General features: G+C 34.9%; 2 pseudogenes; both read left to right on the plus strand.

Moving 5' to 3' along the window:
• Window positions 1-4,942: 4,942 nt before the first annotated feature.
• Window positions 4,943-6,222, plus strand: LOC129509240 (E3 ubiquitin-protein ligase makorin-1-like; annotated as a pseudogene).
• Window positions 6,223-31,985: 25,763 nt separating this feature from the next.
• On the plus strand, window positions 31,986-32,891 carry LOC129509290 (glyceraldehyde-3-phosphate dehydrogenase-like; annotated as a pseudogene).
• Window positions 32,892-72,089: the final 39,198 nt, after the last annotated feature.

A 72,089-nucleotide genomic window follows, 5' to 3' on the forward strand; every position in this document is an offset into this window, starting at 1 on the left:
CCAACTCCTTTCTTGTTTTTTAAAACAAAACATTGACTAGGCTTCAGATTTCATAAAATAAGAAAAAGAAATAATGCAATTCTTTAAACTTCTTAATGTATAGATACATTTTGAAGATAAAAGATTCATTGGATAATTAAAACAATACCATCTAGATTTCATTCGCTATTCCCCCAAATATAACACAATAATTTATATATTCCTAAAGGCATTTATATTTTATTTTTCCCTTCTTCTATGATTATCTGCCGCTCATTCACATCTATCCTAAGTCATGCATTCTAAGTTGGATGGAGAGATCTTATTACTCAGAAAACCTAATTCAGGTTTATTAAATTTTGAACATTTTTATAAGTTATTAGTTTTTTATTATTTTCATTTAAAACTTGTCAAATTTTCTAAAATTTACATTTTACCATATAAAAATAAAGAACAGAAAGTAAAAACTTCTTAAAAATAAAAATGTAGTCAATTTTCCCTCATTCTGAATCTGCATAAATTAAATATCCATTTAATTTTTATTAGTATTCTACCTCACTTCCTCTGTTTTTGCATATTAAAACCTCTTGTATATTTTACAGTGTCTTATTAAATGACATTTTATAATGACATTTTATAATGTATCAGATGGGTGTGTGTGGACACATATTTATTTGCTCCTTTCTACGCTCACTACAGCTTTTATGTGATACTATATGTAGGCAAAAATGTACATAGCTACTATCCCAGTTATTCGATTAAACCGTCTGAAACATCACCAGACAATAAACAGCTTTTTAAAAATCCATGTATTTTAAAGAGCCTTAAAAATATTTTCTGGGAAATCAAGATCTACTTTCATGTAAATTATTAATGTCATTAATATAGGTCAGATATATAACTTTTTAAACTTAAAATGTGTACATAGTTGAAGTATCATGACTAAATGAAGTTAAATCATAAACACTTGTGAAAAATATGCAGGTCAGCCCAAAAATGACTCTGTATGGGAATCTCATACCTTCAGTAACAGTCTATTTTTGGCATTAAAAACCAATTCGGTCACAATGCAAGTGGGATGACTGAAGGCTTCAGTAATGGGCTATAAAATCTTTCCCATCTAGGTCACTGATTGATTTGAGACTGTCACCAAGGTAGGTAGAAAAACAGTAACTGCTGCCATATAACAACTGTCAAATCATGTGAAATAAAAATATGGTCTCAATTCCAGTAGACATATTTCCCATTTACCTATCCAACACATGCCCTCACATGTGCAGGGATGGACACACACATGTATTTGCAATGCACACATGGGCACACAGCCTTCTTGTGTTGCTTTAGAGCGGAGTAAAATTATAAAATTATTTTAGGGTGATTCTGTTCCCTGAAATCATAAGACAGAATAGAAAAACTTTTTTTTCTAATTTTGTTCAAGCAGTATCGTCAATTTCTGTTTTAGAATTATCGTCTTTGGTGCTTCACCAAAGGAAATCTTACTGATTTTTATCCTTTGGTAGGGTACAGTTAAAGTGAAGTAAATCCCCTTGTTCCTTTACTATGGGGCTCTCCAATGCTATTAAATATTTGGAAGAAGCTACATTTTGTCTGAATGATTCTACCAAATAAAAACAAAAAAAGAATTTAGTTTGATCAGCAAAGAATGTAGAAATTTACTTAAGTAGTAAAGAATGTGGCTGTCTGACTTTAGTATTATGTTACACCTCATGGTTCAGGCATCTTGTTTGCCTTAAATGGTTTCACAAGCAGGAGGGTTGACCCAGAGCAGATTTCGCAGTGGCTGCACAGAGCGCAACTAAACAGCAGATTTAATGAGGTTGGAATTTCACACAATGCCTTATTCAAAGAATCCAGGCGTGGGGAGAGCAGTTGTGGGGAATTGCAGTTGCCTATAACTTTGCATCAAAAAGTAAAACCTTTCTCCACAAACAGTTTATAAAAGATCAAAAATAAATGCCAATTGCATTTAGCTTTAAGGTTCAAACTTCAGGCGGGTGTGGGGGGGGCGGGGAGGGGGTTGGGGAGAGACGGAGGCTTCTGTCTTTTCTCTTTTAGAATTAAAGAATTTGGTTCATGAACCAAAATACAGATCTCTATTTACTCCTCTAAGGTCAGGAAGGATCAAAATGTTTCCTGATCTATGTTGACATGCTGAAAGGGTTCCTTTTGTTTTCCCACTTCGTGCTTTTGCTTCCCTACCACCTTTATTTCTGCTTGTGTGTCTCCCTGCTCAATTTAGAATTCCTTGAAGACATGCGTTCCTGTAAACACTTAAGAAATGTAGAATGAATGTTGAATGAAAATAAATATAACTCCTTCATATACTTTATGTTACACTGAGACAAAATCTAAGACATTTTCACTCTATCATTCCCTTAAGGAGCATCGATGAAAGATTTTAATACAAGCTCTTCTACAAAACTAATCACCAATCTTAATTTTGCAAATTTAATATTCAGTTCTATGAAATTTACCCTCCCTTTTCCCCATTGAAAAATAGTCCCAAGCTGGTCATTTTTATAACTCAGTATTTTAGACCTGGAAATAAAACTACAGTAACACAAGTTGACCACCTTGGCCTCTAGGTTATTGGTGTTAGGAATGAGAACATCCTCCTCTTAGATTAGAAGTGTGTGGCTCTAAGCATTTGTATGTAAGTATTGTCTGACCTTGAATCACACTCTCTCAAAAAAATCATATGAACCAGAGGGGGTTGAGGTAAGGGTAAAAAGTAGAATGATCATAAAATTTATTATCTAGATTTGGGCAGTTTTGTTTGCTAAAAAAATAAAGAATAAATAAAGAGAGAGAAGGAAAAGAAGAAGGAGAAGGGGAGGGGGAGGGAAGAGGAGGAAGAGAAAGAGAAAGGCAAACTGGGCAAGAGGCCTGAAACAACAGGTAAAACAAACTTTCTCCAGGAAACCAAACCAGAGCATCCTGGGTAGAAGAAATGATCCAGTGAACAACGCTATGCCCATTCCAGTCGATTTCTAGTTTGGTTTTCCAATGTTTGCCTTTTTAATGTTTATATAAAGCCTTTATTCAGGCTTGACTGGAAGTATTGAATGGCTATTTCATTTTTTTCAGAAAGATTTTTTCCCCCTAGTTGGTGTCATTGAATGGTGGTCCTCAAATTGGGATTAGACAATTTCAATGGAGTCAATTTATAGCTCCTTACCTTCTTACAGTGATGTTTTCCTAGCATGGCATAGATTGTTTTCCCTTAAATTCTTTTCCTTAATATAATAACTATGTACAAAAAAAAGACAAAAGCTTCCACTTATTCATCCCATGAGACATTATGAATTATTATTGTTGTCATGGATGCCTTCATTAAGGCACTTTAATCCCACTATGGAAGCTTTTATTTTTCCCTCTTTTATACCAACTTCTGTTAAGAAAGGACTAGGAACTGAATTGTCATACATTCCTCTACTTGTAGAATGTTCTTAAATCACACACACACACATTTATATATATATATATATATATATATATATATATATATATATATATATGTATATATATATATACACACAGTAGATTATAGGTAGCGGGATTGATGACAACTTTCATTTAATGGCCTCATCTCTGACAAATCCTTACCATTTTTAAAGACTGCATTATTCTTGAGAATATATATGCTTAGAGTAAAGCAGTGAGCTTCAGCAGGAAACAATACTCTTTAAAATTGCTTTCATTCACATATTTAATGTAAACATTTTTAAAAACTTATTTCAATCCCTATCCCTAAAATTATTAGGAGGAAAGAAAAGAATCTATAAGTATTTGACATAATACAGATTACTTAGTCTAATATTTTTAAATGTAACTAGAATACAATTTTAGATACCACATTTGTCAAATTATAATGGATAATAGTTGTAAGTAATGAAATATTTATCTTGGATGTGATATGTTTTATTCAATGATAGAGTTAAATCTTATCAAACACTATCTTGAAATATTTATTAATTATGATAATTGTTCATTTTACTTATTTTAGTTAATACATATTCAAAATTTTTCTACTTGCCATTAATAAACTTCCAATACCAATTTTAGACTGTTTTTCAGTGACATATCATTTCCTCCATCAAATATACAGAAAATTCTTGATCATGAAATCTAATTAAATAATGTACCTCTTATCATTTAATTTTTCTCAGAAAGCTGAATATCAGAGTTGAACACAAGCATGAACATACTTTATAGAATGATATATTTATTATATCCTTTGTTTCTCATCTATAATTTTTGTTTTTTGTTATGTGAAATTATTACAAGTAATGAGAGATAGCATAAAATTCATCTAACTTGAATTAATTATATAAATTCACAACATTTTCATTTTATTTATTTATTTATTTATTTATTTATTTATTTATTTTTATTTATTTATGATAGTCACAGAGAGAGAGAGAGAGAGGCAGAGACACAGGCAGAGGGAGAAGCAGGCTCCATGCACCGGGAGCCCGACGTGGGATTCGATCCAGGGTCTCCAGGATCGTGCCCTGGGCCAAAGGCAGGCGCTAAACCGCTGCGCCACCCAGGGATCCCCATTTTCATTTTATTTAACAATTTTTACTCATTTATTTTTATAGGATAAGTTTTGGAACTTATTTACTTCTCTCTTTTCTATATGTTCCTTAAATGCATACTAACAGGTGCATTTCAGTTAAAAAGACAAAAATTTTCCTCATACAAAATGTCTTGTTTGGCTGATGTATATGCCAGGGAGGATAAGCATCGCCTCTACAGTTAACGATTTCAAAGACAAGTCCCGGCAGCTCTTTCAGCCCAGGAACCCAGTCCCTTTATTTTGGTAAAACCACCTTTTTTGAACTGAAGACCTCTTAAGAATTCTTTCTTGGCCATCAGCTCTGAGTCCACCACTTCAACCCATACCAAAAGCAAGAAGAAAAACTAGGAGCTAAGGTATTTCATGCACGGGGTTTGTAAAGAAGGAGATAACTGTCGCTACTCGCATGACCTCTTTGACACTCCTTATGGTGTAGTGTGCAAGTATTTTCAGCGAGGATACTGTATTTACGGAGACCACTGCAGATATGAACATAGCAAGCCATTGCAACGGGAAGAAGTGACTGCTGCAGATCTAACTGCAAAATCATCTCTTGCTGCTTCCTCAAGTCTCTCATTGGGAGTTGGACCAGTTGTTGAAATGAATACGGGTGAAGCAGAGTCCAGAAATTCAAACTTTGCTACTGTCGGCGCAGGTTCAGAAGACTGGGTGAATGCCATTGAGTTTGTTCCCGGGCAGCCCTACTGTGGCCGTACTGCCCCTTCCTGCACTGAAGCACCCCCACAGGGCTCTGTGACCAAGGAAGAATCAGAGAAAGAACAGACAGCAGTGGAAACCAAGAAGCAGCTTTGCCCCTATGCTGCAGTGGGAGAGTGCCGGTATGGGGAGAACTGTCTAGATCTCCACCGAGACCCGTGTGACATGTGTGGGCTGCAGGTCCTCCATCCAATGGATGCCGCCCAGAGATCACAACATATAAAATCTTGCATTGAGGCCCATGAGATGGACATGGAGCTCTCATTTGCTGTCCAGCGCAGTAAGGACATGGTGTGTGGGATCTGCATGGAGGTGGTCTATGAGAAAGCCAACCCCAGTGAGCGTCCTTTTGGGATTCTCTCCAACTACAACCACACTTACTGTCTCAAGTGTATTCGCAAGTGGAGGAGTGCTAAGCAATTTGAGGGCAAGATCATAAAGTCCTGCTCCGAATGCCGGATCACATCTAACTTTGTCATTCCAAGTGAGTACTGGGTGGAGGAGAAAGAAGAGAAGCAGAAACTCATTCAGAAATATAAGGAGGCAATGAGCAACAAGGCGTGCAGGTATTTTGATGAAGGATGTGGGAGCTGCCCATTTGGAGGGAACTGTTTTTACAAGCATGTGTACCCTGATGGCCATAGCGAGGAGCCACAGAGACAGAAAGTGGGAACATCAAGCAGATACCGGGCCCAACGAAGGAACCACTTCTGGGAGCTCATTGAGGAAAGAGAGAACAGCAACCCCTTTGACAACGAAGTAGAGGAAGTTGTCACCTTTGAGCTGGGCAAGATGTTGCTTATGCTTTTGGCTGCAGGTGGGACGACGACCTGACAGACTCTGAAGACGAGTGGGACTTGTTTCATGATGAGCTAGAAGATTTTTATGACTTGGATCTTATAGCAGCTTTGCATGGCGTGTGAACTGGTCTGCTGAGCCTCAGACAGTAGCTGTCCCCCGTGCTGGTGTGGCAGTGCCCGTGTCTCTCCTAAGCAGGCCTATCAACTCCAGGTGCTGTCGTGATTATTTTTACCCATGGCCTGTCTTCTCAATCCCTCACCTTCCCCCAAGGAGTGTGTTGTTTTTCTCTGTTTAAAAAAAAAAGTTACAAAAATAAACCTTAAAGCTAGGAAAAAAAAAAAAAAGACAAGTCCCTAAAGTGAGCTAAATTAGGAAACCCGGGCAGCCTGGGTGGCTCAGCGGTTTAGTGCCACCTTCAGTCCAGGGCATGATCCTGGAGACCAGGGATCAAGTCCCACGTCAGGCTCCCCGCCTGGAGCCTACTTCTCCCTCTGCCGGTGTCTCTGCCTTTCTCTGTGTGTGTCTCTCATGAATAAATAAATCAAATATTTTTAAAATAAATAAATAAATAGGAAACTCCTATCTTAGACAAAACAAAAAGTTTAAAACACATGAAAAATAAGATCTTATCAGAAAAATTTCCTTGCTTAAAGTGTCACAGTATTTCAGTGTTCCCAATCAACCAAGTCTAAGAATCTTATGTGAATCAAAGTGTCTATTAGAAAAAAAATGCTACTAGTTTTAATAATGATGACTTGATAAATCTTGGAAAGTAGGGGTTTAAAATGGGTGGTAAGACCACCTAAAAAGGAAGTTGGCATTGCCAACTTGGCCGTTGTAAATTTGAGCATTCAAAATGGTTTAGAATTTTACTCCTATGTATGCAACCCAGAGAGATATTTGCATATGAACTGTGAGAGATCTGTGTGAGAATATCATAATGGCAAAATAATGGAAACTAATCCAAATACCCACCATGGAAGACAGGATGAAAAAAACATGCATTATTCATACATTGCACGTACTATAGTAGTCAAAATAAATGAACTATTACAATGTTCCATGACATGAATGAATCGAAGCAATGAACAAATTCTCGGTAAAACTTGTTTGAACTCCTTTACAGAAATGGAGAAAGCAAATGACGTAAAGGACTGGATCACCAAAAGATGAAACAGCATAAAAAACAATCTGTACAAGTAATTGGTCTCAAATTTCTGATTTTCAATATAAGTGAAAGAATTGCTAATTGAATTACCTGTTGGAATAGGTATGCAAGTCATATTTGACTTGAACTACTCCAGTAGTTTTGACTTGAACTACACCATGGGATTTTTTTTTAATGTAGATGGCATTAAAGAACTGAGTATATCTTTGCAAAATAATAAAGTACTTTAAATTGGAATACTCTCAGTTTTCCAAAGTTGAGTCTGCTAAGATCATTGCAGCTGATTATGATCACGATGGAAAATATGATTATATTAATAATTATGTTTACCAGCTTTATGTATAATATTTTAGACTGTGGTCAGTTTCACAGAGTTCATTTAACCCAGATTAGAACATTTTATTTTAATGCATTTGCAAACATTTTTGTTCACACACCGTGCAGCTCATAGTACAGACTAGTAGTTTGAAATGTTTCTTTATGAGATAAATTTAAATGTACATATAAACCAACACACCCATCCCCGAATACAAATATTGGAATCTTTTCATTCAAATATGTTCATTAAACCCTTGAGCTATCTGTTATTAAGAGCAAAAATAATTTAATCTATTTAAGAACTATCGGAACTCTGACTACTGGGTGTGAAACGACATTTATTTTTCAACAGATGAAAATGAGTAATAAAATTCAGAATGAATTTCAGTTAATAAACATTTATTTGCTTATGGATGGAGAGCAATATGCATTGCAGAAAAGCAAGCACATAATTTAATTCCTCCCTCACTCTTTTGCCCAAAATTTATTTTTTTTTAACCAAGGTTTAAAATAAAATGCTACAGTACTATGAATATACCATAGGTGTCATCATCTCTTTGGTTCTGGGCAGAACGAGCCCCAGGCAAGATTGTGAAAGAAAAGATTGGCATTGACATCACCAGACCTACTTTAGGCAGTTTTTTCCTCCTCTTCAGGTTACTTTTCTTTGCATCCTTAAGGAACTCCATATCTTCATGAAATTCCCTGACCCCTGCCAATTAAATCTGCTCTCAGCAAAGGGCTGTCTCTCTTGTTCATCCCTCACTGTCAATTTAAGGAAAGGTATTACTTTACCAGAGTTCTTGACATTTTAAACCATCCTTCTAATTGTGGAATCAGTGGTTTTGTTCCCGGGAAAGGCAGATCAACTCCTTAAGTGGACTTGTCTTCTAATGTAAAAGTCAAATCTGCCCTGGCTTTGTTGGGGTGGCAGAGGGGAGGAAACTTATCAAAAAGTCATTTCTATAAGCAAGCATGGCTGATTGAAAGATTAATGTCCAATTAGTGATTCCAGGGGAGTTACCAATGAAACATACTGACCACTCAGTCGATGATGGCAGTTACTGTATAGAGGGCTTGTTGTTGTTTGCAAATCTATTTCTTAGCTTTATGACCAGTGAAACACATTGTTCAAACTGATCCCTGTCAACGTTAATTGTTTCACACTAGAGTAGCTCATCGGCTGCTATCACTTCCCAGGTGTTAATATTGATTCAAGCTCACTCCATTGTCTCCTGGAAACTTTTCTTCTTCCCACATCAGATAGGATTATTTGTCCTCTTCCACTTTGTTGTAGAGCAAAATTTTAACATTCAATGGATTTCTGTGCCCACCATGTGATCACAATTACAACCGAGAGCCTCTTTGGATTGTTGGCATTGACAACACCAATTCTTTAACTTACATCCTTTCTTAATTTTGTTACATTATAAATTTCATAAAGGCAACATTTAGCTAAGCTCCCAAGGGTATTTAGGGAGTATCCATTATATAAGTTGTCAAGGATTTTAGCAACAGATTTTCCTAAAAAATAGAAGAAAGGAAATTATATACTTTTTGATTAAGACACAGTTTTAATTTAAAAAATGTGTCTGAAGAGGAAATTCCTCTGGTTCCCACCATAACTCATTCTAAACATAAGTAGAGATGGAGTCTGGGGGTTGCAAAGGATTATAGGAATCACATGCAATATTCAAAAACCGATCCACCAGGAGGGATGTTAAATAAATTTAGGAGGGATATATAGAAAAAAATATATAAAATATTTTTTTCTGATTTCATATTTATATTATTGATAAGGGAAAAATGTGTGCAAGCTAACTAATATGAGTATTCTTATATGGAGGTAAATGTGAATTGCCATCATGTGTAAGTACCTGTTCCCCCAAACCCTCTCTCCCTTTCACTTTCTCTTTTTCTGTCTCTCTCTCTTCTTTCATCAGGTATTGCAAACTAAAGTACTACTTTTGGGGAATTTTTTCCAAGAGGAGGAGAAGATTTGCATTTCTTCTTACTTTGTTTAATTCTTTTAGTAGATACATGCAAACATAACTAGTGACTCACAGCATGAAGTTTAAATACTATAACCATTTACTTCTCTTTCTTGATTTATATTATGAGGTTGGCTTTGAACTTGTGATCTAAAAGCAAAAAACTTTATAGTGTATTATCAATATACTAAAGCATTCAAGTCTCTGTAAATAATATTTATGAAATTGTATTAGAGTATGTGAAAATCTGTTGCATTTAAATTATTTATTTTAATATACTTTCAGAAATTAATTAAGTATTGAATGTTCTAGCACATAACCTCTAGTACATAACCTATTTACTCAATATAAAATTATTAAAAGAGGAACATAATTAAATATCCGTTCATTAAGGAGATTATAGAGGGCACTAACAACGTAAGAGATTGTAGTAAATAGGGTTATGTTAAACAAACAAACAAACAATAAGACTAGTGCAATTATCATTATAAGCAGAGCTGGGCATGCAACAAATTTCTTTAACATGTCTACTAAAATTTACTTAAAGGTTGCTATGTTGATGGATAATTATGCCCCCCCCCCCATTCACTGCTGACCTTCTCCCCCGGGCCTGACTCCATGATGAAGATTCATGATGTGTTTGAACTTGTCAGTTTCGACTGTAAGAAAATTTTGTTTTTCCCAAATCTATCCTAAATGACTTTGGTAAATTATAAAGCTATAACAAAACTGGGGCATGGTTCAGTGCTTTTTAAATTTCAGTGAGTTTGGACTTCTATATTTGTGCAACTTGTATTTCACTGCATCAGGGAATCAACATTCTTCTTGAGAGTTGCCGCCATGTACAATGGCAGATTGCCAAGTTAAGAAGGTGGCATGCTGTCTTCTCATTTAAAGTCCATGCATACAGTAGGCTTGAAGAAATCCTACTTTTCTCTAGGAAATTGTGTGTCTGAAGAACTGACCTTTTAATTATGTATGTGGATACCAACTATGTTCCTTGCTGTCACAATCTTCTTCCTATACATTTCTAGAATCTCTCTTTTAAGAGGTTTTGGAAACATTTGTGGAATACTAAGCATGTGGTAGAGTTGATCTCTTCATAGAGAAGATGGAGGATGAAGCACATATGGGTACTTGAATAATAGATTCAGAGCACCAACAGTTCAAGCAATATTTAATAATTTAAGTAATACATAAATGCAGATCTTTGAACAAAACAATAATGGTACACCTAGAGAATATCTTACTAAAGGAGATTTTTATGGTAATACAATCTACTCAAATGTATTGAAACTAAATATATATATATATATAATATTTAATCAAATAGTTTTTCTTTCATTGTTCATGTGTACTTGTATATGTAGATATTAATTTTGGAGCCCTTATTGGTATGATTGCATTATGATGGCTATTATTTTAATTTTCAAATTGTGGACATATAAATAAATGCGTTTTTTGAAAGTCAAGTATATTCATTTGCTAGAGTGCCATCACAAGGTACCACGAACTGGGTGGCTTAAATAACAGAAATTTAGTATAGTCACTAGAACTTAGTGACTAGGAGTCCAAAATCAAGGTATTGAGAATGATGGTTTCTTTTAAGGCTGTGGAGATAGGATCTGCTCTACACTCTCTCCTTGGTATATAGATGGCTGTCATTTCATCATATCTCTTCACATCATCTTCCCTTTATGTGTGTCTCTGTGTATAAATTTCCCCTTTTTATAACAACACCTCTATAAAAACCCTACCTTCAAACAAGGTCACATTGAGATACAGGGATTTAGGACTTCAAGTTATGAATTTTGAGAGGATATAATTCAACTCATAACCAATTTATGAGGTATACTTTACATAGAGTAAAATGGACGTTTTTAAAGGTCAAATAAAAAATAATCACCCACAATCAAGATACAGAATTGTTCCATCATCCCAAATATTTCCCTATTGATAGTTAACACTTCCCATAATTTGTGGCAACTGTTGATTTGTGTTCTGTCCTATACTTTAGTCTATGTAAGAGTATCATGAAAATGAAATTATATAGCTATTTGTATCTGACTTCCTTCACTAAGCATAATGTTTGACCAACAATTTATATCATATGAGTTTTGCTTATTTGATAATTTTAGTCATTTAGTGTATTACTATGGCTTTAATTTAAATCTTTCAATGATTAATAAACACTCTTTCATGTCCTTATTTATCAATTGTACTTCTTTTGTGAAGGCTCTTTGCAAATCTTTTGCTCATTTTCTTTAGTGCTGTTTTCTTATTATTGAGTTGTGAGATTTCTTTTTACTTCCTGTCCTAAATCATTCACCACATATAACTTCTGTGGATGTATTTTCAAGTCATTGGCCATTTTCCATTTCTTTTGCAGTGTCCTTCAAAGAGAATATTTTAATTTTGGTGAAATGAAATTTATTAAAATTTGTCTTTTATGGTTTGTGTTTTTGTGTCCTGTCTAAAAAAAATTTGCTAAACATTTTCTTCTACATTTTCTCCTGGAATTTTTATAATTTTAGGGTTCACATGTAATCTTGAATTAATTTTAATTAATCTCATAGAGTGTGGAATAAGGTAATGATGAAAAATAATATTTATTCATTTTTAAATTTATTTTTGATTATGGATATCCAAATGTTTCAGTAACATTTATTGAAAATATATTTTTCCATTAAATTACCTAGGCAACTTTGTTGAAAATCAATCAATTATATATTTGTAGGTCTCTTCTAGAAGCACTATTCTGTTTTATTGCCTTATATGCTTATTATTACACAAACAACACATTGTTTTAATTAGTGTAAGTTAAAAATAGGTCTTAAGATAGTGTGCATTTTCCATCTTTCTTTAATTGATCTATATATTCACACACCATGAAAATCACAATTTTAATGAGCTATCATTCAATTCACAAGCTTGTACAGCTATCACCATTTCCTAATTCTAGAAAATTTTCATCATTCCAAAAAGAAACTCTGTATCCATTAGAAGATACTTCCCATTCTTCTTCCTCCTTTGTCCTCAGTGTGAGAGCTGGATCAATAGGGCCACTACTCTGGCGACTCAGGGGATGAGGCCCTTGACCCCACAGAATGAGAAGGTGTGGCCACTACCCTAGTAGGCCCAGAGGACAGAAGCATCTAGTCACAGAGATTATTCTCAGTCCTTGAAACCTAATGGAATTGCTTTGCTGGATTTCAGACTTGCTTGTGACTCTTATTTTCCTTCTAGTTTTTCAGTTTTGGAATAAGAATGTCTATACATACTATGCTTGTCCCACCATTGTATTTAGGAAGCTGATAACTTGTTTTCTCGATTTCAGATCCACAAATAGAGAGGAGTTCTATGTGATGATGGACCATACAAAAAGTCACACATACCTGATTTCAATGATTCAGAATATGAGACTTGGCACTTTTTGGATTGATTATATTTAGGTAAGATTTTTGGACTTCAATATTTTTAAGTAATTATTTTTTATTATTTTTTAAAGATTTTATTTATTTATTCATGACAGACACACAGAGAGAGGCAGAGACACAGGCAGAGGGAGGAGAAGCAGGCTCCATGCAAGGAGCCCGATGAGGGACTTGGTCTTGGAAATCTGGGATCAGGCCCTGAGCCAAAGACAGACGCTCAACTGCTGAGCCACCCAGGTGTCCCTTGGACTTAAAATTGATACTGACTGGAATAGAGTTAACACTTCTGGGGATATTGGTATGGGGTGAATGTATTTTGCATATGGAATGCACATGAATTTTGGAAGTGGGTGGGATTTATAAGTCTGTGTCCCCCAAAAGGATATGCTGAAGTTCTAACATGCAATACTTGTGAATATAACTTTATTTGGAAATAGGGTCTTTGCAGATGTAGTCAAGTGAAGATGATGTTATACTGAATTAGGATAGGCTCTAATCCAATGACTAATGTCCTTATAAGAGAAGGGTAGTTTGGACACAGACACCAGAAGAGAAGTTCACAAGAATATGGAGAGAAATGTTGGAGTGATGTATATACAAGCCAAAGAACACCAATGATTCCTGGCAACCCTGAGAATCTAGAAGAGGGAAGGAAGGTCCTTCTCTAGAGTTTTTAGAGGGAATATGGACCTGCTTACACTTTGATTTTAGACTTTGTTGTCTTCCAGAATTGAGAGAGAATATATTTCTGTTTCAAGTCATTCAGTTCATGGTAGTTTGTTTCAGGAGAACATGGAAACCAATACAGATAGTTACTTGTATTTTAAAGTTATTAAAAATGAGAGAAAAATTCATGTTTGTCATTTGTAGTACTCTTTATTCATTCTTGTAAAAAATATCCATTTCTATTTGATGTTATATTTCTTATACTTGAATAATTTAAATATTTCTTGTACTGTAAGTCTGTTAGCAATGAATTCCCTCTGCTTTTTTTAATATCTGAAAAAAGTGTTTTACATTTGTACATTTATTTTTTGGAAGATATTATTACAGGGCATAGAATAATGGAGATAGAATTTTTAGTTGACATTTTCCTTTTGCTCTTTTTTTTTTCTTTGAGTATTTAAGAGGTATTGCTCCATTGTCTTCTGGATGGCTTCATTTATGATGAAAATTATGCTGTATTTTTATATTTTTGGTTGCCTTCAAAACTTTACATTTTGTTATCACTTTGTTGCTATGTCTAAGGGAATTTCTTTGGTCTTTTTTTTTCTGTTTCTTGCTTTTTTCTTTTGCATTTATCTTGCACATAGTTCTATGAGCTACTTAGGTCTGGGGTTTGTAGTCATTTATTATACAGGAAAATGTTTGAGCACTGTCTTTTCAAACATTTCTTCTGTTCTAGTTTTTGTTCTCTTTTTTTTTTAGAGACTTTAATTTATGCCTATGTCAACAGTTCTATATCATCACACAGCTCTTGAATATTCTGTTATATTTTTACTGATATTTTTCTTCTCTGTGTTTCATATTGTATAATTTTTATTAGCCTATCTTCAAGTCTGTTCACTGATTTTTTTCAGCTATATATGGTCTGTTGAGGATTCATCAAATTAATTCTTAATCTTTTTGGATTATTATATTATAAACTTTTTTCTTAAATTTTTTAAATTCTTAATCTTGATAACATATTTTTATACCTAGTATTTCCATTTGACATTTTCTATAATTTATATCACTCTCTTATAACTGCAAATTTGTTTATGCATATTTTATTTCTTTTTTATTAAATCCTTTAACATGCTAATCATTGTTATTTTAAGGACCCAGTCTAATAGATACTGTATTTGAGTATCCTATGAGTCTGGAATTCTCAATTGCTTTATTTCATGGTTAGAGTTTATGAGGATTTTTATTTTTGTTTTTGTTTTTTTTTTTGTGTGTGTGTGTATCCCGTAACTTTATTGTTTAAGAAATGTCAAGTGCAGAAAGATAGTAGAAATTAAGGTCAAGTGTAACAGTAGGGATCCCAGCTCCTCTGTCAAGCCATCAATATGGAGAATTGGCAATTTGAGGTAGGTTTGGGATTTGTGGTTGCAATTTACTTTTAAGATTTATTTATTTATTTATTTGAGTGACAGAGTGTAAACAGAGGGAGGGACAGAGGGAGAGAATTCTCGAGTACACTCTCCAATGAATGCAGAGCCCGACATGGAGCTTGATTCCAGGGCCCTGAGATCATGACTTGAGCAGAAATCAAGAGTCAGATTAACTGACGGAACCACCTGTCACCCCTGTGGTAGCAGTCGTATCTTTGATATACTACAGGCTTCAAGTTCCTCCTGTGGTTGGGTTTCTCTTTGTGTTTATATTCTAATCTCAGGATTCAGCAGTTCCTGCACCTTTGTGCCACAGATAGAGTCTTTCTTCATACTCTTACCCTCTTCATCAGTAGCCTTCTGTTGCTTGTTACACAGACTAGGTTCACAATGGGGTAAGTTATTTTGCCCCAGCCTCAGTCTGGACCTTCTTAGCATTACTGTCCTTTCCTACTATGGCATCCATCCAAAATCCACTTTGTATCTCTAGTGTGTTTCTGAGAAGAGATTGTTTTATGACTTTTCCCCAATGATTGAAGACCCTTGTTTTACACTCAAGGAGAATAATTGACACAGGAGTTCATCCTAGCCACCTCCAATTATAACTGGATTTACTTCCTCTCCTCAGGAGTAGCATATCTTTGGGCCCTAGTACAAGGAAGTTTTGTTACCCTTACTCTACTGGTCTGAAGACCTTGCTTTATATTTCAAAGGATCCCCAAGGCAGGGGATGTGTGGTACCTAGACCCCAGTGATAGCCAGTCACTTTCTTCATACCTGTGCCTGTAATGAGGACTCCCTGTAGTCTCTAGCCCTGCCATAGATCTTTCTTATCAACAGAGAAGCCCATTGAAGGGAGATTGAATGCCCATGCAAAATATCTTCAGGGCTCCTAATTATTTTAAACTAGCATATTAGCTCATACTTAGTATTTAAGATTTAGTTATAATTTTAGCTGATTTAATTATTATTATGAAGGCCTCTCCCCCCACTCCCCACCCCAGCTGTCAAAAGTTTTAAAATTAATATATCTCATTCATCTTTGGAATTCAGCTGTTGTGGTGGTCTTGTAACCTCAACCTACTGAAAGTTTTAATAGAAAGTACACTTTTGTAAATTATTTATTTCATTGTAAAGATTTTCTCTTGTGTCTTTCTACAACCTAAGTGAGAGGAGAAGTTCAATGACTTTTTAATTATTTTATATTTACTATAACCTGAAGTACAAACAATAAAAAATCACATCAAATATTAACCAGCCAGTTAAAAAGCCACTTACTTGAACTTGGAAGAGTGTTTTATTTATAAGATAAGGACATTCAAACAAGGAAAAAACTTCAATCATCAAAACTGACAAGAAATAAAAAACTATAGAAATAAGTTACAACCTTCAGAAAATTGTCTTAGCTTATGTCTTAAAAAATTAAAAATTCAGCAATATTATGATTTGTGTATATACTCTTACAATTGCTGTTAATCACATTCTATTCCATTTTCTTATGTGCTGCCAGAGTGATGTTTCTAAATTAAAAATATGATTATGTCATCTACTTGCTTCCAGTTTTCAGTAGCTCCTCATTGCTCGTAGAACAAAGACATATCTCTATATCATGTCTCCTAAGACCCTAACAGGCCTAGGGGCTCTATATATTTCTGATGTAATCTGTTTCCATTCTTCTCATCACATTTCACACTCTGGTCATATTGACTTTATTTTGGTTTTTAGAATGCACCTGTTCCTTTTTTCCTTTGGACTTTCACAGATGTATTTCTCTCTAAATTAATCCATCCTCTTCCAGCCCTCATATAATCCTCACTAACTCTTTTTATACCATTATAAGTTAGCATAGAAGTGACTTTTTCTAAGTAGCTTTCCTCAACCCCTAAATGATCTAAAAGTTGGATGAGATCTTCTACCATAGGGTTCCATAACATTCTTCAATTCATCCATTATGACAGTTTATGTTGTTATTGCTGTTATTGCTTGTTTGTTTATCTGTGTTACAATATCATAAGCAATGGAAAGTCTCTCCAGTGTATTCTAGAATTTTCCAGACAGTAGACAAGTCCTAGAAATATACTATGCTGAAAGTGAATGAGTTCTTCCTATTTGCTCATATACTGCCTTTTTTTAAGCCATAAAATATTGAACAATTTTACCTTTGCTCTGATATTCCAGATGAAATCCTTTTCTTCAAAATCCATTATTAGCTTTTTTTTCTCAAAATTTACTCATTTTTCCCTTACTCTAGGGCTTGGTGAGTAATGTTAGTGGGCAAATGTGTTTAAAGAAAAACTAGGACTTAAAAAAAGGGTGACATCAGAATTGAATCTCTTTAAAACTATTCTCATATCTCAGTGAATGGAGTGATTCATTTCCATCAAATTATGCTATAGAAATAAAAATGAACAAGTTGACTTTATATTTGAACACATTTGAACAAAGGGATGGCTTTGTTTCAAAAGGCTTACTCATCATTTCACATTTGCAGGGTGTATGTGTGCATGTGCTTAACCCACAGCAACTTCCAATGAGGTTGAGTAATTCTATCCAAATTTATTCTTCAACCATGGAGTATACCTGTTGAAAAGAAGTCTAATTTGTGGTTCTGCTCATCATGTTGAAATGAAGTATTGACCTATTCATTTTTTAAAATAAGATCAGATTTCAGTGAAAATCATGTTTATGCATTAGAGGAAATTAACTGGTCTCAAGATTAACCATAAACAATTGAAAAATTTTGTTCCTAAGGTATTTATAGATTTTTGACATGTTTAAATATAATCCAAGTTTCTTAGAGCTGCATATCAAAAACACATAAAAGCTATATTTTAAGATTATATAATTTAGAGAAAAAGGCCCTGATACTACAAAGTGACTCAAGAAAATTTCATTATGCACAACACATGTTTGTTTTTTAGTAAGTTATGATATTCACAAAGGTGGATGTGTGTTTTCTACACTCCCTAAGACTCATCTCACTACTAGTGAAAGGAGATCTCAGATTTATTTCTATTCACACATACAGTCATTTACTAATCACATAATAACAAAAAACTGCTACCACAAGCCTGTTCTTTAATCTTGATACAATCCAATTCTTTACAATTACATGTGCTCTGATAACACCTTGCATAAAAGATTCAGTTGAGTCAGCTATGGCAAGATCTTTACACCCTATTTATATAAATTTTAATAGAGCCTTGAAAATACATTATTCAATCCCCATACCTCAAGTATCTTTAATTTCACAAGAAGACTATTTCTGTTATTCAATATGTTAGTTAATGGAATGGTTTACCAATAAAACCTGTTTCTGCTCTAATCTTAGCTGATATTTCTAGAGTAAGTATTTTCTGTTTGGGAAACTGACTATAATTAGAACTAACTGCACTTTCTGCATCAGTGTAAAAGATAGTATGCTAGCTTGATAACATCTTTTTTTTGAGTTGTGAATTGATTTGCACAAGACTTTGAGATGAATTCTTAAGGAAGTGGGAGAACTTCCCTTTTTCCAATTTTATTTAATGTGTGTGTTTTGTAAAGTACTATTCTATTTTAAATTTTACATTCATTTTTGTAATTACCTTAAACTTTGATGAAGGAAGTACCTACTTAATTGTAGCCATTTTCATTTTCAGGAGATTGAGTGTGATCCTTCAGGGACTGCCTAACTAAGATTTATGGTGCTCTGCTTTGAGAGTGGAGCAATTAAGTCTATTTTTGTTTTATAGTCAAATGAGCAAAGAAAGCTTCATTTTAGGGAATTTGATACTAAGTATATCGATTAAGTATGCCATTAGAAAGAGTCATTGTGTTTATAATATCAAATTTTCTGTATGTGAAAATACATACTATATAATCCTGTTTGAATATGGGCATATTTAGATTTCCTTTAAAATGATTAATTCACTAACCAAGCAAGATTTGCTGAATCCTTCCCATGAAGTGGGTGAACTCAGATCCTGGGCAAGAAAAAATTAATCTTCAGATTTGCTAAGAGAGATTGAAAAAGATTGAGAGAAAGGGAGCAGAGAAAACAGAAAGATGGAGAGACCAAAAGACAGAGAGAAAGAAGAGGTAGGAGTGGGGAGAGGACAAAGAGAGAATCTGTAAAACTGGTGAACAAAATGTGTTCAAGCTAATACAAATAGGAGTTGAGGGAAGAATAGATATTCCAGGTATCATTGGAAGAAAGAATTGACATGGTCAAATTCACCCAGTTGTTCATAGAAGAATCTTAAATGTAGTCTTGATTCCTAGATTGTAAACAGCATCTGGAGTCATTTGATTTAGTTATAAACATTTATCTTCAAAAATAAGTTTGTTCTGTGTAATAGTACTAATAAAAAGTCCTGGATGATTTTTCTCCGTATTTTATGGATGGTTATCTAGATGTAACCAGGTGATTAAGTTCTGGACAATGATGTATATGTGAAAATGCAAGTGTTTGGGGAAAGCAGTTTTCTAAGAATTGATAATTCAGGTGTAAAGTCCCTCTTCTTAATCATTTCCTTTTCTTTCTCTCTTAGGCTTGGGTATCTCATGTAATGACTGTGGCCATTATGGTGACCAGAAGGTACAACCACAAGTTAGAATGGCAAAGAACAGAGATGGAGGTAAACTCTCTGAAGACAACTGATGCCCATGTCAGCTTGGCTGCTCATCTTCAGACTTGCTGAAGACTGCTCATCTTCAGACAAGGAATTAGGTGGTATTGTCATAGTGATATTTTTCAAAAGAAGCAAAAGATAAGTTAATCCTTTTTTCCAATAGTAAAGTCTGGTTTCAAATTCTATTTCTTCAGGATTTCTAAATGGACCAGCAAGTCTTGAACTATATTACCAGCCTCCTACTTTTATTTTTTCCATTTCACTCCAAAGCAACAGCATTTTCAATAAGTGCTTGTGAATGTGTTCATGTCAGAATGCAAACAGTTTATATGGAGTTAATAACATCCCCTTGCCTGCTGATAGCTGAATATTCTTTTGATACAATTAAGTGATGCTTTCATAAGAAGGGTTTCAAAATTTAAAAAAAAGAAGGAAAAAAGTAAAATAAGTTGATTTTAAATCATGTGAAAGAGTAATGTGGGGGGCAGGAAAGAGGTTAGAAAATATTAGTTGCTAGGGATTTGAGAATAATAAATGTAAGAATCACAGAAAATAGTTCAGAAAAAGTGAAGTTTGTGAGGGATGGAGGGCATCAGGGGTCAGGTTCAGATTCATAGCCATGACTTAGACCAGTGTGAAATGGTCAAATTAGTCAAGGACCTTAGCTTCCTGGCTTCTGCCACACTACTCAGAGTAATCAAAAGTACACAGGTATAAAGGGTAAAACGATTTTTTTTTTTGTTTAGGTTATCAGAAGCATTACTTTGTTTTCTTAGGAACCAGCATGAAGAAATACATATTAAAGAGGAATTTGTGTGTGATATCTTGCCATCCAGAGAATTCCTACAGAGAATTCTGTAAACTCCCCCACCTTTTTTCTGAAATTTTACCTATTTTCTCATAAAAATGGTTGATCTTTCAAGCCAGAGAAATATAAATGAGTTTTGTTGTACACTAAACTCACTAAGAATTAATTTGTAAGGCTAATGGCTTTGGGGAAACAAAATGTACCTCTCTTTAAATAATAATAAAAAGATCTTCAAAAATAAAAATAAAATAACAAGTTTCCCTTTGCCCTGACAAAGAATATAAATTCAAAAACATTTTAAAGGGGGGAGGGGCAAGATGGCGGAAGAGCAGGGTCCCCAAATCACCTGTCCCCACCAAATTACCTAGATAACCTTCAAACCATCCTGAAAATCTACGAATTCGGCCTGAGATGTAAAGAGAGACCAGCTGGAACGCTACAGTGAGAAGAGTCCGCGCTTCTATCAAGGTAGGAAGACGGGGAAAAAGAAATAAAGGAACAAAAGGCCTCCGAGGGGGAGGGGCCCGCGAGGAGCCGGGCTGAGGCCGGGGCGAGTGTCCCCAGGACAGGAGAGCCCCGTCGCGTCCCGGAGGAGCAGGAGCTGCACCAACCTTCCCGGGCGGGCGGAAAGGGGCTCGCAGGGAGTTGGAGCAGGACCCAGGAGGGCGGGGATGCCCTCGGGCTCCGGGGACACTAACAGGCACCTGCGCCCCGGGAGAGTGCGCCGAGCACCCTAAGGGCTGCAGCACGCACGGAGGGACCGACTGGAGCAGCTCCGGGGGGCTCGGGCGGCGGCTCCGCGGAGGGAGCTGCAGGGCGGGAGCGCGAATCCACCAGCGCAGGCCCCGGAGCACAGGGCGCCGGGACACAGCCCAGGATCCGGCCTCCCCCGGGACAGGCAGAGGCCGGGAGGGCCCAGGACAGCGAGGACGCTCCTGCCCGGAGCTGAGCAGATCAGCGGCCCCGCCCCGGAGCCTCCAGGCCCTGCGGATGGAGAACCGAGAGCCCGAGCCCCGTAGTTCCTGCGGAGGCTGAATCCAGGCTTCCAGAGTTGCCATAGCAACTGCTGCTGTTCCTCCTGGGGCCTCACGGGGTAAACAACCCCCACTGAGCCCTGCAGCAGGCAGGGGCAGAGCAGCTCCCCCAAGTGCTGACACCTGAAAATCAGCACAGCAGGCCCCTCCCCCAGAAGACCAGCTGGACGGACCAGTGATACTCCCCCGTGTTCCAATACAACTTGTTTTTGGCCACTCTGCACTGAGCAAAATGACTAGAAGGAAAACCTCACTTCAAAAGAAAGAATCAGAAACAGCCCTCTTTCCCACAGAGTTACAAAATCTGGATTACACTTCAATGTCAGAAAGCCAATTCAGAAGCACCATTATACAGCTACTGGTGGCTCTAGAAAAAAGCATTAAGGCCTCACGAGACTTCATGACTGCAGAATTTAGATCCAATCAGGCAGAAATTAAAAATCAATTGAATGAGATGCAATCCAAACTAGAAGTCCTAACGACGAGGGTTAACGAGGTGGAAGAACGAGTGAGTGACATAGAAGACAAGTTAATGGCAAAGAGGGAAACTGAGGAAAAAAGAGACAATCAATTAAAGAACCATGAAGACAGATTAAGGCAAATGAACGACACTCTAAGGAAGAAAAACCTACGTTTAATTGGGGTTCCCGAGGGCGCCGAAAGGGACAGAGGGCCAGAATATGTATTTGAACAAATCCTAGCTGAAAACTTTCCCAATCTGGGAAGGGAAACAGGCATTCAGATCCAGGAAATAGAGAGATCCCCCCCTAAAATCAATAAAAACCGTTCAACACCTCGACATTTAATAGTGAAGCTTGCAAATTCCAAAGATAAAGAGAAGATCCTTAAAGCAGCAAGAGACAAGAAGTCCCTGACTTTCATGGGGAGGAATATTAGGGTAACAGCAGACCTCTCCACAGAGACGTGGCAGGCCAGAAAGGGCTGGCAGGATATATTCAGGGTCCTAAATGAGAAGAACATGCAACCAAGAATACTTTATCCAGCAAGGCTCTCATTCAAAATGGAAGGAGAGATAAAGAGCTTCCAAGACAGGCAGGAACTGAAAGAATATGTGACCTCCAAACCAGCTCTGCAAGAAATTTTAAGGGGGACTCTTAAAACTCCCCTTTAAGAAGAAGTTCAGTGGAACAATCCACAAAAACAAGGACTAAATAGATATCATGATGACACTAAACTCATATCTGTCAATAGTAACTCTGAACGTGAATGGGCTTAATGACCCCATCAAAAGGTGCAGGGTTTCAGACTGGATAAAAAAGCAGGACCCATCTATTTGCTGTCTACAAGAGACTCATTTTAGACAGAAGGACACCTACAACCTGAAAATAAAAGGTTGGAGAACCATTTACCATTCAAATGGTTCTCAAAATATGCCCTAAAAACTACAGAACACTTCTGAAAGAAATTGAGGAAGACACAAAGAGATGGAAAAATATTCCATGCTCATGGATTGGCAGAATTAATATTGTGAAAATGTCAATGTTACCCAGGGCAATTTACACGTTTAATGCAATCCCTATCAAAATACCATGGACTTTCTTCAGAGACTTAGAACAAATTATCTTAAGATTTGTGTGGAATCAGAAAAGACCCCAAACAGCCAGGGGAATTTTAAAAAAAGAAAACCATATCTGGGGGCATCACAATGCCAGATTTCAGGTTGTACTACAAAGCTGTGGTCATCAAGACAGTGTGGTACTGGCACAAAAACAGACACATAGATCAATGGAACAGAACAGAGAACCCAGAAGTGGACCCTGAACTTTATGCTCAACTAATATACGATAAAGGAGGAAAGACGATCCACTAGAAGAAAGACAGTCTCTTCAATAAATGGTGCTGGGAAAATTGGACATCCACATGCAGAAGAATGAAACTAGACCACTCTCTTGCACCATACACAAAGATAAACTCAAAATGGATGAAAGATCTAAATGTGAGACAAGATTCCATCAAAATCCCAGAGGAGAACTCAGGCAACACCCTTTTTGAACTTGGCCACAGTAACCGGAGAAGGACAAACAGTGTATGTTCTCATTCATTTGGGGAATATGAATAATAGTGAAAGGGAATATAAGGGAAGGGAGAAGAAATGTGTGAGAAATATCAGAAAGGGAGACAGAACATAAAGACTTCTAACTCTGGGAAATGAACTAGGGGTGGTGGAGGGGGAGGAGGGTGGGGGGTGGGGGTGAATGGGTGATGGGCACTGAGGGGTACACTTGACGGGATGAGCACTGGGTGTTATTCTGTATGTTGGTAAATTGAACACCAATAAAAATTAATTTATATAAAAAAAAAAAAAAACATTTTAAAAATAGTAGATCTTGGGCAGCCCGGGTGGCTCAGTGGTTTAGCGCCACCTTCAGCCCAGGGTGTGATCCTGGAGACCCTGGATCAAGTCCCAAGTCAGGCTCCCTCTATGGAGACTGCTTCTCCCTCTGCCTGTGTTTCTGCCTCTCTCTCTGTGTCTCTCATGAATAAATAAATAAAATCTTTTAAAAAATAGATCTTAAAGAAAATATTCAAATTAATGTTTGTGTTATTAGAGATGGAATCAAAAGGGTCCTGAGACTTGATATTCTTTATATAAGGGAGCTATAGACATCAAAGAAAAGGAATGGTCCTGAGTTACAGTGTATTAAAAGAGTTACAAGAACTTTGGCAATTACTCCCTTGTCTTGAAAGAAATTCTGGAAAGGCCACACATCTTGTGACTTTTGTATAAAAGTGCTAATATGCCCTTATAAACCACTAAAGACTTTTCACTCTGTCTTGTTAAAGAAAAAAGTGAAGGAAAGAAAAAGAATGAAAAAGAAATATTAAAAGCTTAATAAATATAACTGGATAAATTATATTACAGGTGTGAGAAAAGAGCTGAGAAGCAGTGGGATATAACGAATGGCTAAAATACTCACGATTTATAATAAGATTACCTGGTTCAAATTCTACCTTAGTTATTATCCACACGTGTCTCTAAGACTTGACCTTTTCTTTCCTGAAATGGAGTTGACACGAGTTGTAATGAGGTCTAGATGTGATAATATATAACGTGCCTAGGATGTTGCCTGCCATACATTAATTGTTTAATAAATGTTATTATTTATCATCATTATCTATTATTCATATTTCATTATTAGCTGATGCTAATGGAATGATAAAATACATAAAATATGTGGCTATAAATTATTATACCAACTTGGAATACCTTTTGGATTTTAGCAGGATTCACAAAATTTGAATATTAGGTGAAATGGTTATCAAAAAGATCTCTGAGAGGGGCACCTGGGTGGCTCAGTCGATTAAGCATCTGGATCCTGATTTCAGCTCAGGTGATGATCTCAGGGTTCTGAGATCAGCCCTGAGTGGGGCTCCATACTCAGCAGGGAGTCTGCTTGAGATTTTCTATCTCCTTCCCCCTATTCATGTGTGTGCGTGTGCATGCATGTGGCACATGCTCTCACTCTCTCTCTAAATAGATAAATCTTTAAAAACTTTTAAAAATGATCTTTGACATATCTCCAATAATCTTTCACTGTACAGCCATCGCCATGTAGCATGTCACTTCTTGTGAGATCAAGAACTCACTGTTCAGCCTTAAAAGTAAGGTACAGTTTTATAGGCTTACCATATTTCCAAGGTGTAATTGGAAAAATGCAGGATGAATCTGGATTAGGGGTCCCTAAAGCTCAATGATGGATGAAAAACAGGTATATATGGTCACAATCTCTGACTATGCCTCTGAAAGGATCACAAATTCCAGGGGTCCACAGACATCCTCCTGTGGATGGCCAGGGAAAGACCAGAGCAAAGTTGAGGAAAGAAACTTCTGTTTTTAAAATACTAGAGGCCTCTGCATGCCCTTACCAAATAGAATCCCATGCTAGTCTTTTTTTTTTTTAACTTTTATTCCCATCCCCTCCATTCCACAGTTACATTTCTCCTTAAGTATATAAAAACTAGTGAAAAATAGAGCAAGTTCTTCAACACTATATAATTGGGTACCACTGGTACAGAATAAGCCTGGAAGAGATAAACTATAAACTTAGAGCAGCCCAGATGAGTTTTTCCATTGATTCTTCTGTTAATTCAACATTTGTGCTAATTGCAGAAACTAGTGTGAAGCCTCCTAGGTGCCATAAAACCTATGCTATTTTTCCATACAAAAACTTCATCAGCTCTTAAATGGCTAAACCAAGCAATCCTTATAGGATTCAGAATTGAGAAGGAACCCCAAGAGGCCCACAAAGAATTTATTGGTGTTCCTATGGATGTCCAGTAAGTCTGATAGTTTATCTGGGATATTTGCAAAAAGTTGTCAGAGATCTCTCAGGATCCATAAAACTCAGATTTGCATAGATCACTCCTTTGCAAATTAAAGGGTGAGAGTGGTTCCCTGTGAACTTTTGCAGTATACCGAGCTCCAGCTACATGGGGTTTCACTTGCAGTAGGAATTAATGGATTTTTCTCTGATTATGTATATTGCTCTTTTTGAAGAAGGTTACACTGAAAGATTACACATAACACAAAGGTGTAACTTGGAAAATTCTGTGGCTTTACCGAGGAAGAATAAAAAGAGAACTCAATGACCTTGAAGAAATAAAGTTGAAGAATAAGGTGATTTTTGAAAGAAACAACATCATCAATCTGCATTGAAAAAGAATATTTCAATTCATCCCAGTAATAAATTAATGTGTTTAATTTTTCTTCATATAAAATGCCTATTGTTTCTTAAAGCTATTAAGTTAATCGAACACTTTAATTTTACTTTTAAAGTGAATACTGTTAAAAAAAATAAAGTGAATACTGTTAATGTTTAAAAAGAATTCATCAATTGAATATTAAATATTAAAGCTTCAAAAAGTGTCATTTATAAAATATATGTAAATATTATTCATAAAATAAATATAGATAAATGTGGACTAACAATAGACCTATAGTTCTACTCCAAATTTACAGGGGATTTTTAATCTGAAGCACAACTTAAGTAATAAAGCTCCTAATCAAAATCTTTAAACTCTAAATATCATGAAGCTGCAACATTTTCTATTTAGGCTATAAACCTTCATATTCAAGGATCATGTGTGATCTGTCTATGATGCTATTTATAAGCATGAAACACAGTACTGCTTTTTATCCAGAGGCATTATGGACAATGCTTGATCTTGCATGAAAATCCCATTATATGAAATCCTATTAATGATATATAAAAATCTTACAGTATAATTTTCCATCATATTAGTGATACATCATGTCACATTATAGTTTTCTTGTCATTAATATTGTGTTTATGCCTTTAGCTAGAGCTAAAAAGGGAATTATTAATAACCTGTAACAAGAACTTTTCAATTGTCACATTGTTCTACATGTCTCTTTACATACTAACAGAGCTACCTTCAAAGTAGAGAAAAAAATGCATGCAAGTTTGTATGACACATTATGCATGACTAACTCATCCTAATGTCCAAATAAAAGCTGTAAAATCAAGATGAAAACCAAAACTTAAAAATCTATGACCTCATAGTTAATGAAGAGTACCAATGGGATTAAGCAGTAAAATTAGCATTGCTCTCTAAAAGATTTTTTTATAATCATAAATGTGCTGTTTACAATTTTTCCCCATTCTCCACTTGTTTCTAGGTTCTTTTTTCTTCTGTTGATTCCCTGCTCTATCTCCTATTTCTCAAAGTCCTATTCCAACTTCATAGTTGAAGTTTTAATACTGAACTTTCCCATATAATACTGTACAAGTAGTATTGACTGTGTGTTTTTATTTATCCTCTTTAATCTCATCATTCTAATTAATTTCACTCATCTTAGTGGTTGTGACTTGCCTTACTGAGAATACAATTAAGGGCTTTCTGACTCTAGTTTAAAACATTCTTGGGATCCCTGGGTGGCACAGCGGTTTGGCGCCTGCCTTTGGCCCAGGGCGCGATCCTGGAGACCCGGGATCGAGTCCCACGTCGGGCTCCCAGTGCATGGAGCCTGCTTCTCCCTCTGCCTGTGTCTCTGCCTCTCTCTCTCTCTGTGTGACTATCATAAATAAATAAAAATTACAAAAAAAATTAAAAAAAATAAAAAATAAAATAAAACATTCTAAAGAATTCTGGGAAAGTGTGAGGGGGCATACCATATTCTGATCATAGAAATAGATAAGTCCACATGTTCTGTGGCTAACCCAAATACTTAAGGGTGACACTTGTGATCTTGTCAGGTTCTGGCTAGTAATTTAGCACTCTTTTGTTTATTTCCTAATTAGAATGATATTAAATACTCAATATGGTTAAAAATCATACTAGTGCTCAAGAAATTTTTAAAAATGAAGTATGTGTACCAATTTCCCTCCATGTCACAATTCTTCATTTCTAGGTTATTTCTTTTCATCTTCATTTATTTCAAAACAACAGAGAACTTGATCTAAGACTATGAAAAACATTTACCAAGTTAAAAACTATCCAAATCAAGGAAAATAAATTTATCATTAAGTTTAGTTAGTTGATTTATTGTATGGATTTTTTGATATAGCTATATGGATAAATTAAAAACATGTTCTAAATTTGTTGTAGATAGGGCTTAGAAAGTCTCTTGCCTCATAGAGAAGATTAGGTTACCCTGTGTCAATACCTATGAACATGGTAGATCTTTCTCTAACCTCATCTGTAAAACAAGGGCAGCATAGGTATCTATTACACAGAATTTTTGTAAGAATTGAGTTAATGTATGTTAGTTTTATAGAACCCTGCCTGGTTATATAATATATGCTCAATTAATATTTGCTGTTTTTGAAGGCATTGATAACACTTAACATAAAACATACATAAATTCATGTGTTTTATTTGCATAGTGACCACTTTAAAAAATTTGAGTCAACATGGAGATGAAAACGCCATGTAAGAGAAGAAGTTAGAGAGAAATATAAAAAAGGGCATAGGGTTCTCTGAATGAAGTTAAGAGGGTAAATTAGTGCATCCCCAGTGAGCTGATTGTAATTCAAAACCCCTTTTTAGTTATGCTTCTGGAGAGAAAATGCAAAAGTGAAACTTAATGCACTGTATTGTTTTCTTCCTTTCTACAATTCAATTCAGGCTTTTCTCTCTTGTGGTTTTGACAAAATGATGCTGAGTAATTTTTCAATTTTATTTTATTCTTGACCCTCACAGAAACATTTGCCTAGGATCTTAGTTTTATTTGTCATTCTATATCATATCTTGTTAATGTTAGAAATGAGAAGTAAGCTGTCTATGCCACAGGATCCCATCGTTAATAACCATGAAATGTTATGAGGAGAAACACTGTCACATCAGCCCTTTAAAAGTGAAAGACCTAATAGTAAACAATCCCTCAATAACATGCAAATTCTTGCTTTTTAAAAAATTGTCAATGTTCCATTTGTAACCTTATTCTCCAATAAAAATCTGATTGAAGCTTAAAATTCTTTAGAACTGAATTTTAGCAATAGTTACTATAAGTGCAATATTTATTCTTTTACTTATCAGTGGGGGCTTCAAACAACTAATCAGCTTATCATGTAAGGATCAATTTAAGAACATTAATTATTATAAAAGACATTTCATAGAATAAAGGACCATCAAGACAGTCACGGTAGTTACTAAGCAGAATCCATGTGGGTGGCGTGAAAGGAGCATATAATTCAGAGTGTAGAGAAGCAGGTGGGAGTAAAGTGTATCATGTTACTTTGTAAGCAAAACAGAACATGCCCTTCAGTCACTGTTTCTCTTCTGCTAGAAGCTAATATTGCTGAATTTTTTGACCTCCCTTGTATTTCTAACTATCAACTTTAATGCAGCCACATAAGCAAATAGATAGTCATATACTCCAGCCTTTATAACATCTGGAGGTTCTGGTAAATATTAACCCAATAAGCAGATAAAGAAATGGTATACATATTATTTTATCATTAGCTGCTGGGGTGTGTGTGTGTGTGTGTGTGTGTGTGTGTGTGTGTGTGTGTGTGAAGGGAGAGTACATCATTTGTTATAATGTGTTATTTGCTAATATATTTATAAAAGAGTATTAGAATGAGTCATTATTCTCTGGAAACCAGATTCTCCCCAGAGACTTCCTCTCTTTGGGTAAGTTAGCTGCTTGCACATTAACCATTTCAGGGAGCTGATGAGTCATGTCTATAAATAACACTCACCACTGCATCCTAGTCAAACTTCCTAACATATAGAGAACACTAAGGAAGGAAAAAGAAAAGGTGCTGCGATTTACATATTTTGGAATGTTTCCATTTAAAAAACTCTCTCAACCTAGCTTCAGGACTTCCCTTTAAGGTCCATGAGCCACAGGGTCTCTGAGGATGAGTTCATTGTCTTTCAAGCCACAGCAAACTTGAACAAAGTGTGCTTGAAAACACAAATGTAGACATTTACCTCTGGGACCTTTCTGGCCAGTGCTGATGGAGTCCATGTCTAGCTTCCTGGACACGGAATTGACTGCCATGGGTGGTGACATAGTTTAGTGATACTTGGCATCAATGAAGTCTGTGTGCTATATTCTAAAATGATATAAAAGCCTTAGAATTTTTTTAAAGCTTCTTAGTTCCTTCCCCCTGTAGTTATTTTAGACTTAGACTTAAATATATAGAAAATTTCTCCAGGCCTGGCTATAGATCAGTCTTTCTATGTGAAATTAAAGTACATAGTAAATCCTCTGTTTCACTCGTTTTCTGATCCTCCATTCTACCCATAACCAAATTAAGCTTTTAAGTGTGCTTGGAAAATCATTTTGGGTAGAACATATGTTTTTTTGTCTGTTTTTCTCCAAAATACCTGACCCACTAGTCATCTTTGTGGATGACAGGTAAACAAAATTATCTAATGGTCAGAAGCTACTGAAAGGTATTTCATCACAGAGAAGAAGGCTCTGTTGTATAAAAGTTCTTTTTTGTTCCTCAGACATCACCTCCACCCACAGGAAATAATTGCTGAAGATTTCCGTCTTGATTATGTCATTCTATCTTCCCTCCTGTGTTAACTGGAAAAGAGGAAGGAGCCAGCTGGCTCCATATTATTTGCATCATAATCATCAAATAGTTGGAAAACTTCATCTAAAGTAACAATCAATATCATTATAATAGTATTTGCTATCTGATATGCATGTGTATAATAGATGTATGGATTGGATTTGATTTATGCCAAGGCCATTAAGTTCATTCAGGAAATATAATAGCAACATCATATATAAGAAGCCTGGACTGGGTGAATAGATTGGGAATCTGAATTTCAATAGGAACTGGTTGCCCAATTAGGAGACAGGTGCTGAGATGGAAATACATTCAACTAGATCAATGCCTTCGGAACCGTTTTTGAAAACATTACTGGTTAGTTCTTTTGATAGTTATAAAGTTATGGGTTTTATGTGTGTCTACTAATATGGATGGACATATATGTACAATGTGTATATATCATCATATTTCACAGAACCGTATACAATAGCAGCTTGATTTTTAAAACAGTAATAGCAACAAAGATGAATTGAGCTATCTCTAAAGTTATACATTCATCTTTCATCATTATATCATGTTGGTTAAGAGCACAGGCTTTGGAATTGGGTTCAAGCATTACTTCAGAAAGGAATCCATCAGTTGAGGCTGATTCTAGAGACCAGAAAGCTCACAAACCTGAGGCAAACTAACCAAGTGTAAAATTACATTCAGGGGTAGAGGAAAGTGGTGAACTAAATATTTAACACTTCATCAAAATAGGGTTGCTTCCTGTAAATCATCAATGCTTCATTTGATTTGCCATTCAGTTGATGGGGTACAGTCTGATATTCAAAATTTTTTTTTCGGGAAAAGTCAGATAAGTTGGTTGTATCTGAAATATGTAGAATCAGAAATTAATCATTTATTCAACAATATAATTACACATTTAGCTCTTAGCTCTGAGGTTTTCCTTCCTTAAATTTTACGTATGCAGAATGAAGGCATTAATGTTTAACCCATGGCATTTTCGTGAATACAAATCAGTTAAAAATTGTTTTTGGCATCTAGTAAGTGTTCATTAAAGTTAGCAATTATTATCCTAACTAAAGTATTATTATGTTCAAAATGTATAATTTATTCAAGAAGCACTTTCTGTCTATTACTTTTCAGGTGTCATGAAAATTTCCAGATGAACAGAAGAAACTCTGGAACCAGCTTCTTTTCTTTATTGAAAGAAAGGATATTGAGTTGCTGCATATCAATTGGGACCCCGATTTGTGTTTGTCTTAACTTTCTTATAGAGTAACCTCATTTAGGATCTGCAAACTGAAGTTTCACAGAGATGCGCTGGTAACTGTTTAACAACTGGCTGTCCAAAATGAGAAGGAGAGGCTCTCTGCTCCTCCCCGTTGGACAGACAGCCACATCTTCTGGTGCAGTGCCTCACTATGGTGAGGGTCGGAGTGAACAAATTAGGCCGTATTGGGCGCCTGGTCACCAGGGCTGCTTTTAACTCTGGCAAAGTGGATATTGTCGCCATCAATGACCCCTTCATTGATCTCAGCTACATGATGTACATGTTCCAGTATGATTCTACCCACGGCAAATTCCACGGCACAGTCAAGGCTGAGAATGGGAAACTTGTCATCAACGGAAAGTCCATCTCCATCTTCCAGGAGCCAGATCCTGCCAACGTCAAATGGGGTGATGCTGGTGCTGAGTATGTTGTGGAGTCCACTGGGGTCTTCACCACCATGGAGAAGGCTGGGGCTCACTTGATGACCCCAAGAGGGTCATCATCTCTGCTCTTTCTGCTGATGCCCCCATGTTTATGATGGGCTTGAACCATGAGAAGTATGACAACTCCCTCAAGATTGTCAGCAATGCCTCCTGCACCACCAACTGCTTGGCTCCTCTAGCCAAAGTCATCCATGACCACTTGGGCATCATGGAGGGCCTCATGACCACCATCCATGCCCTCACTGCCACCCAGAAGACCGTGGATGGCCCCTCTGGGAAGTTGTGGTGTGATGGCCGAGGGGCTGCCCAGAACATCATCCCTGTTTCCACTGGCACTGCCAAGGCTGTGGGCAAGGTCATCCCTGAGCTGAACGGGAAGCTCGCTGGCATGGCCTTCTGTGTCCCCACCCCCAACCTGTCAGTTGTGGATCTGACCTGAGGACCAGGTTGTCTCCTGTGACTTCAACAGTGACACCAACTCTTCCACCTTTGACGATGGGGCTGGCATTGCCCTCAATGACCACTTCATCAAGCTCATTTCCTGGTATGACAATGAATTCGGCTACAGCAACTGGGTGGTGGACCTGATGGTCCACATGGCCTCCAAGGAGTAAGAGCCTCCTGGACCACCAACCCCAACAAGAACAAGAGGAAGAGAAAGGCCCTCAGCTGCTGGGGAGTCCCTGCCCCAACTTAATCCCCCCAAACACTGAAAATCTCCTGACCTCCAATTTACATCCTAGACCCGGAGGAAGGGGAGGGGCTTGAGGAGCCCTACCTTGTCATGTACCATCAATAAAGTATATTGTACCCAGCCAAAAACAAAAACAAAAACAAAAAACAAAACAAACAAACAAACAAAACAAAAAAAACGAGAAGAGCAAGACATTGAGTATGAGAGCAGTTAAGAAGTCCAAAATTATAGAAACTGCCAGTTTCCATGGTGTAAATACTCCTCCTGTATAAAATATGAGCTGATTTTAAGTTACCAGAACAAGGTCACTGAACACAGATTTGAGAAGAAATCCTACAAATCACTTTGGGATGGCTACAGTATACCCTTAAATATAAAGCTTGCAAGTGATGCTCAGCAGCAATGTGAAAGAGAGAAATTTTTATGTTCATGATAAGGCTTGAACTCCCAACAGAAGTGACTTGCCAAAAATCAAACAGAACTTTTACAAGACACAATAACATCAAGTATAGTTTAAAATCACCTCATATGGAAACTAAAAATAAATAAGAAAATAATTTGTTTTGGACTAGAAGGAGAAATGCAAAATAATTATAAAGATGATATATTTTAACAGACATGTGTATAGCACTACCTATGTGCCAGGCATGCTTCCAACAACTTTGTAAATGCTAACTGATTTGAATATTAACTCACTTGAAAAAGTAACTCATTAAAATGAAGAGTCTTAGAATATAATACACTTTGAAAAAAATAGCCATGTTCTACCAAAGATTGGAAGTGATTTTGCTGTGTGGGAAATTAGAGACCAGATCTGTAAGATGGGAGTTGTAGTCGTCCTCAAGAAGAATAAGAGTCTGAATGAAGAAAATGATGAGCACAGAAGGAAATTAAATTATTTTAACTGTAAACAATATAATAAATACAACATGAAATAAATAACAATAAAATAATATCACAATGAAAACAGTGGTAATTTATCAAGCACGCATGTCTAGACTGCTTTGCAAGTATTTTTTCAGTGGTTCATATTTTCATTCATATTTTGAGTACTTTACTATGTGATAGGTACTGAGTTCATTCACAAAACTGACAGCACGGTGAGTGGGAGAGATCACGCTTCCTTAGAGTCCTTAGTATAATTGGGAGCTTATATTCTTTGCAAGTTAGGGTTTGGAATGTTAGCAAGTATACCCAAAAAAATTCCCAAAGCTTGTCGGCTTTTAAATAAGTGTATATCTTATACTGACCCAAATTCTAACATGGATTTTCCTTTTCAGCAAATGATATGCCACAAGGTTATTTAAGAAATCAGGAAAATTCCACCATATGGCTCCTATCCTCTGATCCGAAAAGTTCTTTCCATCAGCAGATGGAGAAAAAGAGGTATTTGTGGGTCACGCCAGGGGATATTAAAGGCCAGTTATGGGAAAGACACATATAACCTCCACTCACACCCCTAATGGCCATATCCAGTTGCAAAGGAGGTTGAGGGAAGCCATCCACCTGCGATCTCAGAGGAAAGAAAAACGAATTTGATGTAACCAAAGTCCTGGCATATGCTCAGTTTCTCAGTTAATGCTTACAACCATCCTGTGTGTAGATAAAATGTTTGCATCCATTTTACAGATGGAGAAACAAACTTAAAAAGAAAAGATTAAATAACTTGCCCAAGTTAACATACTTTGTTTATATCAAAGCTGGGATTTGATACCAGGTCATGATTTTACTACAGAGGATCAACATGTGGGGGTTTTTTGTTCTTGTTTGAGTTCTTTCCTTGTGCTTTGTTTTAAACATTTTGGGAAAAACAATTTTGGTGACTTGAATCAATTTTTTTCCCAAGAAAACAAACTCCTCAACATTGAGAATTAGCTCCACTCTCAGGAAACCAACAAGACCAAATTACATAAAAACATTTGCCTACCCTTTATTTTCCAATATGGAGATTTTACGCAGATAGTAGAAAATTTTTTGATAAAATCTCAGGGATACACTTTGTACAAAACATACTCTTCCAAGTAGAATGTCACTTGCAATTAGTATCAGTAAGACATAAAATGCTTCCAAGGATGCAGCCATAAACTTTAGTGATAAATACAGAATGATTGTTTTATTGTGGTTCAGAGAGGTATTTGACATACCATTCTGTTGTCTTTGGAAACTAATAAAATATAGTTTGAGAAGGAGAGTAAATAATTACAGATTTTTAAGCTCACATTTCATATGCTACCCAGCTCATGCCAATCTGAAAGTCACTAATTTTATTTAAGTCTATGTAGTGAAATTCCATTTGTCTTTGAGTTGTCATTCAGCTCTCTATGACAAATTCTTAAAATACCTTCCCAGAGCATGTAGAACTTGATGAAATATCCTTAAACCATTTTAAGCAGTTAATAGAGATAAGAATATTGTGAAAACATTTATTTTATTTATATATTCAATTTTGTCAGAAAATGTTAATTTATAAGCAGGTATATTCACATACACCAAGTGGTAACTGCAGGAAAGGAATTTTACACTGTAATAATCACATACTTTTATTAAGCCTTTAGACTTACTGGAAGTGTATTTTCTTTCTACTTTGATAGGATGGCAATAGGCACTTTAGATCTCAGATCAATAGATAGAAATATTTATTTTACACAGAGAGAAGCAAGAGATTCTATATTGTTTTAAGATTCATTTTGCTGTGTCATATGAACTTATTTAGAAGCCTCCTTCTTGTCAGCAAAAATATTTTGCTTCAAACTAAGACAAAATGTGTTTCTCTTTTGAGAAAGCATCTTAAATAGAGCAAAACTTCAAAACAGCATGTTAGAATTATTTTTATGACTAAAGGCTTTAATTTTTGAAAAAAAAGAGAGAGAGAGAGAGAGAGAGAGGGAGAGAGAGAGAGAGACACGGTATAAAGACAGGAGATTTAAACTTCCAAGCAATGGAATTCCATACCTGAAATTTCCTACGAAAACAACTAGCTGACTAAAGATGGTACCATTGTCTAGGATTTAGCACTGAGAAGAAAATAAGCTAGATTCAGGCATTTATAGTTTATACATATGTCTATTTAAAGGACTTCCAACCCCATAGCCCTTTGCTGTTGTCAGGAAAGAAATGGAAAATCCAGTTACAATCATCTACTTGGTCTATCATTATTTAGGATGAAAACACAGTTTAGTCATTCACTAACTCAGAATTCTCTCTTTTTTAGCAACTTAATACAGTATCATGAAACAACTGCCCCAGACGGTTTATAACAAGACTCTGTGCCAAAAATACATCACTTGTAAGGAAAACAGGAAACAGCAAAGAGAAAGTCAACTTTAACCAGTTTTCTGAGTCACCTCTTCCTGTGGATTCATCTGTCACAAAACTCCACATATTTAGAAGGTTTTAAAGTGTGAATTAGAGGAAGAGTTAGAGCCTGAGAGAGCTGTTAATTGGTCTAAGCCACCAGCTCTTCTAAGGACTAGCTCTAGGTCAAATGATAAAGTGGTGAATGGCTCTTACACACCATCTCATCTCTCTGTGCTCAAATCCCTGCTTTCTGGGTATCCAGAGGCCTCATGTCTTTATTTGGCTTCCCAGGACCTCATTCTTTATTTACCAAAATCAGTGCAGTTAGGTAATGGAGTAATTTAGTCAATTAAGATGATAAACTAGTGCCAAGAGCAAGCACAATTTGAGATTTTTTGAAAGATCCTTTGGAGTTACACAAACTATTTTGGAACTACTTCAAGGAGAAACAAGGTCAATTGATAATAGCAACCAAAAATAACAATCTGAATGTGTTCAGCATTTACTATGTCCAAGGGGTGAGCTACTTGTCTTAGATCATCTCATTAAAGCATTATAGCAACAAAAACAAAACGGTTAGGTAATTATTATACACATATTTAAATTACATATGCAAAAATATATTTTAGTACAGGAGGAGACAGAGATTTGAACACAAGTAATATTCCAGAAGATTCCTAGCTGATACCTACTGAGGCAGGGAGTCAAGTACAGGCTGGTTTGGTCTCAGAGTCTGTCATTGTGTTGATCTATGTGGTTATTCATGGGGATTTGCTTGAGTATCATATCAGAAGTCCCAGGGAGTGCTCTCCAAATTCACAGATATGAGTGAAAATCTCCTGACTCATGTCATTGGTGTGGCAGTCACGTATGTCACAAAAATTTCCCAGATGATTTAAATACACACTCTGATTGAGGACCCACATACATGGGGTTATTGGTATGTGAAGACATAGGTGAATACTCGTGTCATTTAATGAAGAATTTCTTTCTTTCTTTCTTTCTTTCTTTCTTTCTTTCTTTCTTTCTTTCTTTTCTTTTCTTTCTTTCTTTTCTTTTCACAAAAGAAAGAGTAACTGGGCGACAAATCCTCCAATTCAAGTACTAGACATGCCTCCCTCCTGCAGGTACAGCCCATTTCAGGCAGTGCTGGAAATTTTGAGAGTTTCTCTAGATAAATTTCAAGTGCAGCAGGGGAGAGGCACTATAGGACCCATTTCAGGCAGATTTTTCAGTGCAGATGAAAAACCCTGTGCTCCAAAGTGATTGAACTTGTCTTTCACTCTTCAAACCCAACGTTTCCATCATAATTCTTTGCTAAGAACACTTGCCAGCTACATGGTTCTAATAACATGGGTCCTGAAGTAGGAAATCTAGTTCTCATTCTTGCCCTACCCTTGTTTGTCTCCTCTTCCTTCACCTCCTGCTCCCCCTTCTTCTCCTTCTGCTTCTTCTAGCTTCTCTATTTGAGGGGTGACGGGGACTGTGGGGTTCTATTCTGGAAGGCTATATCAAAACAGCCATGGCTATAGCTGAGACACTCCAATTTGAAGAGTCTTGGACAACTCTCCCTTGCTCACAATTACAGCTCTACTGCCCTGGGTATCCAACAAAAATTGTCATCATTTTTAGTATTTTTATTATTTTCTAGATGGGCTGCAAGTGCAGTTTTATCTTTGCAGCTGCTTTTCTGATATCAAGGGAGCTCTGTTGCTGATTCCCTCACATGCTATGTTTTATTAGTTCATTGGATAATTTGATGAGGAGCAGTGGGAAGTGCAATGAATTCTTCTGTTCCAGGCTAGTTATAGAGCATCAAGAATCCTTAATGCCAACTGATTTAGGCTCCAGAGAAAGCCTCTCAGTCCCCCTTACCTCCTTAGGGTCACTCAGTCTCATGGGATGGTGGGGACTTAGCCCATGTCTTCATATCCTCTTAAGTGCCTTCGAAGTGGAGACATGCACCCCAGACTACTGTAGACCTCCTGCCAGAGCTCTACATAAGGGTGCAAAACAGAAACTAGCCAAGATGCTAAAGAACATTCAATTGTAAGGTCATAGGTCATAGTTTTTTAAAAGATCTTATTTATTTATTCATAAGAGACACACAGAGAGAGGCAGAGACACACACAGGCAGACGGAGAGGCAGGCTCCATGCAGGGAGCCCGATGTGGGACTCGCTCCCCGGGCTCCTGGATCATGCCCTGGGTGAAAGGCGGCACACAACTGCTGAGCCACCAGGGATCCCCGAGGTCAAAGTTCATATTTGTATGCTGCATCCAACCACAACAATAATGGATTGAGCTTCTAGGAATAATAACATTTTAAAACACTTGTCCATCTTTTACACCCCACTCTTTTCCTAATTGTTCCTTTTCCTTTTCTTATTCAGGCAGGAGGGGCCAGGAGGGTGATGATGTGAAGGATGTGAAAGTACCTACTTCCCTCTGGACTGCTCAAATGTAAGTCGAGGCCTAAGGGTCAAAACTGTTTGCCATTGCTCAGCACTTTGGGGTAGAAACAAATGTTTTCAAAAATCTGAGGGCACTAGAGATTTAGGCAATGGGGAAAAGATTTTTGAGTCAAAAAATAAGAATACTTCATGACTTGACCACCCAGAATCAGATGATAGAATATTGACTACAGATGATGACAGTGGATAAGAGAGTACCTCAGGCCACATGTCCTTCTATCCAATTCAAGCGTTCTCTATTTTCATAGGAAATCCTCAGTAAAGACAGGGAAATCCTTAACTGGCTGATGAAAAGTTACCAAGACTCAGTGACATAAAAGAAATTAGTTAAATTATATATCATCATACAAAGTTACATCACATACACGCTTGTTTTTCAGACTGAGGTTGTTATTAGGAGACTCTGCTGTTGGTGATAATGACATCACTGAAAAGATGTACTCACCACCACATGCAGTAAGAGTGTACAGGTGGCAGGGATGAGCTTAAACTACATGTAAGTTAGAATCCAATGAGCTCTGGGGCCTTGGAATAACTTGAATATTATCCAGGAATCTTTGCAAGCATGTTTGTTTGCTGCTAAAAAATTTTCCATTAGGACAATATCATCCAAGATTTTCAATTATAAAACTTTCAGTATAATGGATTGTCATAATGTAGTGTCATAATTCAGAATTAAAATTATTTTAAAACAACTATTTCATGTAGATCATATTTGTGTAAGAGAATAATCCATTTTCTAGCATTTATGCATAAGGTGTGAGCAAATATGCAAACATGCAAACAAAATAAATATAATTTATGAATGTCAACACATTATTTACACTTAAAATGCAGTAGACTGCAGAGAAGAAATATGGATGAGAATTTGAGTTACTTAGAAGACAGTCATTTAAATTACCAAATCACTCTGTTACAGGAAATTTAGCTTAATTATTTAAGAAATAGGTCACCATTCTATTTCTTATTGTGGCATTATGCATCACAATGGACTGAATGATTTTCTTTCAGCTTTTTTTCATATTATTTTGTGTGACTGGCTTTCATTGACTACGCATAAAGGACATTTAATAATTTCATATATATTACAGATTCCTAGTTAATTAAATATGTACAATATAAATTGACTAGAAATATAAATATACCTTTCCAATTTATTTTAGATTAGCACCTTCAAGGTATTATAAGTATATTTTTCCCAATGAGTTAATGAGGCAGAATGATATACTGATGTGAAGAACACATTAGGGACTTTTTCCTTAACTTGATTTGGATAAAGTATCCGAGTAAAAAAGAGAAGTTACTTACAAGTTTCCAATTGACATTTAAATTCTCTATTATGCTATCTTCATTTTCATATCTCTCCATCATGTTGCATTAATTGGACAGCTTCTCTAAAATATGGGCCACCTCTTACTTACGTTAGAATTGCCAGCATCCACTACAGTGAGTGGCACGTAGCAGGTATCCTATAATAGCTCTATTTTCTACATGAGCCTCAACAAAATCTTTGCATTGAAATAACAATTATAATATATTGCATTGCTATGACAGAAGGAATACATAAAGCAATGTATTAATTTAAATACTTTCAACTTATAAAACAATACTAATCTTATTAGATTTCATTATGTAGATTCTATCTATCCTTTAAGATGAAGTTGAAAACATTTACTCTCTCTGAAGTTGTTCTGATTACCCAATTTTACAATTATTTCTTCCTTTCCCATGCTCCAATTTTCTTTTTTTTAGACAATGATTTTAAAATAGGCTAATGCAAAAAAAAAAAAAAAAGGCTAATGCCATTTTAGAAACAAGACCTTAGTCCAATACATACATTTTGTGGAGGAAGAGGCTGAGGCCCAGAGAAACACATGGGAAGAAATGAAATCTTTTGACTTGGGTGACTGCTTTTTCTATGATTGTACATGATTAGGAACTGATTGACAGATCATGTTAAAAACATCTCAATCTCTTTATCTGTAAAATCAGCGGACATTAAAAGAGACTGTCTAGAGAATGTTGTGTTTCAGGACTGATCACAATATGTATGCCATATTGGTTCTGTAACACAATTGTTCATTCCTATAGCTGTTACAAATAAATTATACACCAGGGGAAACTGCCTTCAGAAAAAAAAGCATCTATATTAGCAGATGGCATTCTTCCATTTCATAAGGAAAATGAAGCCGTCAGGCATGACCAGCTTTAACCCTACTCCCTCAAGAAAATAAACAGCAGTACTCTTTCCTATGATACTAAGGTAAGGGGAAAAATCTTCATGTTTGTTTCAGACAGAGTTTTCATTCTCGGTCTTTAACCAAATCCTTTTTTATATTTTCTGGTACTTTGTTCCATAATTCATAATTCATCCCCATTTTCTATTGAATTTTCACCTCTTCCTTCCCTAATACAACATTTCCTATAAAAACCCTTACTTATTTCTTCTAAATAAGATTTCTTGACCTGAGGTTGCCTATTGCCAGCATCATCTCTTCCTCTTTCTTGCCTCTTGAAAAGTTTCTTTTTCCCAACTTGATGCTTACTATCTAACCCATTGCTTTTAGGCATTGTATCCAGGTGTTGCAGGATGTTATTTGATTTAATGTGACAATCTGATTGGATCATGAGTGCCCAAATATTTGGCTAAATATGATTGCTGGGTGTGTCTTTGTTTCCAGACAGAATCAGCATTTGTATTGGTAAACTCAGTAAAGAGGTTTACACTCTGTGGCATCATCCAATCCTTTGGGGATCTGAATAGAACAAAAATGTAGAGACAGAAAGAATTCATCCTTTCTTGCCTGGTTGTTTGAACTGAGACATCAGTCTTCTACTGTTCTTGAGCCTCCTGGTTATCAGTCTTTCCTATCTGGGCTGGAATCTATATCATTGGCTCCCCAGGTTCTTAGTCCTTTGAACTAGGACTTAATTACGTTATGGGATCTCTTGGGCCTTCACCTCGCAGACAGCAGATGGTGGACTTTTCAGCCTCCATAATTGTACAAACCAATTTCTTATAATACATATCTTTATGCATACACACACACATATATACACACACACAACTATTGTTTCTGTTTCCCTAGAGAACTCTGACTGATATGCTGAAATGCAGGGTCTGAAATTTATATGCAAGTATAGAGCTTTAAAGTTCAAGCTTCAGTGGCTTCATAATAAATTTGCTTTTGTCTCCATGCTTATATCTCTTTCCCCAACTATCAAGAATGCTCTCATTAGGGTCACCAAATACTTGTCGATGTTAAGAGAGAGAGAACACTTGAAAACTTGTTTGAATGAATTTGTAATTATATATTCAAATTCAATACCTATCCCATAGGGCTTCAAAGGTGTTGATTTTTGTCATCTAGAGTCCAGTACTAATTCAGCTTGACAGCCATCTGATTCTCATTCCATGGAAAGTAATCTTTTCTCCTGCTCACCCAAAACGTTCCTAAGGTTTGGGTTCTTATGTTTATGTTCATTATTCTGAAATTCAGAAAGAATGATCTCAGCGTGGGTCTGTGTATATACATAATGCTCTACAGTTGGTGGCTTCTTACCATACAAACATTCAGAAATATATCTAGCTCTTGGAAATTTTCTTCTTGCTCACATTAATTATTTTTTTCTTGAAATTTGGAAATAATATGAGGCATTTTATAAGTACATAAATATGTGCAAATATGTGTACACAAAATTATTTATATACATTTATTAAAATATATGAAAAAATGACAAAAACAATTAACTTTGATAATCTTTGGGGAGACTTGTATGAATGAGGAGAGAATAAAGGGAAACATTTACTTTCAGTTTTTTCTTAAACAACTTGTTAAATCATTGAAATAGAGTATACTGGACATATTTAAACAGTATGCTTAGGTAAGTTTTGACATGTGTACAACCATGAAACAATCACCATAAACAAGATAATGAACATATCCATTCTTTCTAGCAGTTTCCTCCAGCCTTTTTATAATGTCTCCCTCTTTTTCCTCCCCATCCACTTCTATTCCAAGGTTATTATTGATCTGTCTCCATCTATTAGTTTGTATTTTCTAGTATTTTATGTAAATGAAATCATAGAGTATATATTCTTTCCTGTCTGGCTTCTTCCAGGTCATTTAATTATTTTGAGATTCACCATGTTACATCAATAGTTAATAGTTCATTAGTTACTCTGCTGAAATTTTTATTAGTATTGCCCATAGTACAGATCAATTTTGAAAGAATTGTCATCTTAACATCTGATCAATGTCCATATTTAGGCTTTCCTTACAATTCTAGTGGTGATGGGGCACCTGGGTGGCTCAGTCAGTTCAGTTCCACTCTTGATTTCAGTTCAGGTCATGATCTTGGACTCCTGGGATCCAGCCCCACCTCTTAGAGCTCTGTGCTCACTGGAGAGTCTGCTTGAGATTCTCTCTCCTTCTACCTCAGCCCTTGCCCCTGCTTGCACTCTCTCTCTCTCTCTCTCTCTCTCTCAAATAAATAAATAAACAAATAAAATTCTAATGGCAATGATTTTTAGTTTGCAGTACATAGGTCTGACACATCTTTTGCCAGACATATCCCTAATTATTTCATGTTTTTATGTTAAGAAATATTATTTTATATTTCAATTTATGATTATCTTTGATAATAAATTGAAGTTTAATTTATTTATGTATATTGATCTTATATCATATCCTGTAACTTGCTAACCTTTCTTATTATTTTTGGTAACTTTTAGGCTCCACTGTATTTTTACATATATGTAGTCTTCAAATAAAGAGAATTCCTTTAAAACCTGGATAAATTCTATTTTTTTCTTTTTTACCTTATTTCACTGGCTACAATCTTCAGTATAATATTGAAAAGAGACAGTGAAATCAGGCATGTTCTTCTTATTTCTGGTTTTAGAGTAAAAGCATTCGATTACTCACAATTATGTTTTTTTGTGAAAGTTTTTTATCAGGATGAAAGATCTCCACTCTATTTCTAACTTCCAGAAAGTATTAAAAGGAGTGGATGTTAAATTTTGTGGCATACTTGCTCTACTTTTATTGAGATGGTTATTTTTGAAATTATAATTTGTTAAAATGGGGGGCTATTAATTGCTTTTTAACTGTAAAACCAATTCTACTTTTCTCCTCTTGATTACAATATATTATCATCTTTCTTATTGTTGAATTTAATTTGTTAACATTTAGTTTAAAATTTTTGTATCAAGAGGAGTCTTTATCTATAGTTTCTTTTGATATGTTTGCCTTCTTTTAGTAAGATGGTTGCTTCACAGAATGAGTTGTGAAGTATTTTCTTCTCAACATTTCTCGAAGAGTTTACTCAGAATTGCTACTATTTCTTCTTTTAATTTTATTGAATTGTCCATTAAAACCAATCAGATCTGGGTTTTTCTTTTTGGAGTATCTTTAATAACAAATTCAATTACAGATATGAATTATTCAAAATATTTCTGAGATTGGTGGTTTGCTTCTTTCAAGATATTTATCCATTTATTCCACATTGTCATATATGTTGGCATAAAATTATTTACAATACTTATCTATTATTAAAAAGCTAACAGATAATAATTTTATAATATTATCTATTAGCTTTTTAATAACTGAAGAGTCTGTAGTTATATTATTTCTCTAATTATTGCTGTTGATAATATGAATCTTCTCTCTTTTTTCATGATCCCTCTCACTCAAGCATTATAAATGTATTGATCTTCTCAAGGAATCGATTTGGCTTCATTTTTTCCCATTGTTTACCTGTTTTCCATATCACTGATTTTTGTTCTATTTATTTTCTTTTTACCTTGGATTTAACTTCTTTTTCCCATTCCTTGTGATTCATGCTGAAGTGCCTATCTTGTTTTCTAGTATAGGCTGTTAGTGCTTTAAATTATCCCTCTAAATATTGCTTTTGATATGCTGTGTTTTCATTTATATTCAGTTCAAATTTCTTATAATTCTCTTTTTGGTTACCTCTTTAATCCATGGATTATTTAGAAGTGTGTTATTTAGTTTCTAATATTTGCACATTTTCCAGAGATCTTTCTGGTATTGACTTCTAATTAATTACACTGTAATCAGAGAACATATTTTGTATTGTTTGAATGCTTTCAGATTAATTGAAATTTATTTTGTGGTGTAAAATGCAGTCTAAATCCTTCTTAATTAAACAGGTTAGCCTCATTCAATATGAGAATGGGCTCTAAGGGCATGGATACCAGGGTGTGTATTGGCAATCATAACTGTTTATTATGTTCTAGTCCTCATGCAACTGGCAACCCAATATGCTCTCATGAAACTTACATTGTACTCAGGGAGGGGCACTAAAATAAAAATGTAAACCAATAAGTGAATAAATGAATTATATATTGTAAAAAGTATAACGGAACATATATACAGGTTACGGTGGCAAAACAGATGCACTGGATGGTGCTGTATTACTAAGGACAACCAGACTGTCTACAGAAGAACAACTGGGTCCTGAGGGTGGAATAAATCAGCAATTCAAATAGCTGAGGAAGAAAATACCAACAGAGGGAATGCTAGAAAGAGCCTGGTTTGGAGTGCCAAAAGTGTGGATTAGAAGAGTAGGGGTAACTTTAAAGAGTATAATATGGCATGTATTTGTAGAAGCCAATAGAATCCATATGATAAGTTATTTCAATCTTTTCCCAAGTAAACTAGAAAGTGAGAGAAGAATTTTAAGCAGGGAAAGTGACATAAACTTATTTACCATAAAAAAAGAAAAATTACAATCTGGCTGTTGCTTGGAGAATCGAAGCCTAGGGTGAAGGAGAGATAATAGCCATTTTGCTGATTAGAATAAAAGTTGACACAAAGATACCAGTTGGGAGACTACACAATTTTCCAGGAAGACTAGGCTACTAGAAGTGAATTAGATATGTGGATAGATAGTAAATATATTTTTTGAGATATAGAACCAACTGGAGTTGCTGATGGATTGGAAATGGTGGGTGAAAGAAAAGGCAAATGAGTCTCAAAACCATTATACTAAGTGAAAGAAGGCAAACACATAGGGCTACATATCTGTATGGTCCATTCATATGAATTTATAGAGAAGGCAAAACTCTAGTGACAGAAAGCTAATCAGTAACTATCTAAGGCTGGAGGTCAGAGAAGGGGTGAAGTCTAAGGTGTCAGAGGAATGTCTAGGGTGATTGGATTTTTCTATATCTGGATGGTGGTGAAGGTTACATGACTCTATACAATTACTCAAATTTCTATAACCATACACCTACCCTGAGGAAATGTTATTGTATGTAAATTATACCAAAATATGACTATTAAAAATAGTCAAATGTAAAACGGAACATATTTCCACCTGCACTATAGATAAGAAGATTACTTTAAGATACAAAAATAGGTAGAATTTTAGTATGCTAAAATGTTCCATAAACACATCTTCTAATATGAAGTATTATAAAAATGGACTAAGCATATAGGAACATAAGAATTATCAAAGAAATTTAAATGGTCAAGGTATAGAAAAGTCTTCTGGTTTCATTATTATATGTAGAGTTATTGGAAATCATTGCTCTTTTCCTTATACCATGAATAGGCTGGACAAGAAAAACTAAAAATCGATGCATTTTCTTGGATTCATCAGAGAATTTGGGTCACAAAGCAAACTACCTTGAAAGCTGAAGGGACACTTACAGAGATAGAGTGCCTAAAATCAGCTCTCCTGTATCAGAAATCATCAGACTCTGTAAAACAGTAGAAGGACTTAAAGAATATTTTGGACAAATTTCTGGAGGCTGAATGTGGATTAAAGTGAGAATATAAAGCTCCTGAGGCTACAGAAAATAATACAAAGTACATTCACAGAGCAATTAAAAACTAGAAATCAGTAAAAAGGAGGTAACTTAAAAATGCCCAAATATTTGGAAATTAAATAATACATTTCTTAATAATGTGGGTAAAAGAAGCATCAGGAGATTTAAAAAAAAATGGAATTAAATGGAAATAAAGCTACCACTTACAGTATTTGTGGGATGCATTAAAAATAGTGCTTAAATGGAAATTTATAGCTTTAAATAATTTATATATTATTTATATGTGTGTATACACACATATATACATATATTGAAGATATTCATTATATTATATATGATACAATTATATAATATTCATGAAGGTATTCATTATATAATATTATACCTTAGAAAATGAGGCAAAAAAAAAAAACAAGGCAAAGATCATAATACATTTTAAGTAGAAATCAATGTTATTGAAACTAGAAAAGTGATAGGGAACACCCTTGAAACCAAAATTTAGTCCCTAGAAAAAAAATCACTCAAATTGATAAAATTCTAGCCATGTAAACTAAGAAAAAAATAGAAGACAAAGGACTAAGAGTCTTCACTACTGATTCCATTGACATTAAGAGATAATAAGGTAATACTTTAATCATTATGTTTGTATTTTGATCTCTTAGATGATAAGGATTACTTCATTGAAAGACACAAACTACAAAAATTCACTCAAGGCAAATTAGAGAACTATTAATAAAACTGAAGTAATTGCAAAAAAGTTTTCAAAACTCAAAATACCAGACCTAGATGGTTTCAACAGTGAATTATATCAAAGGTGTAAGGAAGAAATCATATTAACTTTATATAATGTCTTTCAGAAAACAATGAAGGAGGAAACAGTTCCCAGTTCATTTAAGAAACCTGAATTTTTAAATAGATGTTGACAAACTGATTCTAAAGTTTATATGGAAATAGTCCAAATAATACTAAAGAAGATCAAAGTTGTAAGCATCATAGTATCTGATTTCAAGAATTACTATAAAAGAACATTAATCAAGATAATGTAGAATTATGAAAGAAGAGACATAAATAAATGCAACAAAATTGAGTACCCAAAATAGACCCAAATATAGTAGATTGATTGATTTTTGCAAAGGATCAAAAAATGTTTCTGGAACAAATGGGTATCCATATGCAAATAATAAAATAATAATAAAATTTTAAAATTAAATTTAATTTAAAAAAATTTAAAAAAAAGTGAACTTAGTCATGAAGTTTACACCTTACACAAAATTAGCTCAAAATGTAGAGTGGACCTAAATATAAAACTCAAAAAATAAAACTTTACATGGAAATAAAGGAGGAAATATTTTTGACCTTGAGTTTGGTGTTGAGTTTTTAGATATAATACCAAAAACAACCCATGAAAACAAAATATGTTGTATTGGACTTCAAATAATTTTAAAAGCAAACAAACAAAACCTCTGCTTAAAAAGATACTATTAAGATTGAATAGAAAAGCAACCCAGGCTTGAATATTTTGCAAATACAGAAAATATTTTACAGAATAGTTATCTGATAGAAGTTTTCTATCAAAGAACTCTTGAAACTCAACAATAATAAACGACCTTATTTAAAAATGAACTAAATTAAAAAATTAAAAATAAATAAAAATGAACTAAATTGCTGAAACTCACCAAAGTAGATAAAACAAATATGGCAATGTAAGTATACGAAAAGATGCTCAACATCTTTTTTTTCCCCATTAGGGAAATGCAAATTAAAACAATACCGAGATAATACTACAGAGCTATTAGAATGCCTAAAATCCAAACAACTGGTCATATTCAGTGCTGGTAAAAATATGGTACAACAGGAGCTCTCATTTGGTGCCTGAAGAGGCAAATGATAGAGCTTTGGAAGAAAGCTTATCAATCTCATATAAAGCCAAACCTAAATTAACATATGACACAGAAGTCATACCCCAGGTGTTAGCCAACTTACTTAAAAACATATGTCCGTTCAAAAACTTGCATGTGAATGTTTATATCATCTTTATTTATAATCACCAAAACTAGAATCACCAAGATGCTCTAATTGGTGAATGAATGAATGAGTTAAGGTACATCGATACTATGGAATGCTGTTCAACAATCAAAAAGAACAAACTATTATTTCACACAATAATAGGGATGAATTTTAAAGGCAAATTTCTAAGTATAGAATCCAATCTGAGAGGGTGATATCTTGTGTAATTCCATTTATGGCATTTTGGAAGATGCAGAACTAAAAGAGATAGAGAACAGACTAATGGTTGTGAGGAGCTTTGGAAAGGGGAAGCATTACTCTGGTGAGGCACAGGGGATTTTGAGGATGGTGAAATTATTCTGCAATGGTAAATATATGACACTATTTGTTTCTAAAAATTATCACTTTATAGCATGAGTAAAACTTAAAGTTTGTAATTTAAAAACAAATCTACTAGAAGGGTGGGGGATTTCTGGATGGATTTTAGACTTCAGCAAAATATCTAACTGTCCTACAAATATATGACACATCTATACTGAAGGCAGCAGGAAGAAGAAACTGTAATTCTCATGACAAAAGGAGCTATACATAGCACAATAGTCTAGTTAATAAAGTCCTTTCTCATGGGGGGATGTATGAGTTAGCAAATATGAAACTGCGGTGCATAAATACTGGAAATGATCAAATGAATGAATGGATGGTGGATGTTGGGAGCCATATATCTGTATTACGAATATGTGTGGTATATATATATGTGCTCAATATATTTGTGTGAACTAAAAATGTAGAGTTTTATAAATACAGAAAGCAGGGAATTAGTATTAGCCAAATTTCAAAATATGCTTATATCATAGTTCTTTTGAGTTTTACAGTAAGGATGGATCATTTGTTTATAGCATTTCTTTATTTCTTTGCTGCAATTGATGCTCCTTGTCTTGTTTAATAGCTGTAGTGATAGACTTTATGTTGCTATATGCTGAGCGCATTTTGACAGATTCAGCAAGGAAGTTATTTTGCACAAGCTGGTAATTAGGTTTATTGTCAGGCAATACAACAAAATGGATCTTTAACCAAATAATGCAATGCACAGTGTGTTAATTCCAAATGATTTCTTTTGAATGTTAATTTGCTTCTGATTATATTATTATTACCGGTTTGGAGTGTTGAGATTTTTTTTAAAGACAATTTTGAGTAGTTTTAAAATCATGACAAATTTGAAAGGAAAACACAGATTTCCCACATATCCTTTGTCTCACAAATGCACAGCCTTCTGTATTATCAACATCATCCACAAGAGTGGTACATTTGTTATAATTAATGAACCTACATTTTCACATTATAATTACTCAAAGTCTATAATTTACCTTAGGGTTCACTTTTGGTGATGTACATTCTATATATTTGAGTAAATATGTAATGATATGTTTCCATCATTATAGCATCATACAGAGTATTTTCACTGCCCCCAAAACCATTTGTACTCCAACTATTCATTCATGTTGGGTTTTATTTTGTTTTGTTTTACTGACTCTGCAATTTAATACGATTATATTTTATACACCTTAATATAATTTATGAGCCTTAATATGATGATTTCCTAGGAGCTTTTCTTCCGCCTAACTAAAACTAAATTTATTTGCATCATTTTCAATTCCTTCTGGATATGGTCAATACCTGAGGAGTCATGTGGTTCACAGCCAGCAGTATACATATAAAGCAAGAAAGAGAACAAACAGCCTTTGATTGAGAATAAGCAGATTTCATCTCTAAGTCTGTGGTCTGGCTCTTTGGATTCCTGGTTTCTGGATTTCTTCAATTGACAAACATCTATGTTTACTTCTTTTAGTATGTATAATTTAGCTTTATCCTTTATGCTACATGATGGCCCTATGTCATTTCCAATTTTAATGTCTTTCAGAATACAAAATACATTTGTGGATTGGTCTGAAAATTTAGGTCTTAGGCTTGACCTAGAATATGGGACTTTTAGGAGTCCCAACTTCCTGACTTTATAGTAGACTTTCTTGAATTGCAATGATCTATCTAAATTATAGTCTAAAATGGCTACATCACTTCAATTTTGTAAACCAAACTGAAATCACAATATAGAAATTGACCTAGAATTTAATTAGTCTCTAAGAAATTAATGGGGAGCTGAATCAAGTGTTTTACTTGCCCCCTTTCATTTGTTAAACCCTACAGCAATATTTTTATCTGATCTTACTTTGCTTCTAAAATACAGCTACAATGATAATTATGCAGCACAAATTATATGCTTTTTTTGTATTTCATATGCTTGAGAACTTTCCCTATTTTGAGTTATCCTATAGCAATATCTGTCTTAAACTGTGTCTCATAAGACACTAGAATCATGTATCCTTACTTGATTATATTCATTAAATCAAGAAATATTTGTTGTGTTTAAAGATATTAGGAATAAAATAATGAGAAAGAAATACATAATTCATGCCTCACAGATTCTATCAATTGGAAAGACAGATCCTATCAATTGCTATGATAGAAAATTTCAAGGTTGTGGAATCCATTTTTGCACAGTACTTTGAAAAAGCATTACCAAAAATAAGGGTTACATAAAAATGAGGTGCTGTAATCAAACAATAACCTAAATCATAAGCTGCCTTTCAAAAATCAGATTGTAAATGTCAATCCAAATTGAATTTATTAGACAGAATTGGAAGTTCCAGGTAAAAATAAACCTGAACATATATTATCTTTAATTAAAATTTTATTCACTTTTAAAGATTAAAATATTTCCATCAAATCGAATCCCAAGTGAGTCTCAAAACACTCTAGCTTTCCATAGTAACCTATGTTTCACCACCAACGTATGTATGAAAAATACCTGGTCTACTGTAGCTATATTTTAGCTTCTCCAATCTCTTGGAACTAATACACTTCATTGTATTGTTACCTTTTGTGTGAAATAGTGGTTGAGTTTATTTTTCCTGTATGTATGTGTGTGAAACAGTAATTGCATTTATTTAGTGTAAATTTATCAAGGGAATGACTCCCTTTGTACTGCTTTCCTACTCAGCCCGTACCCCTTTTACCAGGGTTCCACAATAAATAGAATTTGTAAATTTTTATATAAGTATACTTATATAAATATATAAACTTATAAATTCCTTAGGCACCAATTACATACTATAGTAAATCATGTGGGATCAACAATAAAAATAATAAACCGGGGTCTTATTTCATAGAACATTGAGCTTCATTTTGATGGGGAGGGTCTCTAAATCAGACCTCATACAAATAATTAAACAAGTAGCTATTTACTTGTAACAAGAGATATGAAAGACAAGTAAAAAAATGCTATCAAAGTGGTAATATGTAAATCAAGAAGTTTCACAGAAATTAATTCGAAGTAAAGGAAATTGAATCTAAGACAAGAAAGGTAAACAGATGTTGAGAGGCACTGATTTGGGTGCAGGCTGTAGGAGGTTTGGATAGAATGGAACAACAGGTGAAGGTAATAATAAAGCCTTGACTATAAAAGGATTGGGTGCTGTCCAGAAACTCAAAGAACTCAAAATTCTTGCAGTGAAAGAGCAAATGAACAGAAAAGTATCTGTAACGATAGATCAGATAAATCTGAACTTTGCAGATTATGCTTAGGGTATTCACCTACTTGAAGAGCACTGTATTTTTAAGGAGTCAATTTACATTCATTGTTTATATTTTCTTAACTTTTCTTGCTTTGTTATTGTTCTTTATTTTAATTTAAATTCAATTAGCCAACATATTCTTTTTTTTTCAAGTAATCTCTATACCCAATGTGGGGCTCAAACTCACCACCTCAAGATCAATAGTCATATGCTTGGGACACCTGGGTGGCTCAGCAGTTGAGTGCCAGCCTTCTGCTCAGGTCGTGATCCCTGGGAGTCTGGGATTGAGTCCTGCATTTGGCTCCTTGTATGGAGCCTGCTTCTCCCTCAGCTTGTGTCTCTGCCTCTCTCTCTGTGTCTCTCATAAATAAATAAATAAATAAATAAATAAATAAATAAATAATCTTAAAAAAAAAGAGTCATATGCTCTATCAACTGAGTCAGCAAGGCACCCCAATTATGTTTTTAAAATGTTAATTTTACTGCTGTCTTAGCAGAGTATTGGAGAGAGACAGGAATAGAACCAGACATCAATTAGAGGGCTTTTAAAATAGTTCAAATAGCTTGTAATAAGAGAAAAAAAGGGGACATTTCAATAGAAATTCACTTAAGTGGGAATGGATTAAGGTGCGTGATGAGACAATGGTTTCTAGAACACTTCCCAGATTTCAACCAGGAGCACTGGATATATAGTGGAGTTCATTACTCACATTAGGAAGACAGAGAGAAATATGCTTGGGGGATGATGCTAAGGGTCTGGTTTCACACATGATATATTTGTGACATTTCTTAGTCACTGAAATGATGATATCAGATAGACAGATGTGCATTCCAGAGCTTAGAAGGGAAGTCAGAATAAAATGTGTGAGTCATCTGCATATTCATGGTGTGTGGAGTTATGGTAGTGGACAGTACCTAAGGAGAGGATACAGAGTAAGAAAGAAAGTGGCCTCATATGGAGTCCCAGGTGATGGAAACTTGACTAATTTTCTGAAGCATTCAAGTTGAGGGAAAGGTGACAATAAAGATGTTAATAGACCAGATAGTTGGGTGAAACTACCTGAAGAGTTTTGTGACTCTGAGATGAAGTAAAACATTTCCAGATAGAATGATAAACTGTGCCAAATGTTACTGAGAAATCCAGATATTTTAAATAAAACAATAACCTCCATTACCCTCATTCACATTTTTATTCCCCCACTATTTCTCCCTAACCTAGTCCATTTTCTAAAACAAAACAGAAACAAAACAAAACATCTCTTGATCATTTTCAGTTCTCATTTTTCTAGGAAGGTTACTCATGCTTCTAAATAATTTGTTTAGACCTTTAGTTTTTGATTCATTAGCTTAAAATATATTCAAATTTCTTAAGAAGTATATCTTTTTCATCATATTACAGAGATAGTTATATTTTAATATGTTTATTTGCCAACTATTGAATTCTTGAGAATACAATTTCTAGGCCTGATTTACTGGAATCATCCTGTAATTTTGCTTGTTTGCTTCCAAAAACATGATGACATCTGGTCCTCGTTTTCAAACGATAATTTATATCAATCTACATTAAGATCTTATTATCCTTTATACTTCTTTAGAACATATATTGGTTTGACCTTCATTTTTCCTATCAATTTTTTCAACTTCTCTTTCACTTGACTTTGTCTTTCAGAAATTAGAATCTTTATTCTGCTTCTATCCATACTTACCATCTGCAAATACACACAGAAGATGTGTTTATTTTGTGTTTTGTACCTATTATTCCAAAGCTTTCAGGAAATAAATTTATATGCTCCATATTTTTTGAACTAAAAAGTTGTCCATTGCAACATGGGCTGTCAGAGTGGGTTTAGATACTGATGCTGGTGGGAAAGTTTGAGTCCAGAGTAAGTGAGCTACTGAAGATGCAGGAGAAGGATAAACACAGGGGTGTTTTTTTTTAATTTTTATTTATTTATGATAGTCACACAGAGAAAGAGAAAGAGAGAGAGAGGCAGAGACACAGGCAGAGGGAGAAGCAGACTCCATGCACCGGGAGCCCGATGTGGGATTCGATCCCGGGTCTCCAGGATCGCGCCCTGGGCCAAAGGCAGGCGCTAAACTGCTGCGCCACCCAGGGTTCCCCACAGAAGTGTTTTGATCAGGAAGGAAATTACATGATGTGGAGCTTCACCAGACAGAATTAGCTTTTTCCTCTGAAGTTTGCAGTCCTCTCCTTTCTTAGGAAATTTTAGTTGCTTGGAGATTTGGAGATTCCGCATATATGTAGCCTTCTAGTATAGTTTAAATGCAGAAGAGTATTGTTAGTAATTTTCCAAATAGCTTGCTTAATGATGATAAGTATTTGCTATATTTAAGTACAATCATTCCTCTTTCATTCTGTCTTGAAGGATATGTTTTGTAACAATGCCAAGGTCCATGACCTATGTAAAAACCGGTATTTACAAACTGAGCATCCTCTGCATATAATTTTAATTTTTTTCTAAGTAAAATGACCCAATTTAAAATTAATTTGCCATTTATAAGCCAAATTACAAAATATTCCCGAGATCACTTAGTTCCAGCAAGACTTTGCACTACATAGAAAATCTTCCACAAACTTTGAGATTCCCTTATGCACTTTTCTTCTAAATCATTTATAAAAATGTTAAATAAGGCATATGCTGGCACTGCTCCCTAAGGAGCATTGCTGTTTACACTTCTTTATTTAGAAAAGTGACTACTTATTCCCAACCTTTCCACTTGTCTCTAAGCTAGTTTTGTATCCATGACAAAACAGTTCCCTAGATCCCATGTTTTTTAAATTTTTAATACATTTTGGTACATAATTTTATCAATGAATTTTTTAAAAAGTCCCAGTAGTTATTATTTTTATTGACATGCTTTTGCACTTTTTTTTATCTCCCTTTAAAAGCCTTTGTGATTTACCTTTTATAGCTCATTTATACATCCTTTTTTATGGGACTCATTCACTATTATACTAATATTTTTTGTTTTCTCTCTTTACTAGACAATCTACTAGTTTTCTTGGAATGTCATTGGAATCTATTATTTAATTTATTTTGGAACATCTTATTCCAGAGGAATGAGAGACCATCACCTTAGTAAGACATAATGTTTTTTTTTTAACTTCTTAGCTATTTCCCTACAGCTCAGACAGGGCTAGACATGTCCAAAGTATTTACAACATTATTTCATGAATTATTCCACATTTTTCATCAGTCCCATGCAAGGTATTTCCTTTTTTGATGTATAATAAAAGTATAAAATCCCCAACCAGAATTATTGGACTGAAACTTCGATTATTTAGCATATCTTTAGCCCCTTATTCACTAGTCAACCCACTTGAGGAGGGGTTGTCAGATAATTTCAGCAGAAATATAGTAGGTCTCACAATATCAAAGCACACAAATACATTTTGTCTTATAATGCATAGTACAAACTTACAGAGTAAGCAAAAAATAGTTGCATGCAATCCATTTCACACAATGTCCTTGATTCTCAAAAACAAAGCTAAACTATTTTTATCACACAGTTAAAAGAAACACACTTGGGTGTTTGATATGCTTCTATTCTCAGAGCTACAGCTGATTGAGGCAGGTTAATACAAAGTTACTGGTCCAATTTACATTGTTTTCATGAATACTCATTTAGTGCATTTATGCTGGATTGAGGGATGTATATTTATATTTCTTATTCCTGATTGCCTCTTTGTCTGATACTCTGACCAAGGGATTACACAACATGGTTCATTACAGGTATTTTGTTCCAGATTCTGATTCCTTTAACCTCTCCTACAAGCTGCATGAGCTGCTTCACTACCTATCTTTTCTACTTTGTGACACCCAAATTTTATGGGAATGGCAATCCATTTATAAAAATGACATGTAACAAGAATATCTAGCCATTTAAAAATTAATAGATTTGGCTCATTAAAAATTAATTAATGAGGTAGAGAGACACTAAGTCAAGAGCCTTGGTCTTAAGAGGATGGGCAAAGCAGTTGGGACAAACTTGCTTTCAGTCGGCTCTGCAGAATGGTGTTCCTCAAATGACTGCAAACAAGCCAAACACTAGTTACCAACATGGAAGTTAATTCAGACTTATCTGTCTTACAAGTAATGAAAACCTTTCCCAGATTCTGGTTGCAGTTTGGCTTCTACTATTGAGAGTCAGTTAAAGGTTACGTATGTTTTTGAGTCTAAGGATTTTAAGGATATTTTGGGATACTGAAAAATCATATTGAGCCAGAAAACTGAATGTGTGATTTTTGACATAGAACTTGAAGAACACCTAAAATTTCAACCAGGCAGATGGAAGGCGAGTGAGGACATCTGAGGTAAAGAAAGCAGAGTGTGCAGAGGAGCACAAAACAAGTAGTGTTAGGAAGAAAATAGATGGTTCAGTTTGACTGCAATGTAGACTATATACGGAGCGTTAATGGGAGGTCAGGATAAAAATGTCGCCGCCATTTAAAAAGTACATTGTGAAGATTGGGAGTGTGTGTGTAAGTGGTGGCAATGGGAAGCCATTAAAAGTTTTGAGAGCTGGAGTGATGGTCAGAGGTGGTCATTGAAGTCCAAATCTGATTACTGTATATTATGACAGTTGGACCACAGAGATTCTGGAGGCAGGTCATTCATATCAAATATCGGCCTTACTAAGAGGTTATGAAATATAGAAAAAGGATAATGTTTTGGAGAAAAAAATAGTCAATTGACATTTTATTTCCTGTAAATCTTTTTACCCAGTAGGTTTCCACCTATTGAATATATGCCATGTATTGCTTCCGAGGGCAGACAGGTACCGTTTAGTTAGAACAAAGAAGTCATTGCTTAACTTTGGCTTTCAAATCATAAACATTTTTCAGATACGGTTTAGAGCTTTTGGTACTTTTGTTCATTTTCTCTGAGAATTGATTGGGCAGTTAAGTTGCCATAAATAATTTGGGTGTGCATGCTCATCAGATTTCCTAAGGGTGTGTGTCTATAAGACATACTTTAGCAATTGCAGCCCTATGTATCTTTTAAAGAAGGCTGTGATATTTCTTTTGTTTTTCTATTCCAAATCTGACATTTTCTTTCAAAGGAAGTTTGTATTGGCTCACTCTCACCTTGTTATTTAGAAACAGAGCTTCTGAGAACTACACTCCCCAGAGGGTGATAGATCAATGTGGGAGCTCACATTTGTTTGAATGTATGTCAGGTAATCATAGTACAGCCCCTGACTATTGACTGAGCAAAGAGAAAATGAAAAATTCTGGTATTTTCCATTGGAATCACAAATTCTAAGGATATTTCTGCAATAAAATGAAAAGGTGAGTTTTTCTGCTTATGTTCAAAAAACAACTTGCTAATCCATAACTCATATAAATAAATCGTGGTTTGTATAATCATTATACCTGAAAGGCTTTATTTAACATTGCACTACTTTATTTCTGTATTGCAATTTTCCCATGGGTAGCTAAAATTACTATTTAATATTGCTCATTTCTATGCTGCCAACATCTCTAAATATGCATTACTTAAATATTTTGATATATACTAACGCTATTGCTTTCATGTTTATATATATCCCAAAATGGAAACCTAAAATGACTAATAATAGACCATAAAAAACAGAGCAAAGTTATAAGACATGAGATTTTGTACTCTTTCTGATTCCCAAGGCCAATTGTAAAGGCTCAATTATCAGTCAGTTGGTTTCCCTTTGATATGAAATAATTATTAATAATAGGTACAACTGGGTGGTTCAGTGGTTGAGCATCTGCCTTTGGCTCAGGGTATGATCCAGGGTCTGGGGACTGAGTCCCCCATCTGGCTTCCTGCGAGGAGCCCGCTTTTCCCTCATGCTATGTCTCTGTTTCTCTCTCTGTGTCTCTCATGAATAGATAAATAAAATCTTTTAAACAAATATTTAACTAAGACTTAAATAATGCTTTGGACCTTTGCAAATGTTTTCATATGAAGTATAATATTTTCATGATATCCCTTCACAGACAGTATCCTTTGTTCATTTTCCCCTTGGTTCCTTGAACCTCAGTGGGATTAAGTTACTTTTCCATGATGACACTTAGAAACAACCAACAGGTTTCCTTCTCTGGAACAGGTTTTCTTCTCTGCTAGCTGTGCCTGCACTCTTTCCCTAATAATACCTCTATGTTGCCTCTCTCCATCCCTCACCCCACTAGCATCACTAGTTCCCGTTTCTGAGCTTCTCTCCAATCAGCTGGACCATGATCACATCTCCTAGGCACAAGATCACATGTCCTGGGCACAAATGGGCCGATACATAGGCAAGTAAAGAGGAAATATCTCATAGCACTATTTTTTTAGCAAGTCAGTAGCATCATCTTTGTGGATGGCCTCCCGCTTGCGTATTTGTTTCATGAGTGAAAGCATCTCTAGAGCTTTTATGCAAAATGAAAGCATCATTATGAACACCAATTTAAATCAGAGTAGGCAGCGTAAATCTGTAAAAGACCAAAAGAAATTAATCACCTGTGGCAACTGTCATTTGAAGTTATCCTTCCCTCATTCCACCCCAGCTCATCCACATAAACACAAAGAGAGATCATATTGTTTACTGGTATCAAACTGCAGAATTTGGCTTGCCTCAGGCATTGCTCTAGCCCAGAATCCGAGCCGCCACAAATATCAATTTGGAATGCAGCTTCAGCTCTAGTGGAAAAGCTGTCACAGGCAAGTCTAAAATACTGAGAGTGCTGAGCTACTGACATTGCTAAAGATGATCATGAAGACATTTATCCAGCCTCTCCTACCTCCCCTTCGCCCAGCCCTTCAGAAGCTTATGTCAAGTGTGACAGGCTAGGTGATGAATGGGTAGAAAGTTGACAGGTGACGACAGGCGGCTGAGTAAGTGAAATCCTCTATCGTTAATTCTTGTGATTTTACCTTTCTGACACAATGAACTGATATTAGAATGTGTGACTAAATAAACCACACTGAGAAAAGTCATTCACTAAAACATAGAGTCCAGAACAGAAAGCCATGTTCTCTGTTTGGTCAGGCTGCTTGATTGCTGGACCTTTGGAATACACTACACAATCAAGTATACAGTCTTTAGACTTAAGTGGGATGATTAGCTGTGCTGTTTTTCCCAGGAATATGTATCTGGCATACTTAGCTTAAAGTCATGAGTCAGAAAAATCCCATTTCTCATAAATCTCTTCTAGACTAGACTAAAACAGAAATCAGCTCATTGGAATTTTGATTAATGAGAAAAGGAGAAAGGTTTCAGGGTGAGTGCTTTGTTCTATTGATGTCCATGAAATGTTGGTGACTGCCTGACACATCCCAGTCCAAAGCAATTGAAAATCATTTTAACTTTGCTTTGTTTTGAGAGGCTTAGGGGTTATTGAATTGAGAGAAATTGGACTGAAACAAGTAATTTTTTTGACACAGGCCACTAAACAGCTCGGAGACCAAGAGCCTTAAGGCGCCAAGCAGGTCATTTAGTATAGAGTAGTGCCTTTCTCAGGGGGTGCTTTTTTATATAAGTATCCTGAGAAACAGAGGTCTTAGTGATCTTCCAAATTTCTTTATGTCTTTATACTTGCAATTAGCAATTAATAAGGCTTTTTGCCTATACCTCTATCACAATTGGGATCAGTATGGACAGAGGAGAGGATAAAGTTGTAACCCTCATTGAAGTAGGGAAAAAAACTTATAGTTCAAGTTCACCAACATAAATTTCTATTGTAGATAAAGTATCATACTCTTTGAGGACCCAAAGGAATTACGTTTGCCAGGATTTTTAAATATAGTAGTACTGGGGTAGAGACTAAAAACAATTCTTACATTTCTTTTCTACTTTTTAAATAGTTTTATGACTACAGTGTTTTATTTTATGCATTCTTTTATTTGAAAATTCTCATTCTATTGAAAAATATATTTCCATTGCTAAAATAAAAGTGCCCTAATAAAACCAATTTTCAACTCTTTCCTCTTTTTCCTGAAAAAATAGTATCATATTATGATACTATGACTTGCTTGCTGATTCCTTCTTGATTTAGAACATTTTATTTTTTATAATACCTTAAATAATATATTGCAATTAAATTCATAAGCTATATATGTTATATTTCCTATTTTGGAGGCTCCTATAATGCTCCTTCTTGAAAAGTATATTTTGCAATATCTTTAGTCCTTATAGATTTATACCCTTTTTTAGTTAAAAACTTTAATGTCAGTTATCTGTTTTTCTTATATTTATGTACCATCTTCTTGGAAAAACTATGTTTTTATTATACATGCTCAAATAATTATTAATACTATATATTACAGTATATGTTATGATGGTAAGATATTTTATATATAGCTTTACAAACAAATTCAATTGTAATCACTGGATTTTTGTTACTATTTTTTTTCTTTTATACCTAAACTACTCTTATGCTTATTTTAAACTTTATCTTTCTAAATTTTATTATTGCCAAATCCTCATTGTCCTACAACTGAGGCAAAGTAGAATTTAAAGCATTATTCCCAATTTATGCTTTTGTGTATCTTAGAGGAATTTTATGATTCTCTTTATTCTAGGGTCAAATCCTTACCCATGATGTCATAAACAGGTTCTAGATCTTTGAGTTTGGCCCAGAAAATTAATGACTCAGAACCTCAAGTTTCTTCTGGAAAATTAACTTAATTATCAATAGTGAGTCTTAAATAACATGAAATGTACCCAGTGCTTAAGAAATAGCATAGCAAGCCCTCACTAATGAGAAATTATTACTTTTCTTCTAGATTCTAGGAATGACTTACAGATTATAAAATGAATTGTCTCCTTTCAACTTAGTTTAAACAGTTTTATTGTGAACCAATTTTGTTTGGGGCATTCTGCACGCCACTGGTGATAGTAAAGAGAATCAAGAACTGTTTCTACTTTCAAGGAAATCTCAGACTATAAAAGAGAAAGAACACATTCTAATGGATAATAGCTCAATATGATTTGTATTTTATAAAAGCATGTAGCATACAGAAGTTTATAGGAGAAGGAGTGATTCACCACTTTGGGGGAGGGCAAAGTTGTAATAACAAGCTACTTACAATGAGCAAATTTGTCATAAGCAAGTTTGAGAGGAGTGAATATTGTTTACTGGCTATCAAGGTGTGAAGAGGGGAAAAATTGCAGGTGAAGTAACATCATATAGATAGCATATGTATAAAGCCATATAGTATGAAGATTTTATATGTAATAGCATCACAAATATTACAATAAAACTTAGTCAAATGTGTTGTATATATTTTAAATATTAACAAATAAATTTATTTGGTTTATCATGCATTTATGTAAGCCTTTTTAGCATAGATATATACATCCTGACAGTAAAAAATGTAAAATTCACAAAGATTATGAAGTATAAAATTAAGGTCACCTATCACCACCAAAATATTGATATCTATTAAGAATTTTTCAGGAAGCCTTCTACAAGTACAGATATCCTGTATCAGGATTCACCCACTAGGAGTTTGAGGAAAATTGTTCTTGGTTTTGTATGGGCAATATGGTAGTTTAAAATTTTAAAACTAAATTTGAATTCATTTAAGTGTGAAATTCATCCTACATCCTACCACTACTTCTTACTCTTTACTTAGCTACAGATATTACTAACACTTGCCTGGTCTTTGAAAGATATCTGTGGGGATCCCTGGGTGGCGCAGCGGTTTGGCGCCTGCCTTTGGCTCAGGGCGCGATCCTGGAGACCCAGGATCGAATCCCATATCGCGCTCCCGGTGCATGGAGCCTGCTTCTCCCTCTGCCTATGTCTCTGCCTCTCTCTCTCTCTGTGTGTGACTATCATAAATAAATAAATTTTAAAAAATTTAATTAAAAAAATGAAAGATATCTGTGGAATTATGATCCTTGAAGCAAACATGCAAAATTAGAATGTGAGCAGGTATGAATGTGTGTATGTGTGTGTGTTGCATGTGTGTGTTTTATGTAAAGAATTGTGTTATGGGGATCCCTGGGTGGCGCAGCGGTTTGGCGCCTGCCTTTGGCCCAGGGCGCGATCCTGGAGACCCGGGATCGAGTCCCACGTCGGGCTCCCGGTGCATGGAGCCTGCTTCTCCCTCTGCCTGTGTCTCTGCCTCTCTCTCTCTCTCTCTGTGACTATCATAAATAAATAAAAATTAAAAAAAATAAAATAAAAATATTTAAAAAAAAAAGAATTGTGTTATGTTTCTGTATTCCACTTTGCTGCTTTTTAATATTATTTAATGAATATTTTTCATATCAGTAGATATAAATTTACATCATGCTTTTAAAATAATTATACAGTATCCCTTTTTAAGGGTATAACATTATTCATTTAACTGGTCCCTGACTAATAAGCATTGTTTTCTTTTATCTTGTTATTTCAACAATTTTGGAAGCAAGAGTCTGTATATATAAATTCAGGCATTTCTACAAATGTATCTATACATAAATGTATAGAAAGAGATTTAATTGGAAGTATTTGGGATATTAACCATTTGCCCTTTCAATGTGTTTTAACAAATGGTAAAGAGAAACACAGAGGAAAAGGAAAATATAAAGAAAGCATTTATTAATGATGAGAAATGTGCCAAATTCCATACATTAGGGGTTCTTTGGGAAGCTATAGTGAAACAGACAGCTGGACTCTGAAGCCAAATAGTCATCTCTCTCTACCCATTACTGTCTAGACTTCATACCACTCCATGAGAGAGTTTGGCCCTGCCAATCAGGACAAACAAGTAGCCAGATGCATGATTGCACATATCCCACCTGCCTTTTGACTCTGGCTCTAGGTGATGACCATATTTAAAGAGGAGATTTGAGTAAGCCAAGCTAGGCCTGCTGACAGACCAGGAAATAGGCAGGCACTGGGTGAGATCTAGTCGAATATGCTTCTAAGGGGAAATATCTTATCCACTAATGGTGAAATCACATTTTTCTTTTTTATTTGGATAGTAATCAATGATTGCTTTCAAAAAGCTTATAGCAATTTAGGGTCAACTAAAAATCCTCAGCAATAGTTGGTATTATTTAATATTTACCATTCTAATGGGCAAAGGAGACTTCCCTAATTGTTTAGAATTGTACCACTTTAAATATGAATAAAGTTGAGGAGGATTTTTTCTGTAAATTTATTGACCACTTATATTTTTTACCTCTAAACTTTTATATACATAAGTACTCATTTTTAGGGAGTATATTAAAGCAGCCATAAAAAAAGTGACATCTTGCCATTTGCAACAATTTGGATGGACCTAGAGGGTATCCTGCTAAGTAAGTCAAACAAAAACAAATATCATATGATTTCACTTACATGTGGAAAAACTAAAAACAAACAAGTAACCAAACCAAACAACAACAGCCACCACCACCCAAAATCAGGTTTATGAATTTAGAGAACTGATGATTGCCAGGGGTGAGGGGTAGGGGAATGGGCAAAATGGATGAAGGAGAATTGGATACACAAGATTCCAATTACGGAATGAATGAGTTATGGGAATAAAAAGTACAAAATAGGGAATACAGTCAATGATGCTGTAGCAGCGTTTCCAGTGACAGATAGTACATACACTTGGGGTGAGCCCAATATAACGTATAGGCTTGTTAAATCACTATATTGTATACTCGAAACTAGTGCAACATAGTGTGTCAACTATACTCGAATGAAAAAGAATAAGTAAGTGGGTCATCACACACATAAAACACAGACTAGACAGATAATTGTATTAGATCTTTAGTTTTCCTAGGAAACACTGACCAAAATGAAATGTCACTAAATATGCTATAGTGATAGGAATATTGGATAAAAATGTCACATACTCTTTAGTTCATTGATATTGAGTAAAATCTTCAGATCTTTCTATATCTTTCAGTAAAATTGAATTTCATAAATATGGGTGTTTGGAAAAAAGGAATGAAATGGAGAAAGCTTCAAAAAATGTGTGCTCCATTTCAAATGCTACTTATTATAAGGAAAACTATATTGTTTTCTGGCTACTCCATTTTACCAATGCTGTGATGAATAATCCAAAAATATTCATCTTTATTAGACACTAAATTCCCATATAAACTTGGAGACCCTTCTTTTTAAAAAATATTAATTGACTTTTCTGGTTATTTTTCTGCCTATACCATGCTCTTTATAATACTGTAACTTTATGCTTTATTTTATTACTGGTAATATCTTTTTGTTTTGGTTTTCCTCAGATCTTTATTTTTCCAGGTGAACTATCAGAATCATTTCTAAAGACAGTTGATAATAATTAAAGAAATTAAAGCTCATTAACATTTTCACAGCACTGAAACTTCATATCCCAAAAAAGGTTATTTGTGTTTTTTAAGGAAATCTTGTACATGTTTATCATTTTAAAAAAAAAATGTAGGTTCTGTTACATTATTGTTTTCAGTATATTTCACAAAGAATAATAGAAGAAATGTGCTTCTATTTGCCCAATTTTGACTAAATTTGCAGTATCAATTTTTAACTATGTGTTCCTGAGCTTAGTTCTTGTCTCTCTCATGGTTGTATATGTTTTAAACACTAGTTTAGGCTTCAGTTTTTTGTTGGTGGTGGAATGACTTAAATTATCTTCTACGACTGGTTCTAGGTTACTTTTCCTTTATGCATCAGACCTCTAGAGATGTCACAGTGGAAACCCCATGAACTTCCTTGAAATATTCAAATAGCTCATTATATTTCTTTATTCTGCATTCATTTAGAATGGATATCTTAGTCGTATTTTTACATTTTAGTCTCTATCTGCTGACAAAACGTTACATGAAATATTCAGGGTTACATTTAATATGTAAGTACTTTTCCAGAACTAATATGAAAGTACTCTTCCCGAACTCTAGGTAAGAAGATGGCTAATGAGCCATCCTACCTTTTTCCTTTCATATTATATGATTTTACAATAAACTCCATTTCATTATCTTGTTCTTTCTATAAAATAACCTCTCCTGAGCTCATCCAGCAGTAAAAACAGGTCACTTGGGAAACAATTTGGGTGTCATATACTTTTAGAGACAATTATCTAAACTCCAAGGAGAAAAGTAATGTAGTTTGACATATAAGATGAAGTTGGTACTATAGTGCATGGAAACAATAGCATTATCTAGTTTGGAGCCCAAAGCATCTTCTGCACAAAGAATGCACACAGGGCTGGTAGCTATGCAACATCTCCAAGACTGTAGAAAAGTACACCACCGTCTTTTCTGAGGGGATTTGTGTAGTCAGCATGTACTGTCAGGTCATAAGCCAATCATGAGAGAGAAGGGAAGAAAAGCAGCCTCTGGAAAGGATAATGAAGATCTTTTACAGCTGGGTTAGCAAACAGGCCAACATTAGTGATGAAGCAAGCACGCTACTTGCAGAGTAGCATACATATACTGTGTATCATAAACACATACACACAATTGTAGTTATCCAGTGGACTGGACTTCTTAAGCATTTAAAATTGTATACTGTTAAGATAACATTGACCACAAACCTTTAATAATCTGTTTTGTTTTGTATTCCAACAGGGCTTTGAGGCTATCCATTTTAGCCTGTTTCATGTTTTGAGATTATCTTTTAAAAGTTTTATCTTTTGCAATTTGCCATGATCTCCTTGAGAACATAGACCTGTATAATTTCAGCACTTAGTGAGAGTCTGAAGTTGTAAAGCTCTAGCATTTTTCAATTCTTCATTGGTGAGCTTTTAATGTCATTGGAAAATATTTCTTGGGACATGTTAGACTTTGAGTCGTAGTGATTTGCTAGCTACCTTAAAGCTAATTTATGCTGGATTTATTCTTGTAATGATTCTTAAAAGTGTGGAAAATGGAATCAGTCAGCTACACATTAGCAGGAGATCTTTTATTGAGAAAAGTCCTCTTCTTAAGGGAATAGCTTGAGCTGCAAATATCCTGTACACTGGAAGATACCATGACACCTCATAGGCAGAGTTGCCCTTCTTAGATGTATGTAAAATTTATATACTTTCTAGGTATTAGAGATTTGGAAACTTAACTGTAATATTATTCTTTGCAGAAAATCCCCTTCACACTATGAATAACTTTCTGTTCTTTTTTGAACTCAATTGTGAAATTAAACACATACTAATTTTGTACTCTACTATGCTTCCAGATGAAGTTGAACAAAAAAATATCAAAACTGATCACTAAACTGATGACTTTAGATGAGTGTAATTTTATGTAAATTCTAAAAGATTTGGTAATTAAGAATGAGTTTGATTTTAACTACATTCTTCATTTGCTCTTAATTGTTATAACAATTTAATTCCAAAAATGATAAAATGGCATCTTTCCCTGATACACCTGCAAGTTTTTAAAAATTTGTTCAAACTTTAGGTCAATTAAGAAATAAAGGGGGGAATACCAGACAAAAATCATGATGTATTTGAAGATTACATTTTCTGGCTCTAAAACACTGAGTTTATTTATTCCTGTAAAGTTATATCAATATCAAATTGATCTATTTAAATGTCTGATCTTGTATCAAATAAGAAAATTGCCCCCTCAAAGTAGGAAAAAATGTGGAGTCATATTATTTTCAATTTATAAAATATCTCAGTTGCCTATAGCAGATATTTATTATCGTAACAATTCCTATTAATATTAAAAATTTAAAGTGCTTTTTCAAACATCTCCTTTGATTCTGAAATCATATATCACTGCAAGAAAGGTTTATTACCTCCATGTTAGAAATGAGGTAATTAAAACACCAAGAGTCAAGCTAATCAAGGAACCAGGGTTATTATATCAATTGATAATACAATCCCCTTTTTCTACTGCTTTCTCCACTGCTTTCTCCATGTAATCTGCATGACATTTGAAATGTTAATTAAACTTTAAAATCTGCCAGACATATAAACAAATAAATATATATCCCACATTAGGAAGATACAATAGTTCATTTAAAAAGTAATAGATTGGGGTGCCTGGGTGGCTCAGCGGTTTGGGGCCTGTCTGGCCCAGGGCGTGATCTTGGAGACCCAGGGTCAAGTCCGGAGTCGGGCTCCCTGCATGGAGCCTGCTTCTCCCTCTGCCTATGTCTCTGCCCCTCTCTGTGTCTCTCATGAATAAATAAATAAAATCTTAAAAAAATAAAAAAATAAAATGTAATAGATTTTTGTAACAACTCTTATTAAATTATTTGAGACTAAGACCTAACATTAGACCATGAAGAAAGAATTGTGGAAGATGTTAAAAAAAGTATAAACAATAACAACTGTGCTAACTAGGGCTGTTACATAAACAATATTTAAAAGCTATTATATAAAATGAACTTTTGGCATTAAGGAAATGGCAAGAATCTTGGGCTTAAAAAATGTATAAAAAATAAGTGGGATACTTACAGGCTAGATAGAGCCAATAGTTTTCCCTAAAATAACTAGGAAAACGTCATCAAATATCCTTTATCTCACATATTAATTTTATTTTAGAAAAATACATACTCTCTTAAATGATTAAAAAAAGACAAATAAAAAACATTTTATGATATAAATGCAATGCAACTCATTAGGAGATAATTATCTCAATTAGAATATAATTTTAAAACATTCTTTAAGGGAGATCTTATTTCTTCTAAGAAAAATATTTTTCATGATTTTTGCTTTTATTTCCCTTGCTCAGGAAGAAAACATATCTAGAACATATCTAGAAAAAAGTTGTTATGGCTTATGTCAAAAAAGTTAGTACCTGTGTTTTCTTCTAGGATTTTTATGGTTACAAGTCTCACATTTAGGTCTTTAATTAATTTTTAATTTATTTTTGTGGATGATGTAAGAAAGTAGTCTAGTTTCATTCTTCTGCATGTTGCTGTCCAGTTTTCCCAACACCATTTATTTTCCCCCCCATTGGATATTCTTTCTTGCTTTGTTGAGGGTTAATTGACCACATAATTGTAGGTTTATTTCCAGGTTTTCTATCTTGTTTCATCATTTTCTGTTCTGTGTCTATTTTTGTGCCAGTACTATACTGTTTGATTACTACACCATTGTAATATAACTTGAAGTCTGGAATTGTCCAGCTTCGTTTTCTTTTTCAGATTGCTTTGGCTATTCAGGGTCTTCTGTGGTTTTATACAAATTTTAGGATGTTTAGTCTAGTTCCATAAAAAATGCTGTTGGTTTTTGATAGGGATTATATTAAATTAAATGTATAGATTGCTTTGGATAGTATGGATATTTTAACAATATTTGTTCTTCTAAACCATGAGCACGGAATGTCTTTGGTTTAGACATTTGGTTATGTTTATCGTAGGTATCTTATTATTTTGGTGCAACTATAAATGAGATTGTTTTCTTAATTTCTCTTTCTGATGCTTCTTTGTGTATAAAAGTGAAACTAATGTAACAGTATATGTTTTCTAACTGGAATTAAAATAAAAACTTTAAAATTATATTTTTCATTATTTAACATTTTACTTCCCATAGAGGTATGTATATCTCAGTGGAGCTCACTGAAAGTCACTGAAGAATTTAAGAACATCCATGCCCTGAACCAAAGGCAGACACTCACCATTGAGCCACCCAGGCATCCTAGAATTGCCTATTTTATTTATTTAAAATTTTATTTATTTATTCATGACAGACACACACACACAGAATGAGAGAAAGGCAAAGACATAGGCAAAGGGAGAAGTAGGCTCGATGCAGGAACCCAAGTGGGATTCCAGCCCAGGTCCCAGAATCATTCCCTGAGCCAAAGGCAGATGCTCAACCTATGAGCCACCCAGGCATCCCAAATTTTTAGCTTGGAACTAGGAATTTTTTTAAAAATTTTATTTATTTATTCATGAGAGACACAGAGAGAGGCAGAGAAAGGCAGAGGCAGGAGAAGCAGGCTCCACACAGAGAGCCTGATCTGGGACTTGATCCCAGAACTCTGGGATCATGTCCTGAGCTGAAGGCAGATCTCAACAACTGAGCCACCCAGGCATCCCAAATTGCCTATTTTAAACATAGTTTTAACGAAAATATTTTATTATTTAAATTTCAAATCAAACTTACAAAAAACTGTAACAGGGAAAACAGATGAATAAATAAATACATAAAATTCAAAATTAAAGCATCTAGAAATAACCTGGTTCTATATTTTATTAACATCATTCTAAAATTTACTTTATGTATACATACAGATTTTTTTTTAAATATTTTATTGACTTATTCATGAGAGACACACAGAGAAAGAGCAGAGACACAGGCAGAGGGAGAAGCAGGCTCCACACAGGGACCCCGATGTGGGATTCAATCCCTGGACTCCAGGATCACGCCCAGAACCAAAGGCTGACACTCCACCGCTGAGCCACTCAGGTGTTCCGCATACAGATTTTATAATAGTATCAGTTATACTATAATTCTATCTAATAAATATATGATTTATTTTTGTTTAATTAAACAAAAAACTGAATCTGAAGAGGATTAGAATGGCAAATATTAATGCTAATTAATGTTTTAGCTATGTCAAGAGATCTAATTTTTAAAAGACCCTTTTAATATTAGCAAAACAGATTCATTGTTTTAATGGTTTTCTTAATAAAGTTTTAATTGCTTTTAAAGAATTTATTGAGTGTTGCTGTAAGAAATAACATGATTGCTACTGTTATATTTTCTCTTCTTCCATTTATTTTCCCATTAATTTCCCATACATAACAGTAGATCCATATGCAATTGAAAGAAATAATACAGAGAAATCCCATGGATCCTTTTCCCAGATTCCCTCCATGGTAGCATTTTGAAAACCCATAGATGATAATACTGACATAGATAAAGGCAAGACACATAACTTTTCTATCACCTGAATCTTCACAGGTTGTTGTGTGAACACAACTTTTCATTTCTCTGGATGAAAGACCAGGAATGCAATTGCTGGTTACATAGTGGTTTCATATGTGGTTTATTAAGACATTGACAAACTGTTTTCAGAGTAGCAGACCATTTTATATTTCCACCGGCAATATATGAGTGGAAGAGTTTCTCCATATCCTCACAAGCATTTGGTGTTGTCATATTTTACTTGAGGAATTCTAGTAGACACATAGTCATGCATAATTAAATATGTATTTGCCTAATGAATGATCATGTTGAATATTTTTTTATGTGCTCTTTGCCATCTATATATGCTCTGTAGTGAAAGGCTCTGTCATTTATTTTGGCGAATTTATAACTGGTTGTCTGTTTTTTTATTGTCAAGTTTTTGGAGTTCTTTCTTTAAATACCTTGATAGTAGTCTGGAGTCAGAGATATGGCTTGGAAATATTTTCTCTCAGGCCATAACTTGTCTTTTCACCTCTAAACAGCATCTTTATCAGTTAAATGTATTTAATTTTTGGGATCCCTGGGTGGCTCGGCGGTTTAGGGCCTGCCTTTGGCCCAGGGCTCCATCCTGGAGTCTCGGGATCGAGTCCCACGACCGGCTCCCTGCATGGAGCCCTCTTCTCCCTCTGCCTGTGTCTCTCATGAATAAATAAATAAATCTTTTTTAAAAGTATTTAATTTTAATTATCTCCAACTTACCATTTTTTCCTTATGTGGGTTACGATTTTGGTATCAATTTATATTTTTGTCTAGATATAGATCATGATTATTTTCCCCTATAGTTTTTTTCCAAAAGTTCTCTATTTTTACATTTTACATTTAAGTGTGATCTATTTTGAGTTAATTTTTGTATAAGGTTGAGATTTATTTTATTTTTCCTACAAATGTCCAATTTTTCCAACATATTGAAAAACCTATTCTTCCATTGAATTTCTTTATTACCTTCATGAAAAAATCAGTCAGACATATTTATTTCAATATATTTCAGAGTTCTCTCATGTTCCACTGATCTGCATCTACTATTGCACCAGTACCATATAGTTCTGCCTACTGCAACTGAATAATAAAAGTTGAAACTTGGAAGATTTATTTCTCTCATTTTATTTTTTTTCCAAAATTGCTTAAAAATGGAATTCCTTTAGTTTTCAATTAAAAATTTTGAATTATCGGGCAGCCTGGGTGGCTCAGCAGTTTGGTGTTGTCTTCAGCCCAGGGCGAGATCCTGGAGACTCCGTATCGAGTCCCATGTCCGGCTCCCTGCATGGGGCCTGCTTCTCCCTCTGCCTGTGACTCTGCCTCCGTCTCTCTCTGTGTCTCTCATAAATAATAATAAAATTCTTTCAAAACTTTTGTTTTGAATTATCTTCTGTATAACTACAAAAATGTTGGAATTTTCCTGGGTATGGTATTAAATCTGTGCATCAAATTGGGAGGAACTGGCATGTTTATTATGCTGAACTCCTGATCCAAAAACACGGCATGTTTCTCTATTTATTTTGATATTCTATTTATTTTATCAGCATTTTTTTATTGCCCAAATAATTCCATCTTTGGCCACTGGGGGCTCTTCTGGTTGATTCCTTGTCCCTTTGATTTAGCCCCTTGGGGTGTGTGTGTGTGTGTGTGTGTGTGTACAGGCTTGCACATGCATATGTGTATTTATAACTTCCTTACTTTTTTTTTTAAGTTTCCTTTTTTAAAAAAATAATCTCTACATCCACGGTGGGCCTCAAATTTATGACCCTGAGTTCAAGAGTTACATAGTCTTCTCACTGAGCCGGCCAGGAGCCCCTAATTTTCTTACTTTTAGACACTACCCCTGGCCATCTTGTACATGTCCTGATCCAGATCTACAGTCAGCCATCTGTCCAAGAATCCTTGGTTCCTTCAACTGGAGAATGGTATTAATAATCAATATCAAGTTACTAGGTATGCTCGTGGCTACTGGGTCTTGTTGCCTCTCTGCCTGTTCAGTTGACAGAGTAAGGAAATATGCATGTATATATTTACCCATGTATATACACATAAGCTAAAAATTTCTGTATTCGTTCATCTATATTTATATTAAAATAAACTAGACTCCCACCAATTTCTG

The sequence above is a fragment of the Nyctereutes procyonoides genome, unplaced genomic scaffold (assembly GCF_905146905.1).
Source record: "Nyctereutes procyonoides isolate TBG_1078 unplaced genomic scaffold, NYPRO_anot_genome, whole genome shotgun sequence".
Classification (NCBI taxonomy): Eukaryota; Metazoa; Chordata; class Mammalia; order Carnivora; family Canidae; genus Nyctereutes; species Nyctereutes procyonoides.